Source organism: Haliotis asinina, chromosome 3 (genome assembly GCF_037392515.1).
Source record: "Haliotis asinina isolate JCU_RB_2024 chromosome 3, JCU_Hal_asi_v2, whole genome shotgun sequence".
In the NCBI taxonomy this organism is placed as follows: domain Eukaryota; kingdom Metazoa; phylum Mollusca; class Gastropoda; order Lepetellida; family Haliotidae; genus Haliotis; species Haliotis asinina.
Window position 1 is genome coordinate 53830903 of NC_090282.1, and position 72089 is coordinate 53902991.

Below are 72089 nucleotides of genomic sequence, written 5' to 3' on the forward strand. Positions count from 1 at the left end.
TCAGTGTTTGTCTCGTCTGTGAACGCATGTTCATGTCGTCTTCTTGTGTCGCCAGTGTTGTGAAAGTACATTTAGTCATTGTGTATATCTTAATCGAAAGTTCAGGAAGATCTGAATATTAAATTAAAATGCGGTTTGGAGGCAGTAAAACGAACCATGATCAGTCTAAAACATTAGATTGCAATGTCCTGCCATTGGATCTTATGCGGCACAATAGATGGGTATACACCCGGCATCAGAAACACAATCACCCTTACACTAAGACGCATATACCTGGAAGCCGTGTCTATAATTACATGTGTATTCATAACTTATAAAAACTATTCAATTGTTTTTCAGAATTTATGTATCCCGCCAGCCACAAAAGGCAGGGCATTGTATTCTGAGTGCACTAAACAAACATTTTCAACCTAATATACATGTAACCTTTTTTCAACTTCGTCGAAACCCTAAACTTGAAACACTACTCTGTGTAGCAATACTTAGTACCATCGTTGAAGTTTTCGTCACAAAAGTGGATGTTATTTATTGTGAGTACCAATATTTGTGTCCCTGGACGGAATGGGACTGAACTGTTGCGACATTGCATTAGCTTTATGGCAATAAAGCAGCTAGGTAACACGACCCCAAGATACCGTAGTCAGTTACATTGGACATTCAGATCAATTCAATGTTCACTTTATTGGAAGGGTTTGTAGTTTCATCGTACAAAATACCATAAGCATTTTTCGGCTTTTGGATTTCTGAAAAAGATTAAGTCCGTCAAATCTGCAGCATTTTACTCAAACAGAGCAATTGTTATCGGATCATGTATCATGTTTTGGGTTATTTTCAAAGAGAACTGTGAATGTATTTGTTTTTATATAACATGGAGATCGTGAAGAAGCAACAAGGTGTTGCTGCCTTATTGTCCTGGCCAGAGGTAACTGTCAGCGTCACGTGACTGAGGGCACACCCATTGCATCTACAAATCTAATTAACGTATCAATTGATACATAATCTAAAGACAAAAGAGATCTGTATAGCGCGTGTCGAGGGGATTAACTGGACGGGGCATATAAATCTCGCCGTGGAGATGGAAAGGAACATTCGATTGCCTACTGAGGTAACACAATTTCATCTGCTGCACCTTGAGTCAGGAATCATGTATAATCCATCCATGTTTCAGTATGCGCCAAGTACAACTCTTGGTATTGGACAGCAGACCACATCTGGTAAACCGACACCTCCTGCACACTCCGTCACTGTCGTGCCTCAAGCCTCCAAAGAAGACGTCACATCAGAGATCACTCATGCGTCTCTCCGAACTCAACTATCATCTCCAAACTATGACAATGTTCTCCCCTCACCTTCCTCATCGGTATCTTCGAATGGAGACGGAGACATCAATCTGGATAGTTTCTCAGGAACATCGACACTCTCACAACAAGACAGACAATTTTCCAACAAGAAACCTCCCTATTCCTATGTGGCTCTCATCACCATGGCCATCGAGAGTTCCACATCAGGAATGATGACTCTCAACGACATCTACAACTACATCATCAAGAGATTTCCCTACTACCAAGACAACCAAAGGAGATGGCAGAACTCCATCAGACACAACCTCTCCCTCAATGATTGTTTCGTTAAGGTTCCCCGACCTCCAGGGAAACCAGGCAAGGGTAACCTGTGGGCTCTGCATCCATCTTGTGGGGACATGTTCGGTAATGGCAGTTTCCTTCGTCGTTCCAAGCGTTTCAAATCGGCACAAAAGCAACGTCGTGATGATTTTCCATTCCATCCTGCCAGTTCTTATGGACAGTTAATCGGATTGTATGGGGGTCCATCTCCTTACACAGGTGTAGTCGGCACCATACCCCAGGGACTGACCCAGACACACCCTTACAGCACATCGAGCAAACCTGATTCCGGTCCTTGGACTGTGGGATCTCCTACAGTCTACACTCAACCAGCCGGTTACTACAACGTCAGCAGCATCAACAGCTCACTGACCGGCTCCCCTCTCTCCAGCTCTCCCTCTGGAAGCTCATCCCTAAGTCGAACATACGTGCCACAAACTTCCCCACCCTCTTCAAATGTGAATGACTATTCCTGCAACTACCTGTATCCACACATACAACAATCAGTGGGGAGTTCTACAAGCGATGTCATTCACAACTGGAAAATGAGGTCTTCTAGGTCATATGTCGCTTAGTGTGGGTTCACCACTGTTGCAGTGATGCTTGTGTATAAAGTGCTATATGTTAATGTAAGTTTAAAAATACATGTACAGGTACATTATGTACAACTGAGACTGATACGCCAGAAACAAAATAAACACAATTAAAACAGATTGGTACATTAATTTAATTTATCTCTCTCAAGTGCACCCGTCGACCTTAAGTCCCGAGGTGTATAAGCACATACAGAGTGCACTCAACAACAAACACCTGCCTGCATGAGCAGCACAGGTTAATGGGATCGTCTGCTTCCAACATAAATCGTGGAGTTGGTGCAAACTGCAGTGTATGCTTCGTGGAACGTAAGTATTTGCCCTTGCTCTAAGATGGTTAGAGAACGTGTGTACGTAGTGTATCTATGGTACACCCACGATCAGAGAAACGTGTCACTCTTGGTGACTACAAAGATTTCTTTTTGACAAATAAAAATGTCAAGCGTTTTACACATTTATATTTTCCACATTACCAATGTGATGAAATACTATGGACACACTTCAGCATTATTTAGGACATGCCGGGGGAGCAAACAAAGCACCAGATCAATATATATTTTATGAGAAAATCCCTTTGCATCTTGCTTATGTTTCAGATTTTTTCATGTAATGAGTAAATTGCATAATACTGAAATTGTGACTCTCGATCCGGAAATCTGAAAATAACCTCAGCGTTCAAGCACAAGTTACAAAACATTTCTATCACCTTGTAACAAACTTCCCCTTCTTGCCTGGACAATTTGTTTCTACAATTGCGTAAACATTAACTGTCATTTCAAAAGCACCAACATCACCTTTTTCCCTAACCCTTCACGCAATAGCAAGAACAACATCAGTACGACAGCTTATTCGCCCCATATATAATTATGTGTATGTACGTGCAGATCAAAAGGAGAGGTTCGAATGAGTATGAAAATGTTTAAAATACAATTAATAATTTTGGTAGAATAGAGACCCTCTGACCACTGGTGTTAAAATTATCAACACACATTCGGGGATAGGTCTTGTGGAGTACTGGGATAATGATTCTGGGCGTAACTTCATGGAATCAATGGGGTCTGTGTCCATGTTTTGGTAAATTGAGAGAATAAGTATGGATTTACGACGCTTTTAGCAACATTCCAGCAATGTGACGGCGGGGGACACCAGTACTGATTGTACCCATGTTGTGGGGTTTGGACAAAATACTCTTACCTCCAAATTATGAAAATGGAAGCAAATGGCAACAGCTAGTGACGGTAAACTAGACACTTTATCAAGATCAGGCTGTTGGTTTGGAATTATCTACCCCAGGGTGGCGAACTGTGTTGTCCTCTATTCGTACGAAGATCATGTGAAGTATTCGTTTACTTACGAAAGTGTAAACGCAAACAACCTTTAATGTAAACACAAACAACCTTTAATGTAAACACAAACTGAAGATAATGGTAAGTAAATATTCTCCATGAAATACATTGTTTCAAAAAAGTTCAGCAATTTTTCTCAATGTCTGAGCATTAAGCACAATTTCTTTCTTGAATGTGCCGGTGTTTTCATTTTAATAATATTTTTTACACAAACCATGAAGTATTTAACTCTTTGAGGTTATGAAACACAATGAAATGAGATGAATACTATATTAAACAAAATATGGAAAAACGATATCTTCGGGTGTGCCACAGTGTGTCATCTTCCAGAAATAGAATGAACAGTGCCTCAAACAGAGTATTATCACTTTCAATAAGAACGTTTTAAAGAGTTTTTCACGTTTATTAATACGCCGGCCTTCTTTGAAATTGGACTAAGACGTCTGTCGCGTGCAGTCAAGTCACCCGCCACTGTCGCCATCTTACTTACCTACATCTTCTGACCAAGGGGATGGAGACAAGCGGTTTCAGGTAAGCCAGTTAAGGCCAAATGGTTCAGTTTCAAAGCTGCTTGCTCGGTATCGGTAAATTAGGAAGCTAAGCAAACAGAAAGCCGACGAATGGTAATCTTGATTTGATCAAAGAACAATTAGGAAAGAACGAGATTAATTCCACAATCTCTAATCCAGTGTTGAGTGGTTCCTGTAACTCGTGTAAATATCAAATACACCCCATCCTGCTAGATACATGAAAACTGTATGTTAACAGGCTATAATTAACGTCTTGTGTAGTCACACTGTTTAGAACATCCTTAGGTCATGAAATGTTAGGCGAGAATCTCACCAAAAAATGATGGGATCTGTCTGAAACGTCGCTACGACAGTTTAATGAAGAAGCAGTAATGGATAATTCAACTGACTTAGTGAAGAATATTTGTAAAAGTATATATGTAATATATTGGCACAAGGAATGTGTCACTGTCTGCATGTTTAGCACGTCTTACATAAAGTAAAGCAAGCACATGCACAACCAACATACAGTTACACACTGTGTCCTAAGTCCTAAGAATGATGGGATCTGTCTGAAACGTCGCTACGACAGTTTAATGAAGAAGACTTAGTGGTAATGGTAGTGCTTGTTCCTTAAGGTAGATTACGAGGTTAAACAAACAGGAAACCGACAAAAGGTAATCTCTGTTTGATCAAATCACAATTGGTAGCGGACTAACTACAAACTCTAATCCCCAGATGATTGAATCTTGTTATATTGAAACATAAAATACACCGACATTATCAGCTAAAACGTTAAGGTGAAGAAACAGACGAGTTCTACTGACATGGGAAAAGCATGTTAACAATGTAGCCACTTGTTTTGTCACTTTGGGGAACACATGCTCAGGGTATTACATATATGTAAAGTTTCGACACAAAGGCGAGTGTGTTTGTGTATACATGTTAACAATGGTAAATTAAGAATCTTAATAACCTTCATGTCTTAATTTAACAGCAAAAAGTGCACGAGCAATTACATAGCATATAATCACCATATACTCTTCCTATCCACAAACTCGACAAAGCACGATCGCCACTGTATTAGCTTTTGACACAGATTGGATGTTGTTTCTGCTGTTATACGTTCTGACAATGTGCCATAGCATGGTGTTGATTTGTTGTGATGTCAGTGAGTGTAGAGACAACTCATTTAGCGCACAATTAGGCTTCCCCGTTACGATTACCTGTGTCACCCTATCCAAAGATATGGGTGTGAATTGCGGGCTTTCGAGGATATTTCTTGTCAAATTTTCTAAAGGGAAAGCGCATCTTCATCTATGGGTTATGGGAATTTGGGATGAAATTGAAATCAAACTTCAAACTTGGGAGACTTCATATTTTGGGGGAACAAGACATGAATAGTTTTCAGAGAAGTGACTATTTTCAATGAAATGTAATATTTCAAATAAGTTCAGCCATTTTTTTAATACGTTGATAGAACACTCTTTCATTCTTGCAAGTAATTGAATTCAATTACAGGAATAGTTTGAGTTTTTTATGAGAAGTCAATATTTGTTTCATAAAACTAAGTATAGTACTATTCCCTTAACGCTTTGCCGAGAAGCACAGTCCGTTCTTTCACGTTTTGATCGATGATTTGATTCAATTACTACATTTGATGTAAGCCATGATCTGTGATTACACAGTGCCATCTACAAAGTCGTCTAGTGTAACATATGTATTAGAATTTGTACTTTACTGAGAAAGTGTAATCCCAAACATAACACATTTGATGTAAGCCATGATCTGTTTAATTCATAGAGGTTGTAAAATACCCCTGGAATCTGCAGTGTAATTAAAGCAAAAACGGCTAGGATAAAATACGTTTTATTACACCTTTCAAAAACAACATTTAGATAATAAAAGAGGGCCATCCTGAATGTGGGAGTACAAATTATCATGATGAAAATGCAGATGTGAGCAAAATATGGCAAAAACGACATCTTCGGGTGTGCCACGTTGTAGCATCGTGCAGAAGTGTTATGAATTGACAATGCCTCCCAAAGTATTATCACTTACAATAAGAACGTTTTAACGAGATTTTTCACGTTTATTAATACGCCGGCCTTCTTTGAAATTGGACTAAGACGACTGTCGCGTGCAGTAAAGTCACCCGCCACTGTCGCCATCTTACTTACCAACATCCTCTGACCAAGAGGATGGTAAAAGGAGATAAGCGGTTTCAAATAAGCCAGTTAAGACCAACTGGTTGAGTTTCGGCATTGCTTGCTTAACAAAGCTGCTTGTTCCGTACGGGTAAATTAGGAATCTAAGCAAACAGAAAGCCGACGAATGGTAATCTTGATTTGATCAAAGAATAATTAAGAAAGGACGTGATTAATCCCACAATCTCTAATCCAGTATTGACAGACTCCTGTAAACATCGAATGCACCTCATCCTAAAAGGCTGACAAAACTGTATGTGAACATCTCAACAACTTGTTTTGTCACACTGCTGACAACATGCTTACGGCATGAAGTTTGTGTTAGGTAGATCTCTTAGACATTAAGGAATCTATCTGAAACGTCGCCATGACTGTGTCCCCTGCTGTGGCACTTAAGTTGTATTGGATACTCCAGTTGGCTACTTGGAGTAGAACATATACAGGTCAATATAATAACATACTGCCACAAGGAATGTGTCACTGTCTACATATTTAGCACGTCTTACATGCAGCAAGTACACACCAACATACACTTACACACAATGAGAACATTTCAAAACAGTAACAAGAAATATCCTTGAAATAAAAGTACAAAACGCATAGTTATTGAATTTTATTCTCTTTAGCCGAATCCGGTATCATTATTCTAAACACTAAATTGGAAGGTTGCATATTTTTTATTCCAGAAGAATAATCCACATATAGATTGCTCCTGACACAGATTGAATGTTGTTTCTGCTGTTATATATTCTGACAATGTGGCAGAGCGTGGTGTTGATTTGATGTGATGTCAGTGAGAGTAGAGACAACTCGTTTAACGCACCATTAAGTCTCCCCATTACGATTACTTGTGTCAGCTCATTGTCAGATTCGTATAATTTGGTTCCCTTTTTAGCGATGATTCTGTTGAGATGTCACGAATTTGAACAATATATGACAGTCTATGGTGTTGCTTTTTTCGTGGTGGTCACCTGGTGTATCACCGTTCCAGTGTAACCTGGTGTAAACGCCATGTAACATAGTGTTGCAATGTCAGCATCAAGTAGGCCAGAATAAGTCATGTATAAAGATGGGGAGGGTGACTGCGTGGAACAGTCTTAGAGCTTTTTTAAAGTGATAAGTAAATGAGTACGCTTTTATGCCACTTTAGCGATATTCCATCAGTATCATTTCGAGGAAAACCAGAAAACTGGCTCCACACATTGTACACATGAAGAAAATCAACCCCTGTATGGCAATATATCACTTAAATTCTAACCACTAGACTACCCTACCGTCCAACCAATCAGGGCACGCATCTCTTGTTACAAATCTGTGAGAGGGTCTCGCAACATTCTTCAGTAAACAAATCATTGACAAATTAAATGTATGTTTCACTAATCATTATTCACGATTTGTACGTCAGCTACCCCTAGTTTAATCATCCTAAGGTGTTAGAATTATGTAATGGTGAGGACTATGAACCACGAACAACGTCTTTGTTATTGTTGATGCTGGAACACCAACAGGTTGTCAAAAGATATTGTGACTCGGAGAATTTACATATCCACTTGGTGATGTCGACTGTGTTTGATAAGTGGGGATCAGTAAGCACAGTGGTATGCTGTGCATGTTGAACAATATTGTTGAGTAACTACTGTACTTTAAATAGCCTGTCGGTTGTTGCCTGGCAAACTCCGCCATGTTAATATCAACATGTAAATTTTGATTATGAGGATTTTGTATTTACGTGGAGGAGAAGCATTACTGAAAAAAAACCGATGTCCACCCGGGCTGTCGAAAGGTGAAATATGGGGGTTTTACACAAGGAAGTGGGTAAACTGATTTTAATGACACACCTGGGAACAATGTACCTGGCACAATGGACAGATATGAATCTCATATCTATGCACGCCATGCACATCAGGTGTATAGGTCATAGTCGAAGATATTTGATTTACGCACTACGTAACCCGACTGCTACGACCGCATACTGAAAAGAATGTCACGAAATTAGTACACGTGGTTCAATATTGACCCTGGACATTAATTCAGGAGGAGTCAGGGAGATAGGCCCGGGGGAGACACCGTATTTCACCTGACGCCCTTGGGTAAGGATTTCGATACAAGGTGTGATACTGATAATTCAAACAACCTGTAGTGACATTTTATTAGCTTCAATTAGCGTTTCATTATTCCAATAACTAACACTGTCAGTGTTTGTCTCGTCTGTGAACGCATGTTCATGTCGTCTTCTTGTGTCGCCAGTGTTGTGAAAGTACATTTAGTCATTGTGTATATCTTAATCGAAAGTTCAGGAAGATCTGAATATTAAATTAAAATGCGGTTTGGAGGCAGTAAAACGAACCATGATCAGTCTAAAACATTAGATTGCAATGTCCTGCCATTGGATCTTATGCGGCACAATAGATGGGTATACACCCGGCATCAGAAACACAATCACCCTTACACTAAGACGCATATACCTGGAAGCCGTGTCTATAATTACATGTGTATTCATAACTTATAAAAACTATTCAATTGTTTTTCAGAATTTATGTATCCCGCCAGCCACAAAAGGCAGGGCATTGTATTCTGAGTGCACTAAACAAACATTTTCAACCTAATATACATGTAACCTTTTTTCAACTTCGTCGAAACCCTAAACTTGAAACACTACTCTGTGTAGCAATACTTAGTACCATCGTTGAAGTTTTCGTCACAAAAGTGGATGTTATTTATTGTGAGTACCAATATTTGTGTCCCTGGACGGAATGGGACTGAACTGTTGCGACATTGCATTAGCTTTATGGCAATAAAGCAGCTAGGTAACACGACCCCAAGATACCGTAGTCAGTTACATTGGACATTCAGATCAATTCAATGTTCACTTTATTGGAAGGGTTTGTAGTTTCATCGTACAAAATACCATAAGCATTTTTCGGCTTTTGGATTTCTGAAAAAGATTAAGTCCGTCAAATCTGCAGCATTTTACTCAAACAGAGCAATTGTTATCGGATCATGTATCATGTTTTGGGTTATTTTCAAAGAGAACTGTGAATGTATTTGTTTTTATATAACATGGAGATCGTGAAGAAGCAACAAGGTGTTGCTGCCTTATTGTCCTGGCCAGAGGTAACTTTCAGCGTCACGTGACTGAGGGCACACCCATTGCATCTACAAATCTAATTAACGTATCAATTGATACATAATCTAAAGACAAAAGAGATCTGTATAGCGCGTGTCGAGGGGATTAACTGGACGGGGCATATAAATCTCGCCGTGGAGATGGAAAGGAACATTCGATTGCCTACTGAGGTAACACAATTTCATCTGCTGCACCTTGAGTCAGGAATCATGTATAATCCATCCATGTTTCAGTATGCGCCAAGTACAACTCTTGGTATTGGACAGCAGACCACATCTGGTAAACCGACACCTCCTGCACACTCCGTCACTGTCGTGCCTCAAGCCTCCAAAGAAGACGTCACATCAGAGATCACTCATGCGTCTCTCCGAACTCAACTACCATCTCCAAACTATGACAATATTCTCCCCTCACCTTCCTCATCGGTATCTTCGAATGGAGACGGAGACATCAATCTGGATAGTTTCTCAGGAACATCGACACTCTCACAACAAGACAGACAATTTTCCAACAAGAAACCTCCCTATTCCTATGTGGCTCTCATCACCATGGCCATCGAGAGTTCCACATCAGGAATGATGACTCTCAACGACATCTACAACTACATCATCAAGAGATTTCCCTACTACCAAGACAACCAAAGGAGATGGCAGAACTCCATCAGACACAACCTCTCCCTCAATGATTGTTTCGTTAAGGTTCCCCGACCTCCAGGGAAACCAGGCAAGGGTGACCTGTGGGCTCTGCATCCATCTTGTGGGGACATGTTCGGTAATGGCAGTTTCCTTCGTCGTTCCAAGCGTTTCAAATCGGCACAAAAGCAACGTCGTGATGATTTTCCATTCCATCCTGCCAGTTCTTATGGACAGTTACTCGGATTGTATGGGGGTCCATCTCCTTACACAGGTTTAGTCGGCACCATACCCCAGGGACTGACCCAGACACACCCTTACAGCACATCGTACAAACCTGATTCCGGTCCTTGGACTGTGGGATCTCCTACAGTCTACACTCAACCAGCCGGTTACTACAACGCCAGCAGCATCAACAGCTCACTGACCGGCTCCCCTCTCTCCAGCTCTCCCTCTGGAAGCTCATCCCTAAGCCGAACATACGTGCCACAAACTTCCCCACCCTCTTCAAATGTGAATGACTATTCCTGCAACTACCTGTATCCACACATACAACAGTCAATGGGGAGTTCTACAAGCGATGTCATTCACAACTGGAAAATGAGGTCTTCTAGGTCATATGTCGCTTAGCCGGTGGGTTCACCACTGTTGCAGTGATGCTTGTGTATAAAGTGCTATATGTTAATGTAAGTTTAAAAATACATGTACAGGTACATTATGTACAACGTGAACTGAGACTGATACGCCAGAAACAAAATAAACACAATTAAAACAGATTGGTACATTAATTTATTCATCTCTGTCAAGTGCACCCGTCGACCTTAAGTCCCGAGGTGTATAAGCACATACAGAGTGCACTCAACAACAAACACCTGCCTGCATGAGCAGCACATTTTAATGGGATCGTCTGCTTCCAACATAAATCGTGGAGTTGGTGCAAACTGCAGTGTATGCTTCGTGGAACGTAAGTATTTGCCCTTGCTCTAAGATGGTTAGAGAACGTGTGTGCGTAGTGTATCTATTGTACACCCACGATTATAGAAACGTGTCACTCTTGGTGACTACAATCATTTCTTTTTGACAAATATAAATGTCATGCGTTTTACACATTTATATTTTCCATATTACCAATGTGATGAAATACTATGGACACACTTCAGCATTATTTAGGACATGCCGGGGGAGCAAACAAAGCACCAGATCAATATATTTTTATGAGAAAATCCTTTTATATCTTGATTATGTTTCAGGCAATATTTTTTCATGTAATGAGTAAATTGTATAATACTGACATTGTTACTCTCGGTCCGGAAATCTGAAAATAACATCAGCGATCAAGCACACGTTACAAAACATTTCTATCACCTTGTAACAAACTTCCCCTTCTTGCCTGGACAATTTGTTTCTACAATTGCGTAAACATTAATTGTCATTTCAAAAGCACCAACAACAGCTTTTTCCCTAACCGTTCACGCAATAGCAAGAACAAACATCAGTACGACAGCTTATTCGCCCCATATATAATTATGAGTACGTGCGTGCAGATGAAAAGGAGAGGTTCGAATGAGTAGATGGTAGAATAGAGACCATCTGACCACTGGCATTAAAATTATCAACACACATTCGGGGATAGGTCTTGTGGAGTACTGGGATAATGATTCTGGGCGTAACTTCATGGAATCAATGGGGTCTGTGTCCATGTTTTGGTAAATTGAGAGAATAAGTATGGATTTACGACGCTTTTAGCAACATTCCAGCAATGTGACGGCGGGGGACACCAGTACTGATTGTACCCATGTTGTGGGGTTTGGACAAAATACTCTTACCTCCAAATTATGAAAATGGAAGCAAATGGCAACAGCTAGTGACGGTAAACTAGACACTTTATCAAGATCAGGCTGTTGGTTTGGAATTATCTACCCCAGGGTTGCGAACTGTGTTGTCCTCTATTCGTACGAAGATCATGTGAAGTATTCGTTTACTTACGAAAGTGTAAACGCAAACAACCTTTAGTGTAAACACAAACAACCTTTAATGTAAACACAAACCGAAGATAATGGTTCACAATACTGCAGTAAAAACATGTATCGATACACCTTCCCTATCCTAACTGCTTAGACCATGTAATCAACCTGATTCCACAGGTGGAGAACGACATAAACAGTTCTTTTTAAAGAAGTAAATATTCTCCATGAAATACATTGTTTCAAAAAAGTTCAGCAATTTTCCTCAATGTCTGAGCATTAAGCACAATTTCTTTCTTGAATGTGCCGGTGTTTTCATTTTAATAATATGTTTTACACAAACCATGAAGTCTTTAACTTTTTGAGGTTATGAAACACAATGAAATGAGATGAATACTATATTAAACAAAATATGGAAAAACGATATCTTCGGGTGTGCCACAGTGTGTCATCTTCCAGAAATAGAATGAACAGTGCCTCAAACAGAGTATTATCACTTTCAATAAGAACGTTTTAACGAGGTTTTTCACGTTTATTAATACGCCGGCCTTCTTTGAAATTGGACTAAGACGTCTGTCGCGTGCAGTCAAGTCACCCGCCACTGTCGCCATCTTACTTACCTACATCTTCTGACCAAGGGGATGGAGACAAGCGGTTTCAGGTAAGCCAGTTAAGGCCAAATGGTTCAGTTTCAAAGCTGCTTGCTCGGTATCGGTAAATTAGGAAGCTAAGCAAACAGAAAGCCGACGAATGGTAATCTTGATTTGATCAAAGAACAATTAGGAAAGAACGAGATTAATTCCACAATCTCTAATCCAGTGTTGAGTGGTTCCTGTAACTCGTGTAAATATCAAATACACCCCATCCTGCTAGATACATGAAAACTGTATGTTAACAGGCTATAATTAACGTCTTGTGTAGTCACACTGTTTAGAACATCCTTAGGTCATGAAATGTTAGGCGAGAATCTCACCAAAAAATGATAGGATCTGTCTGAAACGTCGCTACGACAGTTTAATGAAGAAGCAGTAATGGATAATTCAACTGACTTAGTGAAGAATATTTGTAAAAGTATATATGTAATATATTGGCACAAGGAATGTGTCACTGTCTGCATGTTTAGCACGTCTTACATAAAGTAAAGCAAGCACATGCATAACCAACATACAGTTACACACTGTGTCCTAAGTCCTAAGAAATAATCAGTTTTTTAGATAACATATAGGAAATTCGTTTTCTCTTTTGCTACCTGAGACATATTTCTTTTCTAAATGCGGAATTGGAAGATCATAGAATATCTGTTGTATGCCAGAAGAATAATCCACATATAGATTGCGCCTGACATAAATTGGATGTTGTTTCTGCTGTTATATATTCTGACAATGTGGCACAGCAAGGTGATTGATTTGTTGTGATGTCAGTGAATGTAGAGACAACTCATTTAACGCACCATAAAGTCTCCCCATTACGATTACTCGTGGCGTCCTATCCTAAGATATATTCAGTTGATTAACCTGTGAAATACTGCCACTGATTTAGCGGAGATATTTTCGTAGGTAACACACAAGACAAACCCACAGTTAATTCACAGATTCATGTTTGGCTCGGCTATACGCTCGTAATCCAGGAACAGAGCCATCTAGAATGACCAGATCTGGTAATCAGTTTAAAAGGCATGTTCATGTTGATGATGATTTCTGTAATAATGAGGCTGGTAGTTGTTGGCACTGCTCCTTCAGCTATATCAAGTTTTACAGAAAATAAAATCCGTTTTAAAAAATATGAACTGTTTTCAGGAATACCACAACTAATGGAAACAATAAGAAAATCTTTTTGACATTATGAAATAATTATTTTTTGCATTATTATTGTGTGTGAGAGTGCGAATGCTGTAAATCTGTGTAATAAAAAAAAATCGGGTGTGTCCATTTTCTATATATACATTATATACGGTTACTGCTTACTCCGAGAATAAAAAAATATATACTTTAACTTTTACAGAAAGACATAACATCAGCAATCTAGTCAATTCATCCACTTCCTTCAAGTAGATACATCAGAAGATATGGTAATTTCTGGTACTTCAGAATGACATCGATCGAGCCTGACATAGACTGGATGTTGGTACTGCTTTTGCAGCATGGTGTTGATTTGTTGTGATATCAGCGAGTACAGAGACAACTCGCTATCAAGACCGCACAAAACGTTGATGTCTGTATCTGCCAGACTATCAAACCAATATTGCACCTAGTTGTTTTTATCCTGGACAAAATAGTTACTAATAGGGATATATGTAAATTTGGAAATTATGAATAATCATCTACTTATTCATCGACAATCTGATGAAATATCAATCACGAAAATACCAATATCCTTAAATTATTTTGTTCAGTATATATAAGGAATTTACTATTCAACTATTGACAATATAATCTTATCTTTTTAAAGTTGTTATCATAATTCCGAAATTGACATCTGTATATTATACACACTGGCTTTTTTCCGAGTGAAGTGGGATAAATATATAGAATAGTTCGTCTTCTGCAGTAAATAATTTGAAAGTATTTGCACCGTGACGAAGACCTCACGAAAAGAAAGCTGCATACGTCACAGCATGTGCGTATCTGAATCAATATTGACCCTGGTACTTACTTCTGCAGCCACAGGCGCTATACTGGTGTCACTTGACTCCCTTAAGGGGTGTGAGGTACATCTTTCAGGCAGCATATGGTGTTTGGGGTCATTTAAAAACTCAATTAGAGCATGTTACGACCTTCTTTTCAACTACTCATGTACTGGACCCTGTTGGTAAGTAGTGTCAATGAAGTGTTAAGCCAACTTCATTCTTGCACACATACAATATGTAGCTTCATCACTATAATCGTGATGCATAAGAGGCATAAGACTACTCCTGATAAGTACCAAGATTGCCATACAAGTTTTATTTTAATATTTGAAAGAGGAAATACAATGTACAGGTACAAGATATATCAGTTAATGAAACTTTGATGTCTGGCTTTATCGCAGTGTTCCACCACAATTCATCATAGTCGGGGTACATGTAGAATGTAATTCCAGAAAATTCCGACCTCCTAAAATATAATGCTTTATTCAGTGAAATATGTCATATCACATTCTGGCATATGATTGCTTAATTATTCCGCCATTATCCTAGAGATTTGCAAGTGAACATGTGGGTGAATGAATGTTCTGTACATCAGCGGTCATTGTGACTGAGCACATGGCATTCCCGAACGAAGGAACAAAAGAGCGAGTGTACACGTAACACAAATGGTAGCCTATCTTGTTATCGCCGCCATACTCTGCACCGACAATAAAACACATAATATACTGCTGTTATGACTGTATTTTAACTAGGACAAATATATTTTAACATTTTCTTCAACACAAATTGTATCGTAGTTTGCAACTCTTTAAACACACCAACATATCATGTATTCAACCAAGTAAACCTCGCCTCGACAAATACTGATTTGATTTCGTGGTGATCGACACTGACAACTCTAGATGGCGTGATATAGCGATGGTGTGATAGTAACAGGTTTGGTGACAAATGCAAATGGATTCTTCAATACATGGATAGTACATGCGACAATGTTCAGTCTGTTTTGCATCTGAATGAATACTACATTTAAGGTTCATTCTATAGCTACAAGAAACAATTTGAGTCATCGTACATAAGCTCTAAGAATGTACATGTAATTTGAATCGTCCGGTCTTCCACTTGATACATTCACTAACACCTCCCCACTCCATCTTCGATAATAGTGCAAACTTGAAAATCCACAATACATCCATGAACCCATTCAGGCTTTTACGGTGATTGCATTGTTTTCGCTTTTCTTTATCATCACACTCAAAGCTGTACTTTGACTGTAAAACTACTGACGTGAAGGTGGAGTTACAATCTGGAGCGTAACCAATCGGAGCAGATGGCAGGAATCATGCATTAGAGATCACAGTTAATAGGTTCGACATCGGTCTAATTTACATATCAATGGTCGCCTAATCTAGAAAAAAAGAGATCTGCAAAGCACGTGTTAAGAGGATTATCTGGACGGGACAATATAAACTTCGCCGTGGAGATGGGTCGGTCATATCTCTACCTACTGAGGTAACACAATTTCACCTGTTGAACGTTGAGTCTGGAACCATGCATAACCCATCCATGTTTCAGTATGTGTTAACTACGACTTCTTGTGGAAGACATGAGGCTACATCTGGTCAGCCAACACCTCCTGCACACTCCGTCACAGTCATGCCTCAAGCCGTCACAGTCAGTCACACCCCCGATGGAGACGACGTCAGATCAGAAATCACTCATGGCTCTGTCCAAACTCAACTTCCATCTTCAAACTATGACAATATTCTCCCTTCCCCTCCGTCATCGGGATCGTCAAATGGAGACGGAGACATCAATCTGGACAGTTTCTCAGGAACATCGACACTCTCACAACAAGACAGACAATTTTCCAACAAGAAACCTCCCTATTCCTATGTGGCTCTCATCACCATGGCCATCGAGAGTTCCACTTCAGGCATGATGACTCTCAACGACATCTACAGCTACATCATCAAGAGATTTCCCTACTACCAAGACAACCAAAGGAGATGGCAGAACTCCATCAGACACAACCTCTCCCTCAATGATTGTTTCGTTAAGGTTCCCCGACCCCCAGGGAAACCAGGCAAGGGTAACCTGTGGGCTCTGCATCCATCTTGTGGGGACATGTTCGGTAACGGCAGTTTCCTTCGTCGTTCCAAACGTTTCAAATCGGCACAAAAGCAACGTCGTGATGATTCTCCATTCCACCCTGCCAGTTCTTATAGACAGTTACTCGGATTGTATGGGGGTCCATCTCCTTACACAGGTTTAGTCGGCACCATACCCCAGGGACTGACCCAGACACACCCTTACAGCACATCGAGCAAACCTGATTCCGGTCCTTGGACTGTGGGATCTCCTACAGTCTACACTCAACCAGCCGGTTACTACAACGCCAGCAGCATCAACAGCTCACTGACCGGCTCCCCTCTCTCCAGCTCTCCCTCTGGAAGCTCATCCCTAAGTCGAACATACGTGCCACAAACTTTCCCACCCTCTTCAAATGTGAATGACTATTCCAGCAACTACCTGTATCCACACATACAACAGCCAGTGGCGGTTTCTACAAGCGATATTGGTTACAACTGGAAAATGAGGTCTTCGAGGTCATACGTCGCTTAGATGTGGGTTCATCACCGTTGTAGTGATGCCGAAGGCTGATGAATAAAGTGCTATATTAATGTTAATTCCATGATGATTTTTTGAATAATACAAATGTTGTACAACATGAACTGAGAGTGATACCTCAAAAACAATAAATACAAGCAAAACTACTGATTGGTACATGTGTTATCTATTCATTTCTGCCGTGTTCATACACCCCCGTGCAGACTGCAATCAACAAGAAACTCTTACTGCATGAACAGTACAGACTAATGAGATCTTGCTTCCAATATAAAGGATGGAATAAGTGCGAACTGCAGGGTATGGTTCGTAGGAGTTATGAATTTGTCCTTGCTCTATGAAGGACAGAGAACGTGTATCAGTACTGTATGTATTACACACCTAGTCAAACGTGGTTTCTTAAGAACAAAATTACTAAATCTTGTCAAACAATGTCGTACCTTGCCTTATACACATTTACATTCTGCATATTATATATTTGGGATGGCAAATATGATAATAAGTGGGGCGTGTAAAATATTCTAGTCTTGCATAACATGCTCATAGTCGTTTTGACAGAAGAGAAACAACTTCTGAAAATCGTGTGGAGTATTGAATTAATGATCCTCAACATAACCTCATGGAATGAATGTGGTAAGCGTTCAGGTTTTGACAAAATACGCTTACCCCCAGTTCATGAAAAAGGAAACAAATGACAGTGGCGATAAAAAACACACTTCATCAAGATCAGGTTGTCTGTTCTGGAATTATCAACCTCAGGGTTGCCGAACTTTATTATCCTTGATTCGTATTCAAGATAATGTGTAGTATCTGTTTGCTTACACTGTCGAAATACCAAAAAAAGCTTTAATGTAAACACAAACTGAAGATACTGGGAAAATATCCTAACTGCTACCTACTCACTTGATTCTAGGGGTGTAATACATGAACACGTTTTAAAAGAAGTAAGTATTTTCAAAGAAATACAATGTTTCAGATAAGTTCGGTAATGTTCCCTATGGAATGATCATATCGCATTATCCCACTCGTATAAGTGCATGGTTTCATTTAATTACAGGAATATTTTTTAAAAGAAGTAAATATTATTAAATAATAAGGACAATACTTCTTTTACAACAGCATAGTACTAATCCCTTAACGCCTAACCGCAGAGCACCATTCCATTCTTGCAAGTTCTGATGATTTAATTGATTTAAGCCATGATGTGCTAAACTCGTAGAGGTTATGAAACACCCTTGGAATTTGCAGGGTAATTAAAAGGCGATCTATGTTGTCAAGGGAAACAGCTTTTAATTACACTCATCAGCGTAAAAAAAACAACATTTAGAAAATTTGAGGGCCGTCCTGAATGTGGGAGTACAAAGTATCATGATGAAAATGCAGGTGTGAGCACAAAATGTGATAATATTATAAACGATATGCGGAACAACGATATTTTAGGATGTGACACAGTGTGGAATCTTCCAGAGGTAGTATGAACAGTGCCTCCCACAGAGAATTATCGATTACAATAAGAACGTTTTAACGAGATTTTTCCTTTTTCTATCAATGCGTCGGCCTTCTGTGAAATTGAGCTAAGACGTCTGTCTCGTGCAGTAATGTCACCCGTCGCTGTCGTCATCTTACTTATTCACATCCTCTGACCAAGAGAAGGTAAAGGGTGATAAGCGGTATCAGGTAAGCCAGTTAAGAACAATTGGTTCAGTTTTGGTATTGCTTGCTTAACGAAGCTGTTTGTTCTGTACGGGTAAATTAGAAAGTTAAGCAAACAGGAAGCAATCTCAATTTGATCAAAGAATAATTAGAAAAGGACGAGCTTAACCCCACAAGCTCCAATCCAGTGTTGATTGAGTCGTGTACATATCAAATACACCCCATCCTAAAATTTACATCAAAACAGTATGTCGTTTTGTTCTCGTCCTGTACTCGTTTCATCACACTAGCAGTGCTTACAACATTGCTTAGGACATGAATTGTTAGACGGGCATCTCTTATACCTTGTCCGAGAAATGATTGGTTCTGTACCGACATGTCGCTAATACGGGAGCTGTAATGGATAATTCAGGTGTCTACTTGGTGTAGAATATATACATGTACATATGTAATATATTGGCACAAGGAATGTGTCAGTGAATAAATATTTAGCACGTCTAACTTGGTGCAAACCCAGCATAACCAACACAGAGTTACAGACGATATGAACATTTCTAAATAGTCCTAAGTAATCTTCTGGACAGAATATTATAACAAAAAATTGATCAGAAAATTTTGCCAACTGGTGTATTTTTTTTCTAAATACATGTACTAACTTGGAAGGGTCTGGGGTTTTTTTTATATATTCAAGAAGAATAATCCACACCTAGACTGCTTCTGATTGAACTGAACTGAACTTTATTTACACTCCGGTCGCGGCATTAGAGGTACAAGTTTACATCTTAGTCCAGTACAGCTTAAATACAGATATGCAACCTAAAGTGGTCATATATACATATCGCTTGAGTGCAAGAATGAGCCGTACACATATTTAACCAGTTAATAAACAATTATACACTCATGAGTTATTAGTTATTTTTTGTGGTGGCATTACTTATAATGAGACATTATTTTTGCAAAATATTGCTAATTTCCTAATTGTTCCAAGTTTGTTTGAGCGGAAAAGCTGGTTCATTTTGTTCATATTTGGGTTTCTATAGAAACAGCTGGTAATATATTTTTCCCGTCTTGTGTAAAAGTAAGGCAAATAAACAAATAGTGAAATTCAAATCCAGTATCGTTGGCATCACAGAGAGTACATAATCTTCCATTTGTTTTCCTCCATCGTCCGGTTTCAGTTCTGAAATTAAGTAACGCCCCCGATTATTATAATGTAATATTCGTATTTACTTCAAATTTCAATTCAGAGTTTTTAAAAAATATAATGTTAAAAAAATGTTATACAAGAATAGCCTATTATTAGCGCCTCCGGAAGATTTTTCTGTGTGTGATATCCATGCCTGTATGTTGATTTCTTTCGGTCTGTTTACTAGAAGGGCTTTCAAACTATTTTTTAATAGGACATGTGTGTGTAGTCCAAAGATAGCTCATTCCAATTTTGCCCAAAGTGTCCTTAATACATGCAATCATTATCTAGTCATTTATAAGCTAGGAGAGAAAATGTAGGAGCCTTTCCTGTGATGAGTTTTCCCCAAAAGAGTGGCATTCGTGTTTTAATTCCAATTTCCAACGGATATTTCCCCAGTTCCCCATAAAGCATGAATGAGAGGGTGCTTTTCTTTAATGAGAGAAGTTCCTTTAGACATATTAAATGAACAATGTCTACCCAAGATATGACCAAAGCCCCACAATTCACCCAAAAAGAACAGGGGCAACTAAGCAATTGACTAATCGTAATTGACAATCACAAGACAACTTCAGTAATCTGGCTGCATGTTGTTTCTGCTGTTATATGTTCCGACAATGTGACACAGCATGGATTTGATTTGTTGTGATGTCCGTGAGTGTAGAGACAGCTCATTTAGCGCACCGTTAGGTCCATTAAAATCAAAATTCGTGCAGACAGATTGCATGAGAGACACATCATACAAATACATTGTATAACGATATTCGTGTTTAACTAGAATGTACAGGTACTATAGAGATTAGATTGTCCGCTTACCATTTTACGGGAACCAACAACTATCAAGCAATGTAACTTATTCTTAAACACCACTGTGCATTTTAACGATGTGTTACAGCGATAATCTCTATACAGTCTCCCTGGTTATAGAAACAAAGACAGGTTCAACTGGTGTTTGGAGGGCCATATATGTAATAATGCCATTATTTAGCCAGCAGCAACTCTTTCTGCCTCTACCTGCAGCTGGAAAGTTCCCTCAACTATCCCGAATGCCATATTTGCTCATTATACAATTGTGTTTTAGAAAAGAAACAGTTTGGGATCGTTTCGGTTCCAGTAACATGTATCTACATAAGCTCGCCCCAGGATTCTTAAAGACGTGTAAGTAGGTTTGTTTTAATCTGTGCAGTAAGACTTGCAAGTCGGCCTTCTGTGAAATTGGATATAGACGTCTGTCGAGTGCAATAGTCACCCGCCAATGTCGCCATCGAACTGATTTCATCCTCTGACCAAGAGGGCGGTAAAGGGAGATAAGCGGTTTCAAGTAAGCCAGTCCCGAAGATCGGATAATGTTCTTCACTGCTTGTTTAATAAAGCTGCTTGTTCCTTACAGTAAATTACGAGGTTAAACAAACAGGAAACCGACAAAAGGTAATCTCTGTTTGATCAAACCACAATTGGTAGCGGACTAGCCACAAGCTCTAATCCCCAGGTGATTGAATCTTGTTATACTGACACATCAAATACGCCGACATTGTCATCTAAAACGTTAAGATGAGGAACATACGAGTCCTACTGACATGGAAACAGCGTTTAACAATATTATGTAGCCAATTGTTTTGTCACTTCGGGGAACATATGCTCAGGGTATTACAAATATGTAAAGTTTCGACACAAAGGCGAGTGTGTTTGTGTATACATGTTAACAATGGTAAATTAAGAATCTTAATAACCTTAATAACCTTAATTTAACAGCAAAAAGTGCACGTGCAATTACACAGCATATAATCACCATATACTCTTCCCATCCACAAACTCGACAAAGCACGATCGCCACTGTATTAGCTTTTGACACAGATTGGATGTTGTTTCTGCTGTTATACGTTCTGACAATGTGACATAGCATGGTGTTGATTTGTTGTGATGTCAGTGAGTGTAGAGACAACTCATTTAGCGCACAATTAAGTCTCCCCGTTACGATTACTTATGTCAGTGTAACCTGAGGTTTTTGTAGGAAACATAAACGACATTTATTTTATTTAATCCTGAAACATTACAAATACTATTTCCCAATCCAAAACAACACCCACAACCCACACCAAGGTGTCGTGAAACAATAAAAGCACAATGCATGATGCATGCACACCCATTCAGTAATTAAAACAGTTGTAAATCAATATGACAATAATTTTACTAAAGGTATTCTTTATTTAATGTTTGACTATGAAGCCTTGAGTACATTACCTTGATGTCACCATTGGGGTCACGGTGCCGAAACTAACATTTCCTCGTGCATCATAAACCGGGTCATGAGATGGCAAGGATTTGTTATCTGTGACATTTGCATGATATGTAGTGACCATTCATGTCCAAAATATAACTATCTGTGTACACGCATGATTTGACGTAATTTTGTGTGACCTGCAGTATGTATGACTGGCCATCTTCATACCAGCATAAACATACGTGTGTTTCTATAGTTAGTTACCATTTCAATACACATAATTCAACCTACTCCAATAACTACAAGACCTTTCTTAAAAACAGGTAGCATGTCATGGAGCAGACATGTGGGTCTGAATCAATATTGACCTTGGTATTTATTCCCACAGAACACGGACCACAGGCCCTGAGGAGAAAGTAGATTCCGCTAGTACGTTACCTGAAGCCCCTGGGCAGAGATTATGATGCAGGGTTTGATGTACATAATTTGGGTGGCCTGTGAAGAATAAAGGGGAAACAGTGATCCGCCAGTTTGTAATTAGTTGCAAAATAATTGACAGTGGCGTTTGCAGCCTCAGCTCAATCACAGTCAAAGTTGAGTGTGGCAATAATTAAAGATTTTGTACTACAATCGATATGCTGAATAAACGAGAAAGTTCTGAATGCCATTCGAATACTGCCAACAATCAACAACCTTTGCCTCAATGATTGTTTCGTCAAGGTTCCTGGGCCTTAAGGAACCCAGTAAGGGTAATCTGTGGGCTCTGCATCCATCTTGCGGGGACATGTTCAGTAACGACAGTTTCCTTCGTCGTTCCTAACGTTTTATGTCGACACAAAAACAACGACGGGATGATGTAGGTGTTTCAGCACCAGTAGACAAGCTCCCATGTTTCACCAAAGATGACAACGTCTGAGACTTGCATGACATCTGGATTTCTGATTTCATGATTTCTGGATTCAATAAGCCGACACACCTTGGTTTGGAATACGATCAAAACATGCAAACACGTGTTAAACTGAACACATCTACTCCTGCTACTTCTTCTATGGATCTCAGCCTCTCCTGCACGTCAATGGTCTCAGATGCTTCATACAGATATCACCATGTGTACATACAGGTTGCGTCAGAAGAACAGAAACAAATCTTTCTTCGTCGATATCCCAGCGTGTAAAATGTAAAATGTTCATAAATACTAAACTCGCTGAATAGGTTTATCAATGGATTATCAACTTCTCTATATGTTAATAACATTTCATCATTTGTATATACAACGGTGACCTTTTAGTACCAGTGGAAGTGAACATCAAATTACACACACTTCTCCCTGAAGATATTAGTGAAACGTGTTGGAGAAGATCCTTTATCAAGACGTTTCGGAGCTAATTATTTCTCCTCCACTCATGTTCGTCAACTTCTGAATGCCGTCCAAGAAATTCAGTTGTTTGACGTTTAACAGAACATAACCCCATTACTCTTATCGCATGTTGAGAATTACAGGAGATCAGAGTTCTGATAGTACCCAGTTTATTTACTTAAACCTAATGAAGTCCCTTCAGTGATTGTTGTGAAAGGTGGCCCACCTGGCCAGCGGCAAAATTAAAGGGCACTCAAGCCGGAACTGAACCCTTCACATTGTGTCCGAGCAGTACAACACGAGGTCATGTCACACTGGCCTCGTGGATGTCGTGTTTCACTGTGCGGCGTTGTGTCCCAAGATTCGCTTGCAATAGGTTTGGATCCAGAGTCGCTGTGATTATGATCCAGCAATATTCCATTTATATGCGGGTGGTCTGTAAATAATCGAGTCTGGAGTAGACAATCCAGTGATAAGGATATCGCAGCAAAATTGGCTAATGAACCTTCAGCTGAGAGATAACTAATGAAGAGTGTTGCATCAAAATATATCATAAGAACATTTACAATCGGTTTAATTTATCTATAATTTGTGGACATAATTCGATTTGACAATAATTAGGACGCACCCTGTCATGCACACTGTATGGGCTGTATAGGGTATTTGTTTCAGAGTCTGGACTATTTTCCATTAAGCTTGTTCAAAATATTGTTTTATCTAATAAAGCTTCGTCTCCGGTACATTAGGAGACAAGGCAAACTGAAAACGACAAATATCTGACCTCTTGTACTTGCAACTGATAATCTCACTTTGATAATTGGTAGCCGTCTTCTACTACTCCTTATCTGAGCTGATTAAATCTTTTTAACTGTGTGAAACATCAGATGCACCGACACCGTCAGCTGAACAATAGAGTGATGAAGCAGGCTACAAACATACAATCTTTGTAGCCCATGTTTAGTTTGATTACATCTAGTGTGGAAAGTATTTCAAGGACCAAGAATACATAGACATGTAACCCTACGTTACACATACATGTACTTCGCAACTAAGACATCTGTAAGCTTATCAATGTGCATGTGTTTACAAACAGGATACACTAACACCTGAAGAATGCAATGTGCAAATAAAACGGAAGGTCAACACGTAGATATTCGGCATCTACACCCGAGTTGTGTGCAGGCTATATATTCGGACAGTAATTAAACATTCAGTTTCTGGTATTAAACACTTGAACAGGTCAACTACAATACACCGTGATGACCATTCGCGCTATGGTGTCATGTACCAAGGGGGTGGTTCTATGGATATACAACTTCCTAATTATGTTTCACACCAATTCATAAATGCCACTCAAAGATGTAATGTGCTGGTACAGTTTGTTCACTACAGTTGCTTGTATGAAAATGATTTGGGAATTATTGTCTATCCAGGAGGACGTGTGGCTCTGAAAGATTGGGTGTTCAGCGGCTAATGTACCAAATACGTTAATACTTAAATTCAACTTCTTGAAAAACATATGAATTAACACTACCACAAGCATCACGCTAATGAACATACAATCACGGTGTACAAAGTAAACTGCGTCATATGAAAACATATAGTTATGATAGTGTTAACTTGTCATGTTAGTGTTTATAATACACATTATTCAAATAGGCCCCGTGGTTTCCCTTTCTCGCCGCGCCGTGATCCACTGTGTAGTTCATGTTCTTTAGGTCCAGTGGCTACTATTTGATAACTTCAGTATTTAGCAGGTCTATGATGTACAAATCAAGCTGGATAAGAATAAATTACACGTCCATCCTTCTCCTGGAAGCAACCTGCATGTCACAGACCTGTGAAAGTTGCTGAACCAATATTGATATAAGCGTTTGACATCAACAATAGGGGCCCCAGACTGGCATACTGGACACACGCCCTGGGGTGGGGATATTGGGATGCAGTGTGGCCACCATGTGAAGCCCATGGGTGGGGATTTGGTTCAGGTGTGACGTACATCTTAAAGTCACGTCGTTGGCAATGAAGACGTGTGAATGTCACCAGCTTGGCGTGTAATTAGGAGTGTGCGGACACGTTAGGGGCGTTAGCTCAACGTATGCGTCATGTTGACCTTATGCCAGTTTCTGGTAGCCTCTCTATTAGAGATACTAGTAGATAGTAATTTTACTGATAGCAGAGGTACTACCAATAAACAAGTGAACAGGATATCCTGAATGAACGACACCTTTACACTCACTCGTTATGAACACTTGGCAAATGTCTATTTACTTGTTTTCCTTTACAAAGATTTTTAATTCGGAAAGTCGTTAATGAAGAATGAAAACACAGTCTTACACACGTTCATCTTTCACTCTTCAGTCACTACAATACCCGCTGATGTCTGCAGCTTTTCTTCGTCAGTTTTAGAATTACTCGACACAAAGATCTTTATGTACTTGACTATTGTTTTTGTTTGTCATGAGTGCTCCAAAAACATGATGATGGCTCCCGTCTCCAAGAAACGTCCCAACTTGCCCGAATATCAATATGTAGGTCAATATACCTCATGGCTGCGATGACATGATCCTTATCAAACAGACACCTGTCTATACCGTAATGTATGTCTGCCTTGTTTTGTCTGGAAAAAAGTGTATGTGTGTGAGTGCATTTGTTTATTGGTATTAATCAACTACACATGATTATTGGGTAGCCTTGTGTGATACTGCTTGAGCGGATATTACAATAAGGCTGATGTATGAAGTTGCATTTATGTTCATCGATATTGCACTCCCGAGATGCTGTCGTACCGATTTGGTCAATACGTCCCCTGACAACCACACCAACAAGGTAATAATTGTTCTCATTAGACTGACGATAAGTATGTCTGTACACAGAGACGATACTAAATTTTCTAAAAAATCATTTATGTTCATTTTAAGCATTACATTTTTTAAAAGTGTGTGGGCAAGGTTACAACCAGTCAGCTCCGTGAAGCTTATACATAGTAATCTACTTACAATTACAGACACAATGGGTGACTAATCAAGAAACAAAGGAGCTCTGTAAAGTGTGTGACAAGGGGATTATCTTGACGAGCAATATAAACTTCATGGTAGAAGGAAGGGGGTGAACATTACAGTTGTACTCGGCTGTATGTTACTTCAAGAGTCATGTATATCCCATCCACTTTGAGGGTTAGCGAGAGTTGTTATCCCCAAACGACCCGATCGAGTAATAAAATGACAACACTAACACATTTTACTCTGATCATAACTATACAAAACTAAAATTAAGATTTGGTGACAATTTACTTACAATCTGACAGAAACACAAAAAGTGTGAATATCAGCCATGTCGGAAAATATGGTCACCATGACTACGCAACCTATCTGACTGCCACACAGTTCTCACACAGATCCTAGTACTGCCTATGTAAACCACCACTGGCGACTGCATCAACCCTATCACCTGCTAGTCTCCACCTCATACTGGCAATCAAGGAATCCTCTGACATTAGCACTGAGTGCCTGCGTCAATTCCTATAGATTTTGAAGAGAATCTCTAACTTGAACATGGTTTCCGAGACAGCCTTAAAGATGTTCAGTGGGGTTCAGGGTGGTGTGGTAGCCTACTGGTTAAAGTGCTCCCTCGTCACGACGAAGGCCTGGGTACAATGTGTGAAGGCCATTTCCGGTGTCCCACGCCGTGATAATGCTGGAATATTGATAAATGCGGCATAAAACTAAACTCACTCACTCAGTCAGTGGGGTTCAGGCCATGGTAATGTGTCGATTGCGTTGTTCTGCACACAGGCGATGTCGGCTTGGGAACGACAAGGTCTAGCAATGGCATTCATGAACACCGGAAGACTGGTAAGTGTGTCAAAATGTGACACGGTAGAGATATCTTGCACTTCCTGTTGATAACACTGACCATTACCGTACCGGGTACTGCGATGACATACGAAATGCAACCCCCCACAATTGCTTAGCCATCATCATCTTCTCCTGGTGATATGCCTCGTTACTTCTCCATACTCAACAACGGGCGTCAGTAACATATAAAGAACCATACGTTTTGTCCTCAATGTAAGATTCTCTAGGTACCTGCACAACACTGGACGTTCCTGTCAGTACCTTTCTGTGTGACTTTCCATCAGACCTGCCCTCGGCCGCCTTCTGATGGTACTCCCACTCTCAGTCTCCACTGCCACTTCTCCATTTCTTTGGTAGTTCTTTGACAGTCAGTCATCACGGTCATTGGTCTTCCTGGGTCTTCTAGTTCTCGGACGATCACCAGTAGCCACGAGCGTCCTCATTATTATACTAGTAATCGTGTAATTAATGTTAAAGTTAGCGCTGATGTTGCGACAGGACATTCCTGGAAGCCTACATCTTGTCATATCAACAAAAGTGAAAAGCTTGTGTACAGCTGTGTTTTAAGAGAGTTCTGAAAACAGTACACATACTGCAGTTATAATTATTCTGCCCCAATATGCTTGACGCCTTCCCATGGTATGGTTACCTGTTGGGACCAAACTTTTAAAACGTGCCTTTCGATTGAGATGGTGCTTAATTAATGATCATGTGTCTCGATACAGTTCTAAATGGTTAAGATATTGAGAACTGCCCAGGTATGAATAAAACACACTTATATAACACCATTATCTATTCACGTATATAGTTTACTGTTTACATCAATAAGTGTTTCCTTCCTGCCAAAACGTTTACGAAAGGAATCATTAAACCAACGGTTATGTAGAGCTGATGACCAGTGCAGATGAATACACTTCAACAATTGTATTGCTTACAGAAATATGCCATGTCAATTAGCTTTGATCAATCAATAACGTGTCTCATGATGTCTATACCGATGCGGTAAAGTAGAAGAGGGTGTTAATATCTTGTTACAACAAGAACGCTCGCATGCAGTCATGGACTGATTGAAACATACGACACAAAATGACGACAATTTTGTTTGAGTATCGACGGAGTAATCACTATCGCAACTTGAGGTTAATTGGCAATGGTGTCACGTTTACATGTTCCAAAGGCGTTCTGGACCTATTTTTTAAAACAACTGTAAAGCAAAAAGCGTTTAACTCAGAAAATCTAATACTGTCAGTGTATGTTTTAGTGCTGTGGTTCATAATGAAAACATGGATAATGAAACATTGAAGAAAACTAAAAACTGAATTTCTTTGAAGTTTGCACCGAAACTAAAGGTTTACACCTACCACAAGGAGAACGCGGTCCGCTGACTCCACAGCGATTACATAAATCGCGTAAGCCACGTTTAATGAAAAAGGAACGAGTCATTTCATCTTAATCCAATTTGTAAATTACTTCCGACAAAGGTTGAATGTAAACATAGGCGTAAATACTTATGTGCGGAAGGAGCATGTCTCCCTCAACAAGATGTAAATCTCTTATACAAATTAGATTAGGTATTTGCACGCATAAACACTGCAAATATTTCATTTCTGAAGTTACCGCACTGTATTCTTTTTAATTCGGAAACAATGAACAAATTATCACATTGATATAGCTGTTGGTTCCCCGTGAACTTTCTACATGATCATCTGTAACGCTGATTAGTCAACGAACCTAATAACTTCGTCATATTGCCAACACGAAACTTGTCTTTGTTAGGTGCAAGAACACATTGAGGTAGACGAGGACACCTACGACACTCGCTTGACCATGACGTGTTTAATTCAGTTTAGTAACTACGCAGACATGTGCCTCATTGACGATTTCACCAGGGGCACCAGACATACACATGTCAGTATGCTGCCGGTCAATATTGACGATGACAATCACTTTCAACATACACAAATTTACTGAAACTGACGAGAAATCATGAATGGTCCCATCTCTTATAACCCCAAGGGAGAGGGGTTCGTTACAGACAGTGAGCCCCAGGGTGGGGATGTGACCGTGCACTATGTTGTAGGCTAAAGAAGTGGGAAGTTCTATTATACGACGTGTGTAATTAGGCGTCTGTGATGATTCACTTCTGACAAAACTCCTGTCCTGGCTAACAGAGACATTGTTGAACGTGATGATGCAATACAGTTACCGACAGTGTAGATTATAGGCAGCTCTAATCTAAGTCTAATCTACAAGGTAAAGTCTGGACATCGAGGTGTTCAATCAATTAAAATTTTAACAAAATGTTCCCCGGAGAAAGGATTTCCGGGTTCCGAGTGTCTTGCAGTTGATGAGTCCGTTTGAATCAAATATACGAATGCTATGAAAGTTTACATCAGAAAACTTACCTTGCGTTTTTTATCTGACACAAAACGATTCTCAGCTCACTTTCCAGATCGAATATAATAAATAGACAGTCTAAACAGCTTGATACATTCGTCAATGGTCGTGTTGCAAACATATTGAAGGTCGGATAAGTTTGACTTTTAATAAAACAAATAACTATAACACAGTGTGACTATTTTTGGAGTACTTCACATCATATATATGTCATTATGCTACTAACTTTTAACATTTTTCAATCAATGCAAAAAAGAGAACTTTTAAGGAGATATTGTGAAAATAGTAATGGTCTTACCAAAACATTTATTTCTGGTGTATTGAATCGTTAACAATATCATTAAGCTACTATTTGCAGAGCATGTTTACTACCTGCAATAATACTGAGTCCCAGTATAGCACCCGTAAGGGGTGTGGAATTAATATGGTAACTAGCCAATCAGAAAAGGGGAACAAGATTTAGACTAAACTGGTTTACGATTGGTCGGATGTAGGGGAGCAGATTATCGAACAATAGCGGCTTAATCTATGAACAGGGAGCACGAAGGTTGTGTATTTTGTGGATTATCTCCACGGGGGATATAAACCATGCCGTGAGTAGATTTGACAAACACTTCAAGTTTGGAAAGTGAAATCCCACACATCTGTTAGATTTGATCTGTGCAACATGTTGCTGAATCAAGGTCAAAATGTGTTCCAATATGGAGGCGGAGCAGAAGACAAGTCTTCCTGCATGATGTCGTTATCGCATGCCATGCAGCAGGTACCTCCAATGTCAGGAGCGTACATCATGTCCACACACACACCTTCCCTGTCTCTTCCTTTAATGTCTGGCATGACGACAGGGATAGCAGACGTAAAATCAGAAGTATCTCCTGGAGCAGAAGACACACGCGACAACCTGCATCACCGAGGGCCTTCAGACGACCACAGCAACCAGTCATCACCATCGCCGTCATTATGTTCCGATAACGACGAAGAGGATGGTTCAGATGAATATTCAGGTACATCAACTCTGTCGCAACAAAATAGACGCTTTGCCGAAAATGTGAAGCCTCCCTATTCTTACATTGCATTGATTACCATGGCTATCGAGAGTTCATCCACTGGTATGATGACCCTCAATGACATATACAGTTTTATCATGAAGAGGTTTCCTTATTACAAAGAAAACCAGCAGAGATGGCAGAACTCCATCAGACACAACCTTTCCCTCAATGATTGTTTCGTCAAGGTGCCCCGACCCCCGGGAAGACCAGGAAAGGGTAACCATTGGGCTTTGCATCCATCTTGTGGGGACATGTTCGGTAACGGCAGTTTCCTTCGTCGTGCTAAACGTTTCAAGCTGGCACACAGACAGCGCCGGGACGACGCCACCATTCACCATGTGAGTTCTTATGGTCATTTCAGTCTCTACGGCGGCCCGTCCCCCTACCCTGCTCTTAACACTCTGAGTCTAGGTTCCTTACCACAAGCACTGAGCCAGCCCCAGCAATACAGTTTAGGTAGCAAACCTGATCCAAGTAACTGGACTGTGGGATCTCCTACAGGCTACTCTCCGACATCTGGCTACTACAACGCCAACACTATGAACAGTTCCCTGACGGGCTCTCCACTGTCCAGTTCTCCTCCAGGCAGCTCACCTCTGGGTGGGGCATATATGCCCCCGGCCCCTGCACCCACTGCAGGAAACAGTCACCCTCATGCAACCTACCAAGCTCTACAACAACATTTCTCTTGTGGACAATACTCCGCCTATCCTCACCTGAGAATGGCGTCAGGGTCACCTTGATGTAGTGGCCTATTACGGAGGTTCTGGTCTCTACCATGTTTCATGAACTACTACACCTACCGTTATGTGGGATAGTATCGAAACAGACGATGTGAATCACATGAAAGTGCTATATACTACCAGAAATATGTGTGGTGATGTTTGTGCACATTACAATACCAACAAAGACTTGGTAATAATACGCAAGATAAACACAGTATGTATCTAACACTTTATCTGTCTCTTTGTTCCAGTTCATTATGTTGATGAATAGTTTAAATAAAATTTGTTAGATTTCAATATTGTCATGTTTTAAAATCCATGTTGGAAGCTAACAATTGCTCTGTGGAGTTTTCATGAAATCGTGACAAGAGAGCACTGCATAATACCAGCATCTAATATGTTGACACATACAGGCTAGATATATTCTATGGCATGTAATTCTTGCCATATTCAAGTGTCGTAGTGCGTCCAAATGGCCCACGTGTTTTGTCTGCTTGGTGTGCATCTTGCTGTCGCTTGCAGTGCTTACCTCTGCAAAGCAGCCTTTCAGTAGAGAGGAACATTTGTTGCCTTCAGGCGACAATCCGTGGTATGTGAAGCTCAGTCAACAATATTATTCCAAATACTTGCATGGTGGTTGGACAATTGACTCTATTTATGTACGTAATATTTTTTAATATTGTTTAAAGGGTAAATGCAAGTATTTTATAGTTAGATATCATGCGACTACAGTTTTGTTTTTAATTCTATACTCGTATTCATCACCAGTACTTCTTACATAGGACCCAGATTCGTCCCATTTAGGGTATATTGTTTCAGCTGCCAACTTCAACTGGTAAGCTGTGACATGATGCTCGAAATGGAATAATGAATAGCACATGCTTGAAGAAAGCTTGCTAATATTAGGCTCTAAAACACACATGTAAAGTCACAGCAGTGAGTATGTCAATGTGGGATTAAATACATACACGTTAGCAATGTGTCTATCAACATGAGGTTTGACATATAAACGTTAGCAATGTGTATATCAACATCAGGTTTGACATATAAACGTTAGCAGTGTGTATATCAACATGAGGTTTGACATATAAACGTTAGCAATGTGTCTATCAACATGAGGTTTGACATATAAACGTTAGCAGTGTGTATATCAACATGAGGTTTGACATATAAACGTTAGCAGTGTGTATATCAACATGAGGTTTGACATATAAACGTTAGCAGTGTGTATATCAACATGAGGTTTGACATATAAACGTTAGCAGTGTGTATATCAACATGAGGTTTGACATATGAACGTTAGCAGTGTGTATATCAGAATGAGGTTTGACATATAAACGTTAGCAGTGTGTATATCAACACGAGGTTTGACATATAAACGTTAGCAGTGTGTATATCAACACGAGGTTTGACATATAAACGTTAGCAGTGTGTATATCAACATGAGGTTTGACATATAAACGTTAGCAGTGATGATATCAATATGTGTTTAAACATAAAAACGTTAGCAGTATGTATATCAATGTGGGATTAATCATATAACCTTTAACAGTTTGTATATCAATGTGGGATTAATCATATAACCTTTAACAGTTTGTATATCAACGTGTGGTTAAACACATATACGTTAGCAGTGTGTATACCAATGTGATGTTTAAAATTTAAATGTTTGTAGTGTGTATATCAGTGTGGGGTGAACATATAAGCGCTAGCAGTGAGTAGTGAGTGAGTATGGTTTTACACCAGAAAAAAAGCCAGATTTATGGGTGTCAAGTTCTTGGCTGTGGACACCACGACGTTTAGGAGTGCATGCTCCTTCTTCGCATCCAAATGCCCTGCAAAGATTTTTTTCACCGCTTTTAGCAATATTCCAGCAATATCACGGCGGGTGACACCAGAAATGGTCTTCACACATTGTGTTCCTGTTTTGACGCCGGACGCCTTAACCATGAGGCTACCACACCACCCCTAGCTGTGTGTATATCAGTGTGAGGTTGAACACATAAATGTTTACGAATCAAGAAATGAAAACTGCTCGTTCAAAAACACGTACATTTGCAAACGCGTTTCATGGAAAATTACATATATCAACATTTAGACAGATATGTGATCAAGAACGGAACAGAGATTAATGCAGCAACAAAATTAGAGATTTCGGATGTCATTTCTGAAAGTCTGGCTACTACACTGAAGTAATGGCAGACAAAGCTATTCCTCGTGATCTCTCATGTTCTATGGTTTCGGGTGGAATAGCCATTTTAAGTAATAAGCAGTGTAAAGAGGAGGCTGAAGCTGTCTCAACTCTCACAAGTCATGCAATAGCAGTCAAACATCATACTGATGTATTTGTTGTTGGGTGTAGATTGGCTTCGACAAATATCCCACACTCTGCTTATTGTGATGCACTTAATGAGGTTTTAGACATTTATCATAACCTATGTCAGCTTGATACTGCTGTTATCATGGGTGATCTCAATGCAGATGTATATAGACACCCTTTGTTTACTCTGGCCAAGTATCTCAATAACACGATACCTGATAGATACCTTTCATACGTTGTTAATACTTTACGATCTGGTGGACCCGGATTTACATGTCGATCCAAAAATAACCTCTCGCAAAGACTAATCGATTATTTTCTTGTTTCATCTTGGGTACAGGGCTATGTTACAAATTATGAAGTAACAGACTCAAGCCCTTGTTCATGTGCCTTGTCTTATGTCCCTTTCAGAACACGTCTTACGTCGTGACGATTTTCACCAAAAAACTAAACAGTCCCAAACTGGAACATGGCTAACAGGGACAACTTTGATATGTTTGAACAGGAAGTAGTAAGATAACTAACGATGGTTTTGTTCTCGGTGTTTCATGTAATGTGCATTCCCTCTTGTAATACAAACCAATAACAGTCATTTGAAAATATGATCGTTCGTTAAACAACTTTTATCCTCAGTGGAATTACATTCTGAGGATTCAGTGTCACTTTGCTATCTACGGAAATATCAACGTGTTTGTTTGTTTGTTTATTTGTTTGTTTTAACCTGAAAAGGATCATACCATGAAACTACTTTATCCTTACACATTTTCACATGAAGCCAAATTTGAGCAAACTATGATGCAATTTGCCAATGCTGACTCAGAACAAAATAAACAAAAATTGTTTATCCACATGTCATGTATTTTTAGGGTAGCATTGATGTATTTTGAACATATATTCTGCTACGTTTTCAGACTTAGCATCGTTTGGCAAATTCACATTCACGTCATACTTCAGATCAATGCGCGTTAAAACAAACACATTAAATCAACTTGGGTAAGGACACTTACACTCTGTCGGTTATTTTGGAGGTATGCGAAGAAAGTGATTATTCGTTATACAAATGTAACCACTGTAATCAGTCAATTAACACACTTTAACTACCACTGAACTCATTTGTCTTCCTTTACAATGCCGCCCAGGCGACCCATCATTGCCTTGCATCTCGCACCTGTAATGAGCTTGTGCGACCTATTGTCAGATATAATTGGGATATTATCCTAGGGAAGTACGGGTTTTTCTAAGGCTGTATGTACTGGCCTCACACCACCATTATCCTTCTTTGCTGTCTACAGTGACATGCCTTTCCACCATAATTAATATCGTTCATAGGCTGTTCTAATGTTGCATGCTAATCAACCTGCCTCTTACACTACAAAAGAATAGCAAATTAGACCAAACGTACACTGGTGGAAAAGGCAACAAAGGCAATGTTTTTCGCATTAAACCAAGGTATTAAACTTAAACTTTCCACTGCTTGTCATTTGAAAGTATTTAATTTTATGGTCACCGCTGTTCTTTTATATGGATGTGAGGTCTGGGGTTTTGAAAATATCTCTTGCTTTGAAAGTGTTCATCTACGCTTTCTCAAATATTTAGTATCACTCGGGAAAAGTACACCTAAGTTTATGTTATATGGCGAGTTTTGGCAGATTCCCCATTGTAAATGTTATTAAAAGCAGAATGGTATACTTTTGGGCTAAACTTTTAATCTGAAAATCGTCAAAAGTGTGCTTCTTAACATATAAATTAATATTCAAAGATTACGTATATGGAAAATGTGAACATAAAATGGTTAATGTATCTCAAAAGCATTTTCGACGATCTTGGACTGAGGTTCATCTGGAAATCCCAAAAGTTTGAAAGTTTATCTTGGCTTAAAACTGTTATCAAAAGTAAATTAAGAGATATATATCAGCAAACATGGATTTCAGCAACTGAACCCTCCTCCAAAGAAACCATGTATAGCATTTTCAAAAATCCATTTCTCAAATTTGGACCATACCTCAATTATATATATAATGAATGTCTTTTTTAACACCAATAAGCTAGGAACTTTAAGAAAACTTTCAATTTTCTGTAAAATAGTTTTGGTTCTATTTAAGAAATAACTTCAATAACATATATGTAACTTCTCTCAATGTACTTTGTATCTATCATACAGTTTGTATATAATTTGTACAAATGTAAACACTATTCATGTACCTCTTATGCTGCAGCTTTGCAGCCTGAGTGAAAATAAAAGTTCAGTTCAGTCACTTAACCAGAAAAACGTCATCACTGAGGGTTGACCATCTCTAGTTGCTGAATCCATTGTGAACAATGGTCCAACTACGCCTGAGGTCCTCCTTGTCATAGCCTTCCCATGACTCCATCATACAAAGTATGCACATAAAATTGAGCAGTCTGGGATATTCAGAATTCCTCTTCGTTAGATCAGGGATAATCTACAACTGTATACGGTATCCCCGATTAGATGTATGAGGTGTTGTTGGTGTTAACAAACGTGGGTTCCGTACCTGTCCGTATTCTTGTTATCTATCTTTCCTTCCCGTTATCCGTCTTCGCTCCAGCAGCACCACCACCCCAAAACACACACCCTTTATCCTAACCCTTAACCCCCACCTTATCTCCCCTCCACACACTCACACCCCATCACCCTACCCCCTCATCTCCCTCCCCGCTCCACATACACTCATACAGACACAAGCACATCACCCTAACACACACACACACACACACACATACACACACTCACCCATCACCCTACCTCCTCACCCCTACACACGTCTGTCTATCTATCTCAAAAGTCTGATTCCATTTCAGTATTTTCACACTTGACTAATAAAAACAAATAATAACTTATGCAAATATACTGTATTACTTAATGTTATCTTGAACGCTAACCCATAAAAGCAGTATTGCTGTACACATTTGCAATTTGCAAGAAACAAACGTGTTGTGGGTATTATATACATCCGAGTTAGGAAAGTTCATAACTGTTTATTTGCTTGTGACTACATTTCTCTAGGAAGGACATTACCATATAAACAGTGAGATCATAATGACAGTAAGACACAGTCATTGATTCATAATCTTTTCCTGGGGACTTCTATCGCGTGAAAATGTTTCAGTTGGGATTCAATATTGACATCTGCCGTTTACATATTTTGCGAGTGTTCCCGACTTTCTACATAAAATGGCTCTTCTCAAAACGCCTTTTCCGCGGCCAAACACACATATTGACCCCATTTAATACCCCTAGCCAAACACTCAAAACGACCCACGGGATGTTTGCATAGTAACAATAGCAGACAATTAACGCAGTAATGCAGTTACAAATTTTGTGCAAACATTGGAAAATATGGCCTTACCCTAAGGGGGAATAACTCAGAGACCATAGACGGGTGTGCCTCGGTGGTAATGCATTAGATAAACAGGATTAAGTGAGAATGAAACAGAGTGAGTGAGAATGGCCAATACTACAGCTTTTAGACCCTACTAATAACGTCACAAAGGGTTTTCTGGTCAAGCTTGTCAACCCGAGCCTTATGTGACAAAACTGTCGTTTCGGCATGGCTGAAAACACCCGCGGTCAAATTCATGAATAAGACCATTTTCATGTAGTTTGTACCGCTAATCTCATTCCTGCACATACTCAAATCTGTGTTGCCCGTACGAGATTCATGTTTTAGCATGTTTCCAACCTTGTTCTCCTCAATCTTGCATGACCACTAAATACTGTTGATTTTGTTTCAAATTTACACATAAAATTCGTATTTTAAATGAGTTAATACGCTAGTACGGCCACTCCAGTATATATATATATATATATATATATATATATACACACACACACACACACACACACACACACACACACACATATGTGTGTGTGTGTATGTATGTGTGTGTGTGTGTGTGTGTGTGTGTGTGTGTGTGTGTATATGTATATTGCAAGTAAAGTAGAATGTGACTGTTGACAAGCTTGCGTTGCCTTGTTCGCTATCTCGTATGCCCTCACTATTCATTTACATATTTTTATTCTGTATTGAATGATTTTAATAAATGGGGCCCTTGTTAATACAGAAATGTTTGTGTGACTAAGTATCTGTCGATAAAAGCAATGATATAATGTTCTTAGGACATCTTTAATTAAGAACTATCAGTCCGTGTATACAAACTGCATTGTAATGTTTGTGAAAACTGGGACCTCTTTAAATAAGCGCTATCAGTCCGAGCACACAGTCTGTATTGTAATGTTCGTGATAACTGATCATGAGACCCCTTCAATAAAGAGCTATCAGTTCGAGCACACATTCTGTATTGTAATGTTCGTGAATGGTACATCGAACTGGCCTGCTGAACGTCCTCACATCAATCTAATTTAAGCACCGAAGAGCGGAATATTACCCGAGAAGACAGAATAGTACGTCTCATAGTTACCATGGACACGAGTGATAGAGATGCCGTCCGACTGGCTGGTGGATAGTTACAATTATTACGTATTGTGCCAAGGAAGGTATACCTCTGCTAGTAACAAGTATTAAGTATTGTACCAAGGAAGGTAAACTTCTGCTAGTTACAAGTATTAAGTATTGTACCAAGGAAGGTAAACTTCTGCTAGTTTAAAGTATTAAGTATTGTGTCAAGGAAGGTATACTTCTGCTAGTTTAAAGTATTAAATATTGTAGCAAGGAAGGTAAACTTCTGCTAGTTGAAAGTATTACGTATTGTGTCAAGGAAGGTATACTTCTGCTAGTTTAAAGTATTAGGTGTTGTGTCAAGGAAGGTATATTTCTGCTAGTTACAAGTATTAAGTATTGTGCCAAGGAAGGTATATTTCTGCTAGTTTAAAGTATTAAGTATTGTGCCAAGGAAGGTATACTTCTGCTAGTTTAAAGTATTAGGTATTGTGTCAAGGAAGGTATATTTCTGCTAGTTACAAGTATTAAGAATTGTGCCAAGGAAGGTATATTTCTGCTAGTTTAAAGTATTAAGTATTGTGCCAAGGAAGGTATACTTCTGCTAGTTTAAAGTATTAGGTATTGTGCCAAGGAAGGTATATTTCTGCTAGTTACAAGTATTAAGTATTGTGCCAAGGAAGGTATATTTCTGCTAGTTACAAGTATTAAGTATTGTGCCAAGGAAGGTATACCTCTGCTAGTAACAAGTATTAAGTATTGTACCAAGGAAGGTAAACTTCTGCTAGTTACAAGTATTAAGTATTGTGCCAAGGAAGGTATACGTCTGCTAGTTTAAAGTATTAAGTATTGTACCAAGGAAGGTATATTTCTGCTAGTTACAAGTATTAAGTATTGTGCCAAGGAAGGTATACCTCTGCTAGTAACAAGTATTAAGTATTGTGCCAAGGAAGGTATATTTCTGCTAGTTACAAGTATTAAGTATTGTGCCAAGGAAGGTATACTTCTGCTAGTTTAAAGTATTAAGTATTGTACCAAGGAAGGTATACTTCTGCTAGTTACAAGTATTAAGAATTGTGCCAAGGAAGGTATACCTCTGCTAGTAACAAGTATTAAGTATTGTACCAAGGAAGGTAAACTTCCGCTAGTTACAAGTATTAAGTATTGTGCCAAGGAAGGTATACGTCTGCTAGTTTAAAGTATTAAGTATTGTGTCAAGGAAGGTATATTTCTGCTAGTTACAAGTATTAAGTATTGTGTCATGGAAGGTAACCTTCTGCTAGTATTAAGTATTGTGCCAAAGAAGGTATACTTCTGCTAGTTACAAGTATTAGGGAAGGTAAACGTCTGATAGTTGCAAGTGTTACCTATTGTGCTTTGGGTGGTAAACAGAAATGTTGCAAGTTAGTAATAGGTAATAAACTTTGTGTTGAGTTGGCAAACCTATACGTCAGTAACATCTAACAAACTTTGTGTTTGGACTGGTAACCTATACGTCTGTTACACGTAAAACGATTATGATAGCGATTTTAAAATGTAAATTAGCAGCAAGTATTGTGTCAGGGATAATAGAAGGATAGCTATTACAAACAATACCGATGGAGCATGAGGTTCTTAAATCTAATCTAGTTATAAGTAATACATGTGCCAGAAACGACAAAATTCAGTTACAGTTAAACAATAACTGTGCTAGAGATGGCAAAATTCACGTAAGAACTTGGTAAAAAACATCTAAGAACTCCTGACTGTTAATGTAAAAGTAAAAGGTAAACGTCGATGAAAGTAATTCAAATAACCCTCAAACTGGCGTTCAGTAAGTCACGTGTCAAAGTTTATGTGTGAGTGAGTTAAGATTTAGAGTCACATAGGCAATAGCTCTGCCATATCGTGACTAAACCTAGTTCCAAATTCAGAATACACACACATATGTATGATATATAAAACCTTGTCAGCGATGAAACCTTATGACGAGAGGACCTTGTAATTAGACATACCAGCAGCTGATTAAAGCCTCCGCCGTGTGAGAACCCTGCTAGCGGCTAATGACCTGTCAGCTATCTCTCTATTCAAATATCTGTGAACCATTCTCCTTATTCTTCTTACAGAAGGAAGCCCAGATATTTGAGATCTCTATGACAATCAACGCACACGAAACTCTGGACAAAACTCAACCAGTTAGATGGACATCTTTTGACTATTAACGCAGCAGGAAATAAACGACTCCCTTAAACATAACTTTGATAGACTACAACTCACATTGTTCTCAAGAACAGCGCCCTGGCCTGATCTGGTCTGCAAGACTCCACTCTAGTAACCCTTGGTCTACCGAACATCGCTGGAACTATATTGGTCTGCAACACTCCACTCTAGTAACATTTGGTCTTCTGAACGCCACTGGAGTTATACCGGCCAACAAGACTCCACTCTAGTAAACTTTGGTCAACTGAACATCATTGGAGCTACACTGGCCTGTAAGACTCCACTCTAGTAACTTTTGGTCACCTGAACATCACTGGAGTTATACCGGCCTGTAAGACACCTCTTTTGTAACACTTGGTCTACTGACCATCACTGGAACTACACTGGTCTGCAAGACTCCACTCGAGTAACTCTTGGTCAACTGAACATCACTGGAACTATACCAACCAGCAAGACTCCACTCGAGTAACCCTTGGTCAACTGAACATCACTGGAGTTATACCAACCAGCAAGACTCCACTCTAGTAACCCTTGGTCTACCGAACATCACTGGAACTATATTGGTCTGCAAGACTCCACTCTAGTAACATTTGGTCTTCTGAACATCACTGGAGTTATACCGGCCTACAAGACTCCACTCTAGTGACCCTTGGTCAACTGAACATCACTGGAACTACAACGATTTGCAAGGCTCCGCTCTAGTAACCTTTGGTCTACCGCACATCACTGGAACTATATTGGCCTGCAAGACACCAACAGTAACCTCGACCCTGGTTGTCTACAGAAGTATAGCCCACTTTCTGAAGCTACACACATCACAACCATGAATTCTACTCATCTGCCAATGACAACCATCAACTCTAGTGGTGTACGGAATATCACCCACAACGCTGATGACCATCAGCTCACCGTTCTCGATTCCAGCGTTCTGTTTACCACACTCAACGGCCTGGAAGTAACGACTGGTTTTCTCCTGTTGAACTTATTCATCCTCTTCACTGGAATTCTAGCTCTAGTGCTCAATAGCTTGGTTTTGGACACGCTCCTGAGACAGCCGGTCATCGAACCCAGTCATCTCATCTTAAGTCATCTCACAGTTACTGACATGTGTTCGGGTCTTTTCATTATACTGTCTTTTTGTTATAACATCGCTAACTATCAAGTCGTCCTGGAGTGTTTCATACGTTTAGGCAGCATGGTGACTTTCATGACGTCGTCAGTGCTTCATCTGCTACTTTATACCATTGACACATATGTTAAGATCAAACAACCGTTCAAGTACGTAAATATCTTCACAGGCAAAAATGTTTCCATCTTCTCTGCTGTCATATGGATTGTGTCTACACTTCAAGGGCTGTTACCAGCGTTTGGCTGGCGTAACACTCCCAAGCCAACCCAGAGTCCTTGCGAGTTCAGCATTATTATGCCTAAAGGCTACATCATCACCATGCTTCTTACTATAGCCTTGCCACTCATTGTCATCACCCCGATATATATCGTCCTGTTTAGGGTGTCTTATCGTCATAGCAAGGCCATACACCCTCAGACGAATACCTGGATGTCAAACACTGAAACCCAGACTGAGTCTCTGCAATTTGTTAAAACAGTGTCCGTCATCTTCCTGGCCTATGTCGTGGCGTTGCTTCCCTTTGGTGAGTTCTAGTGTATTACCCAATATTAATGTAGTTTTATTGTTCCGTGGCCGAACGTCCTTTGCCAATATTATCTGTTATTCTCATTGAGCAATAACATTTTTCTTCTTGTTCACTGGATGGATCATTCCAGATTATTGTTTTCGACATTTACGATGGTCCCAATAACTATAATACGTTCGTATTGTCTTCAAATATCTAGTATTTCTGACAAAGTTCTGAGTTGCCATTTCGAAATTGACTTCGTAACATGAATTAGTTCACTCGTGTGGGACTGAAACTGAATTGAAAATAAAATTGATTTGGGTGTGAGAAGTAGGATTTTCAAAAGCTGTCGTGTCGGCTGTTTCGATAATTCACAATTTTAATCGACTTACTATAGCATATGCATGGGTATGTATATTCTTGAAATAAGTTTCATTTCAAACTATATCAAAAAGCTTTTGAACCCGTTTGCTAAACGTTTATAAAGCTGCCTTGAGTGATGATTTCTTCACCTCACTTCGGACATCCTCTGGTGGAAATTGAGTTAATTGAGTAGAAAGTTTTCTCGCCGTCCTTGGGTGGAATTTCCGAGTTGCCTTTGTGACCCACCCTGGAATATAGGAGGAAAATGTCAAGAGAAGTGATCACTAATTTATCCTTCCAAAAGCAAACATGGCGGAGACACACCCCAAACATCATAATGCAAAACTACATACATGCTCATGTCCTTGGACATGTGCGCAACGGATAATATATTAATAAAGTTCACACTTATGTGAACCTTATTCAGGGCTTAGCATTCCATAGCAGTGACAATGCGGCCTCGGTTCAGAATAATGAGGGAAATATATACAACATAAATATTTCCACAAGAGAAAGTCAGTATTACATTCAGGTTATGAATTATCTGTATTAAATATTGCTTTGTACAGAAGACAATCAAAATATAATATAATAATGAACCCTATAGTCTTTACTGAATGGTAGTATTTTTCCATAATTAGCCTCAAAACAATTGTTATTGTGCTGTCAAACGAGCTTTGAGCCGTCTGAGCAATATCGTAACCATATTCATCCATACACTGATTATCTCCCTATGATTACATTGTATGTAAGAATGCTTCATTGCCTAGCTGATTCAGGTTTCGTCAAATTGACAAAATCATGTCCACAACAATACCAAATAATTCAAACATTCAGGAAAAGTAATAATACATCTTAAAATACATTTACAGTTATATACTGATGATATATGTACTCTAACTCCACATGCTCCAAATATTTTCTGAAATAGCCCCTCTTGCCACTGGCGGGAAAAGGACGCAGAAAGATAGCCTCATATATCCAAATCGCTAAAGGGCAAGGTATGATAGAGGCCCTCATTGGCCCCCAACATGTCATGATTATCAAACTTTTACAACACGATAATTTTAGCATAAAAAGGGCTAAATTAATTGTTGAAGTTACCTCCAATTGTATTTTTATGTTTTTAGTGTTGTTAGATTTTCTCTTTGAAGACCTCAAAGTTAACATAGTTTACAATATCTTCTAGAAACCTGCATTTTCTGATTTTCAGAGTGATAGAAAAGTGTGAGCAAAAGCGTGACCCATCCCAATTTTTTTACCACATATGAAGAGAGTAAATTAGAATGCACACCCAAAAATTGTGGTGGGTCACGCTTTTGCTCACATCAAAATCTACATTTCTTCGGTTTATGAAATTGCCCCATACAACATCTCAAAAAATAAACACTGACATAAACATTTTTAAAAACAATCCATCACATTTACACATCTGTGCCATGATACATTATATTTTGAACGGTTTTGTGCTCTAAAATACACATATCAAACATCTTTATTAAAATTTTCAATATCATAAGGCACTCGCAAGGCTGATTTATGAGAGGTAAACATTGGTTTTTGGTTGTTGGTCTCTGCTAGAAAAGTAAGAAGATGTCTGAAGATTTTCAGAATATGATCAAGTAGTACTGTAAAGGTGAGAATCTTTGTTATTATGTAAGAATTTGACCATAGTTTTTCTATCTTCTGTTTATCAAACACTTTTGAGTCACCTGTCACTGTCATTCAACAGGATTGCCATGTATAAACATATGCATTTTCCAAGAACTTATGCACCTTGATGTTTCCAATGACATATTAGATTTCATTTAACCAAAATGACAACACTTAACTGTATGAAAAGAATGTTTTTAGCAAGAATAAGAACATTGTATAAAGGTCTAGCAGATGATGAACACAAGCAGACGTCAAGTCATACATAGTTGTAAAGTGTAATATATAAGCTTAAATTCACACTATGAGGCAAAGGAATATGTAGCCTTACGGTTGCAATAAAGGACTATTGGGTTTGTTTTGTTATCAGACGTGCAGGTTCAAATCCAAGTAACTTTTTGTTTGTTTATCAAGTCTACAATGTTTAACTAAACTGTTTCACATCAAATCCAAATACAGTAATTTTTTTTTAAGTTGGGTAATCTATGTTACAACACTGTTGAAACAGAGACCATATAATAGATTATTATTATTATTATCATTTACAGATTAGAATGAAAATGCAGCAGAGAGGGTTCGGGTGATCCTGGCACAGTCAGGCTGGTGAAGCTCATCATCAGCTCAGGGCCCTCGCCCCCTCTACATGCAGGCCAGACAGCGAATGGGACTTCTCCCAGGAAACACTGCCTAGTCGAACCCACCCAGAACTTTCCGGAGAATATGGAGGCTCCCCAACACTGCAGCCTTCTGCATTACCCAGATTGTCAGAAGGGCTGTGCTCCCGGTGGAGAACCCGGGCACTCTCCTGATCTGCATCAAGAGATCAGGAGGTACCAAACCAAGGGCACCGAGGACAATGGGGAGCCTGACGACAGTGTACTTGGGATGCAAGCGAGACATTTCAAAGGCGAGGTCCGCATATTTATCATGCTTTTCCTGAATCTTGCCAATCACATTGCTGTCAAAAGGGACAGAAAATTCAATGATATAAATAATTTCATTGGCTTTATCAAAAAGGACAAGATCAGGTTTGTTGGCTGGAATTCGTCTCAGGCTGTATATTGGCCTATTCCAGAGAAGTTTGTAGGTGGAATTTTCCAGGACGCCCTGGACATGTTCAGGGTCGTACCATGGATGGACCTCGGAGTCAAAGCCACAGGCATGGCGGAGACGATAATAAAAGCAGCGAGCCATGCCATCATGTCTTTTAAGATATGCTGTTTGTGCCAAGGAAGGGCATCCACTGACAAGGTGTTGGACAGTCTCTGTAAATTTATTGCAAAGACGACATTTCATATTGATATTCTCTTTAAGAATCACATTCTGGCGATTGCGAGTGGGAAGTGACTGGTCCTGAGCAGCAAAAAGGAAGCCCTCAGTTTCACATTTGAGACCAGCCGACTTCATCCAGGCGAAGGAGTCGGTTGGATTGCTGTTCTGTTCCACACACTGCATGTACACTCGATGCAATGATTTCTCAGAAAGCTTCTCCACAAAGGACCGACTCTGGGCAGACTTGGTGAAAGACTTCACCTGGTTTACTCCCATCACTGTACCGTCCAGCAGTACATCGCCATCAACAAAATCAACTTCAAATTTCAAATTGTGTCCAGCAACCTTGGCACGCTTAAAGTAGCTGTGGAATTCCTTGCTTTCATCATGAATCTTGACGTGCATCACCAGAGGATCATCTGACAAATAAATATGTGCAAAAGTACACAATAACATTCTGTCATGAAGAGCTTCCACATTAATCAAACCCCGACCTCCAGAATTGATTGGCATATATAAACGATTAAGAGAGGAACGAGGGTGGTGTGCTCTGTTATCAGACATGATCCTTCTGGTCAGACGGTCAAGACTCTGGATGTCTTGTTTTGTCCAATCAACTACTCCAAAGGAGTAGAGGAGGACTGGCACAGCAAAAGTATTGGTGGCTTTGATCTTGTTTCGAGCATTTAACTCGGAGCTCCAGATTTTCTTTAAACGAGATTTATACTCGGCCCGAAGTTTATCTTGAATCAGGGCATTCTGGAGCTTGTCTCGAACTTGCATTCCAAGATAGGTGTAGGCCTGATCTTCCACGAGATGCTCAATAACTCCTCCCCCTTGTAACTTGACCGATCCATCATTAGTTACCTTGCCACGTTTCAAATGAAGAGTATTACATTTGTCGAGTCCAAATGTCATGCCAATATCATTAGAGAAGGACTCGACAAGGAGAACCTGTTCTTTCAAATTGGTATCTCCTTTGGCAAGGAGTTCGATGTCATCCATGTAGAGGAGATGAGTAAGAGGTGTTGGGGATCTGTGCTGAGGAGGTCCGGGATGGTAACCTTCCTCCCTGTTGAGCAGGAAACTCAAAGGATTTAGAGACAGACATAAAAGCAAAGGACTGAAGGAGTCCCCCTGGAAAATTCCCCTTCTGATTGGAATAGATTCCGAAGTCTGCACCTCTCCTTGCGAGTACATCTCAAGTTGAGTCGACCAGCAACTCATTAAAGACTTGAGTAAATGAAGTAGTCGCTCAGGGAGGTCAATACACTGAAGAGACTTCAGAATCCATTCGTGAGGGACAGAGTCATATGCCTTTTTGTAGTCTATCCAGCACATGGAGAGGTTGCGGTGGTATGTCTTAGCCTCTTCCAAAATCATTTTCTGTACAAGAAGTTGATCCTTGCACCCCCAACATCCCTTCTTCGCCCCCTTCTGCTCTCTGTAAATTATCTCATTGGACGAGCAGTAAGATGACACGAGGTTTGTCAAACACCCTGTGAATAATTTATATTGAGTATTCAAACACGTGATAGGGCGGAAGGTTTTGGGATCAGACAAGTCTCCCTTTTTGGGGAGGAGTATTGTGCGACCTTTGCAGAACCATGGAGGAACATCAGCTGTGTCCACAAGAGAATTGAAACAGTGAAGTAATGGTGCTTGGACACAGGGAAACAGTTTCCAATACCGGTTTCGAATGCCATCAGGCCCTGGAGCTGTATTAGATTTGGACTTCTTTATAACAGTCTTCAGGCAATCTGGGGAGATGTAACAGACAAACGACCTGATTAATTTCTCATGCATTGCATGGTCATAATCACTGACCCATGGTGCCTCCAGGTTACAGTTGCCGGGTACAGACCACAACTGTTTCCAGAACCTTTCATTGGCAGCTATGGGAGGCCGTTTATCATGCTCATCAACACCACTTGTCTTGAGTTGCCTGTAAAATTGCTTTTCATTATTTCTAAATTGTTTATTTTCTTTGATAAATTTGTTTCTCTTTTCCCATTTTTTCTTTCTTTCAGTCCAAATTTTTATTTTTGCCTTAAGGGAATCGACTATTTGGAGAAGTACCTTTTCTTTTGTTGTCTTGTACTGTAATTTTATTTTTCTCCAAATTGCCTTTTGTCGTTTAGACATGGGATTCCCTGATGATCTTAATTTCAGGCACAGCTCTATCCAGGAAATATATTTCCTAGTTTCTGTTAATTTTACTTGAAACCGGTTTTTTCTTGGTTTATTGATTTTAGTATTAGAGGACTTTTCTTTGGAAACTGTGTGAAGTTCCTCCAAGGTTCGAGCGGCAGCATAGACACAACAATTTACTTCATGTAATGAACAGTCCGCAGGAAGTTTTGAAGAGATAATTTCATTTAGTAAATCAATTTCATTTTTGGGAAAAGACACGTTTAGTTGTTTAATTGGCCTCCGTTTCTCTAAAGGTAAATCACAAATTTCCTCATAAATAGATGTAAACAAAATGTACACAGAATTTTCGGTAAGGTCTGCAACTGAAGAAGAGGAAGAGTGAGGGTCCAAAATTTCGGGGCCAATTGGCTCTTTCTCGGAAGAGTTTCCACCAGGAAGAGGAAAGAGGTTGACGCGGACGTCCATCAGAAGTTTTGGGTCTGCTGCCACTTGAGCATTTTGCTCTTGCAAAGGTTCCTGACGGGCACCAGTTGTTTGTTGAACTGGCTCACGGGGCATAAGATGTTTTAGCCTCCGGAGTTGATCTCGGAGATTTTGCTCCGTCAGGTAAGCATACATGGGCATGGCATTGTCTCAATGCAGCTTCAGCGACTTGCCGTTAATTCGTGGATTTTCAGGCCATCCTGTCGCTGTCGCACACTCTAGTAGTGTGGATTTGAGATGGTTTGACCAAGATATTCTTGGTCGGGTTCTGTGCCTTCCCCTGGGGCAAGTCCCATCTCCAGTATGGTTTGTGGCATTACCGGAGGAAGGCTGACTGGGCTGCGGAAGTGAAAGATTGAATTCTTCTTGTCTTGCTGTAACCCAGTAAGAAAACCAGCTTCGGGGGGTCAGCCCAAACTGGGTGATGTACGTTCAGTTCAGGGAATAAAATTCCCCTATCTAGGCCCACCACGGAGAGGCGTACATCATCAGGCCCTTATTATTATTTATTATTTTTTACAGATTAAAAATTGAAATGCAGCAGAGAGGGTTCGGGTGATCCTGGCTTATTTATTATTATTATTATTATTATTTTTACAGATTAGAATGAAAATGCAGCAGAGAGGGTTCGGGTGATCCTGGCACAGTCAGGCTGGTCAAGCTCATCATCAGCTCAGGGCCCTCGCCCCCTCTACACGCAGCCCAGACAGCGAATAGGACTTCTCCCAGGAAACACTGCCTAGTCGAACCCACCCAGAACTTTCCGGAGAATATGGAGGCTCCCCAACACTGCAGCCTTCTGCATTACCCAGATTGTCAGAAGGGCTGTGCTCCCAGTGGAGAACCCGGGCACTCTCCTGATCTGCGCCAAGAGATCAGGAGGTACCAAACCAAGGGCACCGAGAACAATGGGGAGCCTGACGACAGTGTACTTGGGATGCAAGCGAGACATTTCAAAGGCGAGGTCCGCATATTTATCATGCTTTTCCTGAATCTTGCCAATCACATTGCTGTCAAAAGGGACAGAAAATTCAATGATATAAATAATTTCATTGGTTTTATCAAAAAGGACAAGATCAGGTTTGTTGGCTGGAATTCGTCTCAGGCTGTATATTGGCCTATTCCAGAGAAGTTTAAAAGCATCATTTTCCAGGACGCACTGGACATGTTCAGGGTCATACCATGGATGGACCTCGGAGTCAAAGCCACAGGCATGGCGGAGACGATAATAAAAGCAGCGAGCCATGCCATCATGTCTTTTAAGATAAGCTGTTTGTGCCAAGGAAGGTCATCCACTGACAAGGTGTTGGACAGTCTCTGTAAATTGATTGCAAAGACGACATTTCATATTGATGTTTTCTTTAAGAATCACATTCTGGCGATTGCGAGTGGGAAGTGACTGGTCCTGAGCAGCAAAAAGGAAGCCCTCAGTTTCACATTTGAGACCAGCCGACTTCATCCAGGCGAAGGAGTCGGTTGGATTGCTGTTCTGTTCCACACACTGCATATACACACGATGCAGTGGCTTCTCAGACAGTTTCTCCACAAAGGACCGACTCTGGGCAGATTTGGTGAAAGACTTCACCTGGTTTACTCCCATCGCTGTACCGTCCAGCAGTACATCGCCATCAACAAAATCAACTTCAAATTTCAAATTGTGTCCAACAACCTTGGCACGCTTAAAGTAGCTGTGGAATTCCTTGCTTTCATCATGAATCTTGACGTGCATCACCAGAGGATCATCTGACAAATAAATATGTGCAAAAGTACACAATAACTTTCTGTCATGAAGAGCTTCCACATTAATCAAACCCCGACCTCCCGAATTGATTGGCATATATAAACGATTAAGAGAGGAGCGAGGGTGGTGTGCTCTGTTATCAGACATGATCCTTCTGGTCAGGCGGTCAAGACTCTGGATGTCTTGTTTTGTCCAATCAACTACTCCAAAGGAGTAGGAGAGGACTGGCACAGCAAAAGTATTGGCGGCTTTGACTTTGTTTCGAGCATTTAGCTCTGAACTCCAGATTTTCTTTAAACGAGATTTATACTCGGCCCGAAGTTTATCTTGAATCTGGGCATTCTGGAGCTTGTCTCGAACTTGCATTCCAAGATAGGTGTAGGCCTGATCTTCCACAAGATGCTCAATAACTCCTCCCCCTTGTAACTTGACCGATCCATCATTAGTTACCTTGCCACGTTTCAGATGAAGTGTATTACATTTGTCGAGTCCAAACATCATGCCAATATCATTAGAGAAGGACTCGACAAGGAGAACCTGTTCTTTCAAATTGGTCTCTCCTTTGGCAAGGAGCTCGATGTCATCCATATAGAGGAGATGAGTAAGAGGTGTTGGGGATCTGTGCTGAGGAGGTCCGGGATGGTACCCTTCCTCCCCGTTGAGCACGAAACTCAAAGGATTTAGAGACAGACAAAAAAGCAATGGACTGAAGGAGTCCCCCTGAAATATTCCCCTTCTGATTGGAATAGATTCCGAAGTCTGCACCTCTCCTTGCGAGTACATCTCAAGTTGAGTCGACCAGCAACTCATTAAAGACTTGAGTAAATGAAGTAGTCGCTCAGGGAGGTCAATACACTCAAGAGACTTCAGAATCCATTCGTGAGGGACAGAGTCATATGCCTTTTTGTAGTCTATCCAGCACATGGAGAGGTTGCGGTGATAGGTTTTAGCCTCTTCCAAAATCATTTTCTGTACAAGAAGTTGATCCTTGCACCCCCAACATCCCTTTCTCGCCCCCTTCTGCTCTCTGTAAATTATCTCATTGGAAGAGCAGTAAGATGACACGAGGTTTGACAAACACCCTGTGAATAATTTATATTGAGTATTTAGAATGTGATAGGGCGGAAGTTTTTGGGATCAGTCAAGTCTCCCTTTTTGGGAAGGAGTATTGTGCGACCTTTGCAGAACCATGGAGGAACATCACCTGTATCCACAAGAGAATTGAAACAGTGAAGGAGTGGTGCTTGGACACAGGGAAACAGTTTCCAGTACCGGTTTCGAATGCCATCAGGCCCTGGAGCTGTATTTGATTTGGACATCTTTATAACAGTCTTCAGGCAATCTGGGGAGATGTAACAGACAAATGACCTAGTTACTTTCTCATGCATTGCGTGGTCATAATCACTGACCCATGGTGCCTCCAGGTTACAGTTGCCGGGTACAGACCACAACTGTTTCCAGAACCTTTCACTGGCAGCCATGGGAGGCCGTTTATCATGCTCATCAACACCACTTGTCTTGAGTTGCCTGTAAAATTGCTTTTCATTATTTTTGAAAAGCTTATTTTGTTTGATAAATTTGTTTCTCTTTTCCCATTTTTTCTTTCTTTCAGTCCAAATTTTTATTTTTGCCTTAAGGGAATCGACTATTTGGAGAAGTACCTTTTCTTTTGTTGTCTTGTACTGTAATTTTATTTTTCTCCAAATTGCCTTTTGTCGTTTAGACATGGGATTCCCTGATGATCTTAATTTCAGGCACAGCTCTATCCAGGAAATATATTTCCTAGTTTCTGTTAACTTGACTTGAAACCGGTTTTTTCTTGGTTTATTGATTTTAGTATTAGAGGACTTTTCTTTGGAAACTGTGTGAAGTTCCTCCAAGGTTCGAGCGGCAGCATAGACACAACAATTTACTTCATGTAATGAACAGTCCGCAGGAAGTTTTGAAGAGATAATTTCATTTAGTAAATCAATTTCATTTTTGGGAAAAGACACGTTTAGTTGTTTAATTGGCCTCCGTTTCTCTAAAGGTAAATCACAAATTTCCTCATAAATAGATGTAAACAAAATGTACACAGAATTTTCGGTAAGGTCTGCAACTGAAGAAGAGGAAGAGTGAGGGTCCAGCTTCAGCGACTTGCCGTTAATTCGTGGATTTTCAGGCCATCCTGTCGCTGTCGCACACTCTAGTAGTGTGGATTTGAGATGGTTTGACCAAGATATTCTTGGTCGGGTTCTGTGCCTTCCCCTGGGGCAAGTCCCATCTCCAGTATGGTTTGTGGCATTACCGGAGGAAGGCTGACTGGGCTGCGGAAGTGAAAGATTGAATTCTTCTTGTCTTGCTGTAACCCAGTAAGAAAACCAGCTTCGGGGGGTCAGCCCTAACTGGGTGATGTACGTTCAGTTCAGCGAATAAAATTCCCCTATCTAGGCCCACCACGGAGAGGCGTACATCATCAGGCCCTTATTATTATTATTATTATTATTATTATTATTATTATCTATTATATATGGTCTCTGGTTGAAACAAGCTTTAATTAACATTCACCTTTTCAAGTCGGTCTAGTTGCCTTTCTTCCCAATATTTTAAAATTCATATTTCATATATTTTGATCTGATCTACTTTAGGTTTATACACTCTTGAATACGGCAGTCCTTGAAAGTGACTCAGAAACTGAGATTGATGACTGTGTGAATGAATAGTAATAGTGGATGCTGTGTATCTTTAAAGTGGATAAGTTGTGAATAATTACTCTGTGAAGTCTTTTGAATACTGACTTTAACACTTGCATGGTGTTAACATTAACCTGAGTTGACAATGAAATTTCACCCGAAATGGGCCCCTTTGAGGTCAAGAACTGTGATTTGTAGTGCAACGTAATTGGTTATTGTAATAACATATGATGGCTGAGATGTTAACTGTATATTTGCTAAAACTGGTAGTAAATGCTGGCTTGTAACACTTACTAGTTAAAATGAAGCTGTGCCCAAAATGTAGCTTCACCCAAAACAGGCCCCTGTGATTCTTAGTCCAACATGATTGGTTATCATGCTTACATGTTGTAAAATTGACCCATGGATTACATTTGCAAAGAATGCGGTGAATAATGACAGAGTTTTGGGGACACAACTGGCAAGTAATTGAATTAACAATGTTTTGCAACCCTAATTGGGCCCCTTGAGGTTAAAATATTATTATTGACACTGACATGTTTTTCAGCATGACTACCTGTCGGAAAACTGCTGTAATTTGTATGTAAATAAAATGACAGTTGAAAATAAGTCATTATGGCACACTGATATTTCAGACTTCTTGTTATTTTTCATGGGAACTGATAAAACCCATTTTGGGCCCCTCTGCAATGAAATTACAACCCAGATCATGTAAAATATAGCATTTTTATGCACAGCTAACTTGTCTCTTAACAAATAACATGTTTTCAGCCAATTCTGTTAGTGGGCCAAAAACCGCCCTTAATATACCTTGTCCTTTACTGTACACACAGTTTCATGTTACTTAACATATATACATTTGTGTTCATCAACATGTGGCGTGAAGATACACATCACAATGGATATGACAAAAGTCATAGTTACCTGGAATATATGAGGAAAATGTCAAGAGAAGTGATCACTATTTATTCTTCCAAAAGCAAACATGGCGGGGACACCTTCCAGTGTCAGTGGTTTGGATTTCCATCGATGCAGTTGTCTCAGAGTTGTTTCCCTTAGACCAAGGCCAAGTGAATTTCTGTCAATGCAGTTGTACCAGAGGTACCTCCCTTAGACCGTTGTCAAAGTGAACAACGTCTCTCAGAATAAATAATTACATATGCATCTGCCATATTTGACAGTGACCAAACATGGTCATATTCTCACACCTTGTTACAGAAGAAGAAATCAGTTTTGTAGTTTTGTTGAAATTCCCCAAAGGCATTTACTACAAGACAAATATTATGGATAACAACTTCTATATAGATGCGAGTATGCTCTACATAGATGCTAGTATGCTCTACATAGATGCTAGTATGCTCTACATAGATGCGAGTATGTTCTACATAGTTGCTAGTATGCACCACATAGATGCGAGTATGCTCTACATAGTTGCTAGCATGCTCTAGATAGATGCGAGTATGTTCTACATAGACCCTAGTCTGCTCTACATAGATGCTATTATGTTCTACATAGATGCTAGTGTGTTCTACATAGATGCTAGTATGCTCTACATAGATATATGTTCTACATAGATGCTAGTCTGCTCTACATAGATGTGAGTATACTCTGTGTAGATGTTGATATGTTCTATATAGATGTTAGTATACGCCTCGTAGATGTTGGTGTCCTCTGCGTACATGTAATGTAAGTATCTTCTACGTACATGTAATTTATGTATCCTCTAAGTACATGTAAGTATCTCCTACGTAGTATTTTCTAAGTGGATACAAGTATTTATGAGTATCGTCTGCGTTGGCTATAACGGTATTTCCAGAACGATGGGAAAATGAGAGAAGTCAACTTTCACGCCTGAACAAAAATGGGAAACCTAGTCTTATACGGACAGCCGTGTGCATATTGATAAGCATTTCCCCTCGGATAAGCAATTCAAAAGAATTTGGCCAAGACGTTTCCCGATTCCTGTAATCTGATTATTATTTATTTTATTTATTATTTTGAGATAGAATAACTGAGATAGACTGGTCAATACTAGTGAAAATGCATGATAGTGTTTAGAACTGCAGATAGTCACAAGCAGGCCAACTTCAGACTTTGGAGTCTATATATTGTAACTTTTGAGAAACTATCGAGCATTCTTTTTTGCCACGAATCTCAATCGAAAGACCAGTATTGCATCAATCAGTATTGTGTGTGTCAAGAAATCGTTATCAGTGCGACATTTCTTTTGTGGTTCAGTATATATGAAAGAACTCCTTCTACGTAGGAGAACCTACGCATGACTTGTGTTGCCAAGTTTAGTCGGTTAGATAATTTAAAAAGCGAAAGTAAGTTGTGATTGGTACGCTCAACTTCCCAGTGGAGACACCTGATTGTCTAGAAAGCCAGCTAAGGGAGGTAATACATTTATGGGTCTGAGCCGTAGATGCATCCAGGTATATACTGGGGACATATCGGAACATATACCCTGGAGATATCGAGGATGCATTCAAGGTGTCAGTGAAGCTTTTAAAACGTTCTGTGCCAGATACCCGGTGGACAATTTGAAAATTAAAGACATCAGTAAGCAAACTAATATTCGATGCAACTCTATATCTTTACTTACCATGTGTTCCCGTGTTTGTTCAGGGTTTCGGAGAATGGGTCTCCAACATCAAGGTGATTTACATCAACAACTGCTATATAATTCATAACAGATACAGTAACTTTTGAAAACTACATAACGTGCCATGGTAAATCGTCTGTTTCAGGTATCGCCATGCTGTTGTTCGTGTGCGGCCAGCTGGACAACATGTCTCACGACGACATCGGAGACGTCATAATCTTCTGCAGCGCCTTGTTGTTCATTAACCCTGTAGTCAACCCGATCATCTACAGTTTCAAAATTAAGCCTGTCAGGCAAAGAATAACAACGTTCTACAGAAGAATCCGTGGTCTCTCGCCACCAAACCCCAATATGCCAAACACCTAGCCCTGACTCATCTCAACACCCCACCTCAACACCCCACTTCAACACCTCACCTCCCAACTCCCTCAACTACTTGACATGTACCACTGCACCTGACTCTCACACGGGCAAAGTCTTGGCCCCGGGAACTCCATCGACTTGAACGCATTTCACGGACATTCTAGACGTCTACTAGTCATCTCGTATTTCTGAACGAATATCTGTATATATTGTGTAAGATTTTACTGAGATACGTCTGGATGATTTTGAAAAGGCAACTGATCTGAAACAAGATCTTTCTGGTCGTATGTTAAACGACGACGAGATTAGAGTAATACAGTTATGAAAATATACATTTAGATGTTTTCATGTCTACACAGAAAAGATTATTGCTACACAGACAACCCAACACTCCTGTATTATAAAAGGATTTCTAGCGTTTACGTTATGTACTTAAAGAATGCTCACAAACTCTGCTTGCCCCTGTTGTTTTCAGTGAAGATTGTTATCCTATTTAGAAAACCAGGAAATATAAACATTTGAAGAAAGCTGCCAGGGAAAATTTATATAAAAATTTCGATTGATTGTTTATCTACTAGAATAAAACTGTTTGAAAATGCTGCCTCCCTTGGCCCCAGATTCTGGAGTCAGCGCCGGTATCACATAGTACCTGGAGCAGTCACAGACTTTGATGAAACTGTAGCTTACAACGACTGATGATAATGGATACGCCAGGATTGTTGAACTAAATGTTTTTACCGTTATTGAAAACCAAGAAATAACAGACTGCATAAAATCCCTGTTTTGTACATAAGCCTACAGCACTATCCATAGTCAATCGTCTGAATGTATTTTTGTTTTTCGATATATTTTGAACAAAAAACATTCCCATCATAGTTGAAATGGGCAAATGTAGTGTTATTGCATTAAACATGACATACTCCAATCTCTCCAACTATTGGGACATGACGCAGAAATATTTCAACTACTTATTTTTAGACCAATAAAATATTTACTTTCTAGAGATTAAACAGCTTTCCAAATGTGGATCGAGATTGGTTCCACACACAATTTTACGCCGCACTCAGCAATAGTTCAGCTATATGGCGGGGGTCTGTGACCAGCAGCGTGAGCCTTGATCTGCGCAATTGGCAACCGATGATATGTGGCAACCAAGTCAGCGAGTCTGACCACTCTATCCCGTTAGTCGCCTCTTACGACCAGCATTGGTTGCTGAAGGCCTATTCTACCTCGGGACCTTCACGGGTCCTAAATCAAGAGCTACTCTCTACATCCGTGACATGTACATGCCATGTAAGTTTCATTCCTACTATGTTTTGGACAGTTACGGAATTATACAACTTTCTCTTGTGCTAAAGTGCCATGACTGAACACAAAGAAACTCCCATTCAACACACAGCATTGGAGTGCACATATTTCGCATGTTGTTACTTCAACAGCAGAATCGTTTCAACTAAGGCTTTGACTTAAATGTGCAATAAATAGGCCACTTGTCTAAGCAAGTCTAAGCTTAGCACAGTTTGTAAAAAAGTTGTAAAAAGCTCTTTACTATGAACAAAATACGAGGGGATGTCAATACGTTTTGAGCCTTGCATAGAAAAACACAAAATATTGGTATGAATCACATTTATTTTTCAACATAGTCCCTTTGTGAGTTAAGACACTTGTTCCATCTTTTCTGCCAGGCGCTGATGCCATCTCTGTAGGCGCTGATGGTCCTCAAACCAAGCCTCAGTAGCAGCAATAAGCTCATTATCATCTTGAAATCTACGACCACGCAAGTGTTTCTTGAGATTTGGAAACAGATGGTAATCACTTGGTGCCAGGTCTGGAGAGTAGGGGGGATGCGGCAAGATTTCGTACGCGCATTCCTGGACAGCAGCGGCTGCAACGCGAGAGGTGTGTACTGGAGCATTGTCTTGATGTGGAAGAATACCACGTCTGATCTTGCCCCGGCGCTTCTCCTTGACTGACTGTCGCACTTGCCTCGACAAGTTAGCGTAATATTCCCCATTCATTGTTCTTCCTTTTGGTAAGTAATCTATGTGGATGACGCCATTGCTATCCCAGAAGACTGTCACCATTACCTTCTGCACTGATCTGGAGGCTTTGAACCTTTTTGGTCCTGGGAGAAGTGACATGTTTCCATTCCATGGATTTTTGTTTGCTGTCAGGATCATAGTGATGGATCCAGGTTTCATCACAGGTTACTAGCCTAAAGTGAAAATCTTCTGGATTCTTGTTGTATCTGGTTAGCATGGAACTGCTTATGGTGACCCTTGTTTGCTTCATTTCATCTGTAAGCATTCTTGGCACCCATCTTGCGCACACCTTAGACATGACGAGATGTTCATGAAGAACTGTCTCGATGGATCCGTGTGAAATGCCTGTGGTCTCCTCTAACTCGTGGAGGGTGATTCGACGATTTTCCAGCACAAGTCTATACACTCTGTCAATGTTTTCCTGACTAGTGCTTGTTGTTGGGCGACCTGAACGGGGGTCATCTTCAAGACTCTCTCTACCATGCTTAAATTCATTGACCCATCGTTTGATGGTAGCAGATGAAGGGGAAGACTTCTCATAAACTGCTGAAAGCCTTTCTTCAATGTTCTTCGCCGAGTTTTCTTCAAGAACTCAAACCTTAATTACTACTCTATACTCAATTTTATTCATTTTCACTGCCGTGAGGGGGGGGGGGTCTCTTTCTGTCAATGTGAGCTGTTCAATAACTTCTGAGAGTAGGATACCAAAACTTGTATATCAGCTACACCTCAAGGTTCAATGTCGTACTGTAGGCTATGATAAATGCTCAAGGCTCAAAACTTATTGACACCTCCTCGTAAGTTGTTTTTTTTTACCATCCTTCAATTTATAGTTGAAACAAACAAATTAAAGAAATAGTCACTTTTATTTATTTATTATATTACCTATCGCTAGATTCTCCTCTATTGCACGTCACTTGTTGTTTCCATGCATGTTAGTTATTGTACAAAAGCTGTAACTACATGTATATTATTTGTATATGTGGTAAAATCGCCCTAATCCTAAACTTAGGTTTTGCATAAAAATATCACACTTTAGAATTGCTATTATGGCTGTAAAGATACATCGAGCTATCGATGTTGAGTCTCCGACAGCCTTTAGTCGATGGTAAAAACGAAAAACTGTTGATGCATCGATAATATTTGTGCCTTGTTTAGTAATTGACTTCCGTTGGTAAATGCACAGCTCTAAATACAGGATGTTTTGTGCAGACTTGCAGTTTCACAGGGTCCATGTCTTAACTGTCTACTAGATCTTGTCAGTTATTAAAAGAAACTGGAACTACTTCAGCTTGTTTTTATTTCATATAAACAATATATTCATTTGGAAAATGATTTCAAATGAGGCAATTCGAGGAGAAGAAAAACTATTGCAATAGAAATGCAATAGATGGTCGCAACAACCGTCATGATGCAATAGACTATCGTCTTCGCAACAGATGTTTCTCCCTCAATAATATTATCAGCACTGGAAAATCTTCTGCTCATGATTCACATATCACATCTTAATGAAATGTGTACGTGAGAAGGCCTCGTATGAGATAGTATTCGAATATAATATGTTTTAATAAGAAGAAACACTCTACTCTCAAATAGCTTAATGAAACATTTCGTAAGAAACAGCATAATTTCGACCACTTTATCACTTCTGTCATGACACCGTCGGGTCCAGCAGCCTTTCCGTTTCTAACATGATTTATCGCTTCTAATATTTCCTGCTCAGCAATAGAACTGTCTAGTACAAGTTGATCTACTCCAGTACACCAATTATTGTTGGAATCTACAGTATTAATTACATCGTCCAATGTCGAGTCTAATGTCTCATGCGTGTTTTAGAATGGATTTGGTGTTCGCTTTAGACTAACCGCAAGTGTTGTATATGTAATGGTTAAAACAGTACAATAAATAAGTTTATTCGAGTGGACAACACTTTCTGCTTGCATGTTATAGACTTCTCGCCGACAACCTCGGGTATACCATGTATCATGATATTGTCACGTCTGCTGTAAGATTCCAGCCGGTCGAGTTCGATATACAAATGTATACGTTGGACATCACATAATCGACATTCTCCGCGAGTGCATTGGTATCATCGTTCACAATATCATAATTTTGTTTGATGATAACCGTGTCTCCACTAATAAATGTTACCGAATGTTCGAAGTGTTCACACTTACAAACTGGTAACATGAAATGTCTTTCCCAAGAGAGGAGACCTCTGAACCTAGGTCACTTTTGATGGTAACGGTCCTTAAAGTGCCATTTACGTACGGTTTTGATGAACTCTCAGCCAATCAGAATCGAGTATCATACATTGTCATGCTTTCATGTTCTCAATTGCGCTGAGTACGTTCTCTTGAGCCTGTTCAAGAGAGACGGGTCCTGGGTTTGTCTCGCTGTCATTCGAACACTAGAAGCGTGTCATCTGCAGGTAGACACAAAGCACGTGCATAATTATGCAGCATGACCTTTTTTGTGTGGCGTGGTATGAAGACAGAACTAGTCACAGTTCGATTTGATGACGTCACACGTAACACAGTGGAATGTTGTTTATTTCGGCACGGTAAGTGACAATAACCTTCTGGTTACATATCATGAGGACAGAACGTTGCAAATGTACTGTGAAGATCAGAGTGCATATAATTACACGCTAATGCGGAGTGAATGGCGTGCATATGTCAACATGGCTACCCTGCCGAGTACCGTGTGGTTGGCGAAAAAGCTCCTATTCAGGCTCTGGGTGTGGTCAGATCCTCCGTAATTTGACCTCAAACGGACACCGGTGTGTAGACTTTTGGTCACACACATTCACCACTTCAAGTTATCATTTGGGAAAGATTTCCGCCCTTATCCCGACTTAAATTTCATGATTCTAGTCAAATCATATTATCTGCTCATATGATAAGAGCGAGTTTAATATGTTGTTTTAATTGTAATGAAAGACATATCCAACTTCAGTAGATGCCAATCAAATACATATTTCCTTATCATAACAATGTAGGGGGGATACGGGCGAAAGTCCTACCGGTAGCTATCTATAATTGCCATGGTGTTCCTGAATACACCTTTCACCACACCAAGCTCATACAAATGTACTCTTTTAGCCGTCAGTCATATTTTTTCATAATTTGAAAAAGTCCAATGACTTCCAGTAGAGAATTGTGAGAATGTTCAGGCATAAACAAGCGTTTTCCTTAATATTACATTCACAAGACAACCCTAGGCCTGTGGTCAACAGCAGATGAGCATCGATTTGCGTAACTTGGAACCGATGACATGTGTCAACCAAGTCAGCGAGGGCGACCACCCGATCCCGTTAGACGCCTCATGGTTACTGAAGCACGGGTTACTGAAGATCAATTTTAACTCGGACCTTCATGGATCCCATATTATTAAGGAAAATAGTACGCAATGCTCTCTTGAAAAGGCCAGACAACCAGGCGTTTATAACATCCATTCAGCCCTGTCTCTAGAAGTTAAGAGGGAAAATACCTCTAGCCACGGCCATAGTTCCAGAACAAGTCTTGGAGAGGTTCGAATACGCTTTAGTATGTTTCATGTCTCAAAAGCTGAGGGTTGTAGGTTCACGCACTCTGAAGGCACAAAGCACGATGGGGGTATAAAGTTCTTGATTGCAGTGTGTGCTCATTTCCAGGAATGATGTAAAAGAGGACAGTACTAAAGCTGAACTTACCATGACATATCAAGACAAAGACATTCAGAAACTACATGATGCTAAATTATTGGTATGCACTGCAGTTTCGTAGGACTGCGGTCTTGACCTGTTTGTAGAATGTGAGACACTCAATGTTCAGGGTTTTCAAGTACCAACGTGTCATGGTTTGATAAGCTTCCCCTGCCAGTTGTTCGATATTCATTGATGATAGTCACCCTTACATAGTTGTCATCGCCCATTACATCTTCGGTACTATCTTGGAGGCTAGGTTCGAACTGTAGATCCTCTTCTTGTTTTCCATGATCTGACGCAGGCACTCGATGATTAATCCTGGAAGATTCTGACCAGGCGGTCACAAGTGCTAATTGATACAATCAATACAAGGACCGACCAGTCAATCCTGCTCATGATCAACTGCATGAGCAAAGAAGAGTTCTGTTGATGTATATACATCTTTGATATCAACTTATGTGACATTTCAGTGTAGCTAACTCCGTCATCAAGCCATTGGCGTCAGTAGCTACAGTACACCAAAACACTGTTCGTATTAACATTCAGATAGTTGTATCTCCCATAGAACTCTCCTTCTTCAAAACATTAACTTCAAAATGACACTCTAAGTTGCATCATGAGCATTGATCTACACAGTTAGAAAAGCGTTGGCATTTGTACATCAAATCTGACCACCCAACTTGACACTTCTGTTAGTCAACTCTTACAAAGATTATGGGTTGCTGAAGGCCAGTTCTGACCTCAATCCTCAGTCTTCACTGCTATTTAATATATACATACAGCTGCATTATTCAGTTGTTTCAGACTTAATGGATTTTATTTTGTACATTATATGAAGCACAGTAACAAGTTTTCCAGCTCAAGAATTATCAGTGGCCTACACATCCCTTCATTCTTAATCATTTGGTCAAAACAAAACCATTACAAACATACTTCACGCAATAGTTTATTCTGTCACATGAATTACCAAAGATTATATGAGTGCTAAATGCATACATGGAACAGGCCCCTGAAGTCTCCTCCCTATCATTCAACACATAACGACATCAACAAACTAATTCACCATAAGATTGTATGACAAGTAAACATTACGTCATACACAAATGGGGTGATGAAACTTTGAGAAGTACATAAGTGTAAATTTTCCTGGACACTCATACTTCTCTAGCTGCATCACTGGGATTCTTCCCTTCTCCCAGACTCTGTCTAATCTGAGGATGTGAGACATTTCCATTTGGTCACAAAGTGACAAGCTACAGCAGGTGACACAACGTTCTTTACACAAAAATCTAGCTTTCGTCACTTACACAACTGTGCAGTTAAGAAAATTTGCGAGAATGTAGCTAGAAACTGCAAATTTGAATAAATGCTAATACAGAACCTGCCACACAAAACTAACATACCTTATTCTGCAAATCAAATTTGCTGAGATGAGGCATGGTCTCTTAAAATGATGAAACATCTTGTTTTCTGAATGTGGTATTTACACATCAATCATTTATATGATATATGATGAGAAATAATAAAGATGTATAACCTGGCAAGAGTTATATATATGGTCTGAAGTCACAGATGGGAAGGTGACTGACTTATGATTCTCCATCACAGATGTTAGACAAAAGAAGACAGTTATCACACTTATCAAAATGCAAGGTGTCCTTTATGTGTGAGCAGTCTAAAACACTTCCTACAGTGTCATTTCTCTTCTTACACTCTTGTTCTACAGATGGACCACATCCTGACTCTTCACATTTCTCTCAAAATGACTTATTGAAATCTCCTTGGCTCTCCATGCTGTCTGAACGTGGACCACTAAAGTTAAATGATCTATTACGCTGCTGGAAATTGTCCGAGGTCCTCAACATCCTGGTGACTGGTGCCTCCAAGAAGGCTTTTAGCGGGTCATTCCTTATGAAGCCATCTGCCCGGAGACTGTCAATGAGGGGCAAGACATGCTGCTTCAGCTCCACACTGCCTCTCGTCAAAGCCTCTTCCACTGCACTAATCTGGGAGGAGAGTTCAAATTGTGGTTATCAGCAAAACGAGCATTCAGTTGTCATTCCAAGCAATCAATACAAAAGTGCTATGACTGTGCTGAGTATATGTTAAGGTGTGGCAGATATTATGCCCTTACGATGAAGATCTACTTAAGAAAGGACACTGTGGTCCCACAATCCTACAAAAGATAAGGGGCACCTGTTACAAAATACTTGGGGTCATGGGGACCTTTCCTCACATGAATAACAAACCTAACATACTCATGCATTTTGGAATTACTACCTTTGACCTCATGGAAGATAATGTCAAACAGAACAAGACAGTTTTGCAAAAAACATCTATCATTCAAATATAACTGGTCCATTCAATCATATCTACTTCCAACTCTTGTAACATAACTCTTCGAAACATCAAAGTTACATTTTATTTCAATCAGTATCATTTCTCCTGTATTTCAAGGTACACAGTCTCACATTCCACACCTGTACAGTCATCATCTACACTGTCTCACAAGGCGCACCTGTACAGTCATCTACACAGTCTCACAGGTCACACCTGTACAGTTATCATTTACACTGTCTCACAAGGCCACATCTGTACAGTCATCACCTACACAGTCTCACAGGCCACACCTGTACAGTTATCATTTACACTGTCTCACAAGGCCACACCTGTACAGTCATCATCTACACTGTCTCACAAGGCACACCTGTACAGTCATCTACACAGTCTCACAGGTCACACCTGTACAGTTATCATTTACACTGTCTCACAAGGCCACACCTGTACAGTTATCATTTACACTGTCTCACAAGGCCACACCTGTACAGTCATCAACACTGTCTCACAGGCCACACCTGTACAGTTATCATCGACACTGTCTCACAAGGCCACACCTGTACAGTCATCATCAACACTGTCTCACAAGGCACACCTACACTGTCTCACAAGGCGCACCTGTACAGTTATCATTTACACTGTCTCACAAGGCGCACCTGTACAGTCATCATCAACACTGTCTCACAAGGCGAACCTACAGAGTCATCATCTACACTGTCTCACAGGCCACACCTGTACAGTTATCATCTACACTGTCTCACCTGTACAGTCATCATCAACACTGTCTCACAAGGCGCACCTGTACAGTTATCATCTACACTGTCTCATAGGCCACACCTGTACAGTCATCCTCTACACTGTCTCACATGGTGCACCTGTATATTCAGGGAGATCATGCTGTCAGGTACTCACTGTTTCAGAGAATATCCTATTTTTCCATGTGAGGTTGGCTCTTTCGTCCTTGAGAAGGTATCTGAACCATGGTACCACCTCCTCCACTCTGTCCAACTGTGCATAACAGATCATCTGCAGAAGGAAGAAAAAGCATGCAGTCACAAGAATCTTCAGTTTCTGTTGCTACTGAGGTGTCCTATACTGAATACTCATCAGGAAAATACTACTTTAAAACAGCTAAATTGAGAAACTTGGTTGCACTTGTTCTTATGCTGTTGTCCAACAGTGTATAGAACAGTGTACAGTGTACAATCTGCCAATATATCACAAATGGCAATGAAAGGAGTCACCTATGAAGTTTAACATTCCTTTAAATGTTTTCAAAGTTACAAATTCAGTAACCACAAGTGAGCTCAATGTGGGACCAGAACAGATGACTGAATGCAAGACAAAGGGACACTTGCACACTGAATCTGTCTCCTACTGGACCACCACTATCAAGAATGACCAAGTCACTTGTCTAAAACTAATGTTCAACTCTGTCAGATGATCTGTAACAACATAGTTCCAAATACTATTTCCATCACTCTCACCTTAATATTCACCACCCCAACGATCCTGTGGTTAGGGGCAGATGTGCACACTTCCAAGCCAGTTGCTGGCTTTCCCTGTGGAACAGAAGCTGTGTTATGACAGATCACCAAACTTTGTTAATAGAAATAACTTAAACAGTAAATGGTAGTTTTCATTTATCCCCTGGTAGATCAACCTTCTTTTTGCTGGCATACCATGACAATTCTCCACTGAATGCATATATAAAGTCACTGAAAGACAATTGAATGAGACTTTAAACATTGGTCAGTATCAAATGCCTTTCTATTGCATGCCTGCAGCAAGAAAACATGAATGAGGTTGACATAAGGCTGAATGCCAGAGCAGCTGTTTAGCTCGGGAGACCAAGCAACATGACATTTTACCTGGTTCACAGCCAGGGCGGCAATGAATGATAGACTGCGACCTGATGGCCTGAATCGTGCTGCTTGAATGTCCCTCAAGTACTTCAAACTTAAGGTCAAAGACTCCTCTGTGTTCTACAAAATCAAAAGGAGAGCATAAGGAATTAGGGCCTTAATCACAGTATCACCCCACTTCGTATCCTGACACTGAAGCCTTCACTTCACCCAAATACAGTTGAACCCTGTTTACTCAGACCCCACATATCCGGAAACCCCCGTCTTCTGAGAAATTTTTATGTGAAACGTAACTTCATGGATTGTACTTGCTAAAACCAGACCCCGCGCTTCCAGACCCAGATGGCAAATTTTCAAAACATACCCATAGAATTCCATTGAAAAACACATGTCACTCAGGTTGTTCATTAAGATTTAGCAGGTGTGAGAATATCTCATCAGTAACGAAAACCCATGTTAAGTAGGATTAAGGTAAACTACACTGTAATTGTACTTTATATAACACTTACAAATCAACCCCTACTATCTGTCGCGATGCAAGTTAAAAATAGCATGATCTGAGTCATGTCATCCCATCCGGAGGTTTACTTTCTTCAGATAGCATAAGTTCAACGCAATGTCATATGTTTTTAGGGCATTTAAAATTAAAAAAAAAAATATGCGATTGGCAAAATAGAGACTTTTTGTCATCAATTTACGTTTTTCATCTGAAGCTCCACATGCTACATGATTACGTCTGTGACAACCTGAAAAATGGTAACCTGCGTTCCGCCTTCCATGTATTATTGGTACACTTATATGTTATGATGATTCACTGTTATTACTATTGACTGTTTATTTATTCATATACGTACATGAATTTAGATGATAAATTTTCATTTGTGGGGATTTGCCAGATGCTTCTTCATTCAATGTGAAGTTGGGTTAACCAAGGGAGGTAACTCTAAATCTAATTTCTACCATGCGAACTTGGAAAGTAAACTGGCTGAAAAAGACATGTTTCTTTGTCATGACTTACATACGTGAAAAGGCTTCAAATATAGAAAATACATAAACTGACATACGTAACAGCACCTATGTGTTTGTGAATATATTAGGTGTCAGCTCTTCAACAAGTTGTATAAGGTCTGGTTGGGTGTTGTACAGCTGCTCAGTGCTAATGAAGCCCCTATTTCAAAGACCGACTGAAATACAAAATAGTCCCATCTATCTGCGTGTGATATCATAAACTGTAAATCAGAGTTATTTAACACTGTTCATTCAACAGCAGCATGGAGTAATGAGACAACAGAGCTACAAGGTTCTGTATGTTACCTACATAAAGCAGACATTGCTGGCGATGTCAGTATTGGTGTCTGTAACTATAGCTGGAATAATCCATACATAGGTCCATAGGCCTTGTAGTTTCAGTGGTTATGTAAAACATTCACTCACAACAGAAAAAGGGTAAGTGACAGACAAATGTAGATCTTGGATCCAAGGAACAGTTCATAATTTATGGTTAGGTCGATGATGATGAATTTTATGCAGTTGCATGTACAATGTGAATCAGCCCCTCAACTAAAATTAATGTACACAGCAAGTGACACTCCCTACATGTCATGAACAAAATCAATGACCCACCCACGAGAACGTGTACAAAACTGATGACCTCCACTCAACCTCCTCAGAACAAAATGGTTGACCCCCTTAAAATCATCATTGAAAATCAGAGCCATGCTGATACCGACTAAATATTACAATTGAAACCTCACGCTACACGTTTGGTTCCAATTGAAATTTAGTTGCCATAAATCTTTATTTATCTCCATTCTACCATGACCCATTTAAAATCGAACTCCCTCACTCTGCGGAAGACACTGTGTGACCCAACAAGGGATGAGAGGCGAGTTAATCTCGTCTGTGAAGGGAGTGCCTTGGTGCCTTTCGTGTTTTTTAAACATTTCAACATAAAAAAACTGTTGATTTTTACACTCAGTGAGTGTCGATTGTGCTTTCACGTACTTGCCTCCACCACGGCACGCGGCAACTGAGTGACAGTGCCGTTTTGTCAAAATGTGTGTACATGCAACTAACTTGTGATTCCTGGAAACTTTGTTTTCATCAAGGATGGATGGAGGCCAAGCTTTTCTCAAAGTGTACGAACATAACAGTGACTGCCTTGCGGGAATGATGGCAGAGCAGAACTCTGGTGGTTCAATTTTTTACATATAGATATTATTGTTACATGATGGAGTATGAGTAGCATAATTTGGCCTTTCACCAGAACTGGTATCTTGCGAATTTCCCTAGCACGTCTGTAAACAGACCGTGTATTGAGAGTAATTCTGAATCAGACAATTCTATGCAAAATTTACGATTATTAGAAGAACATATGGGTTTGCACTTCAGGCAAATTAAATAAGGATCAACTACCAACAGCCACAATCTACATAGTAGACACGATTTCATCAACTGGGACTAAGTCTCAAGTGAAGAAATACATGCTTAATATGACATAATTTGATAACATATAATGAATATATAAATCCAAATACCGTATACAAGCAGAATTTAGTTTAGACCAAAGTAAAGAAAGAACTTATCGCTGTATTGGGATCCTCAGGTGCCTCCAACCGCCCACGTCGGACGATAAGGAGAAAGTGACAAGCATGGTCGGTCACGTGGCCTAGGGTGCGGGGAAAAGGGAGGCTACACATGGGTGAGTGTATTTTACGTTCACTTCTTTCTAGAAGGGAACTTCAAGGGATTTGAGGTGTTCCACTACCTTCGCCAGGGAAGAGGAGATAAGCAATTAGTATGAGTCAGCATAATAAAAAATAATAAATTTTATCAACATTTCCATCACGTCTGTTGTGTTTATATCAGTTGTGTTGGTGGTCAAGCTGAAGTAGTACGGCAATCTTGTATATACATGTGTAGCGAAGTGCCGTGAAATCAGACGCATGTTCAATCCAAACATTTTGAAGTGCATAGTTCTATGTGGCAAATTCCTGAGTCAGTGTCAAAATCCATGGAGTGGTTGTTCTTATGACCCGCCATCATTGTGGTCAAATGGAAGTAGTTCTCACAATAAGACTTGTTAATGAGCGGTGAAACGACCTAAAATAAGATAGCGTCAATCCAGAATTGATGCCGTCTGATTTTTCTGAAAAACCAATCCAGTATTTTCTTGAGTCATGGTAGAATGCTGGATAACCTTTCATGACCATCAAGATCAATTTGAGCTTCATCATAACAGTGGGGGAGAAACGATACGCCCTTACAACAGTACAATAGTATTGTGGTACAAGGCCTTTGGTTTGGTTTGGTATTTAAGAACTTACTTCCAAGAAAATAGTGGCCTGTCTAACAATGAAAAGCATCAACTGTCACAAAACGATTTGATTATTAGACATTTTAACAAAGGTTTTCTTAAGTTACTAAATTGACGATAAGAACCTTACTACAAAAAACCGAACTTTTGGACTGCATTATGGTAAACCAAACTGAAGGCACAATACCAGAGTAAACAGCTACAGCCCTACATAACAATTTACCTCTAAGGATGGCAGACCCCCCCAAAAACTCCACCTGGCAGGCGTTTGAGAATGACTGAAGTAGTGTACATTTCAAGATGATATGTAAATTATCAACATACCATTTTGTATAATGAAGCAAACAACAAGGTCATGCAGTTGATGGGGTATCGGAAGTCATCACCGCCGAACTCCCTCAGCTGTTTGTAGTACTCGACTACCTCCTGGTAACGGCCCTTCTTGTACAGCATGTCCATGATGAGCATGTAGCTGGAGATGTTGTCAAACAGGCTTCTCAGACTCTGCAACAACACAACATTCGCACTCAACAACCACACTTCCAGCGTCTCACAAAAACCAGGCAGAGCTTCAGGGCATATGATCGACAGTGAGTGCTAACATCAGTCATTTCTTCTTTCAGTTGTATACAATTATACAGCTCTTTACTTTCAACGTGAGTAAAAAGTTAACTTCCACACAACCTGATCCTGAAGAGTTGCATAAAAAGGTAATGCTACTACGCCAGATGACATGTGTTTTGATCCTCCTGGCACAGTTCCATCATGCAGTTTCAAATGAGATGACTTACAATGTACAGATTTAGTTGCGACCACAGACAATGTTCAATGAGCTGTCATACTAAACATGCTTAAACAGTCTTTCCTCATATGTAAATGTATGTATCTTCCCTCGGCAAATTCAGGATTAAATGTGAAATTCAGGAAAGGTCACTTTCATACACTTGCATTTCCACTGCTAATATCTAACTTCAAAGGGAAGTAACTCTTCTTCCTTTCATTTCTCCAGCAAGATTGTCTTCATTGCACTGATCACTCTTGACTATTCCTTAGATATCAAATCTTAAACACAATCATGAAAATACATACTCTATCAGTTTGCTATCATATCACCAAACTTATCGTTTTGATATGACTCCATGGGCAAAACAACTGGGTTAAGATAATTGAGAGCAAATGTTTTTCTCTCACCTCATCCTGGAAAAGTTCCACTGCTTTATCTACTTCATTTCTGATATGCAGCAGACGTAGCACTGGTGGACCAAAGCAGTATGGTCGGGGGGAATCTTCTGTGTCTTGAGCCCGGTCTGCACAAAACCTGCAACATCACAAACAATCACAGTTAACCCAGCCATTCTCTTACAGGAAACCAATGCAACTACAGTGTTCCCAGAAATTATTGAGAAAATCTTTGTTTTTTTTCTAATGATGCTAAGATTGGAAAAAGGGCTTTCACTATGCACTAAGCATACTAAATAAGGGAGACAACTCTTGAAGGCTAGAAGGCAGCTCATTACGTCAAGAGTTATCTCCCTTGTCTGAGCAGACGGCTTCCTGTGTTGACATCGCAGAATTTATAGCAAGAGAGAAAAGAAAGCTCATTCTAGATGATTTTGAAAGGAGTGAGGCTGATGCTAAAGTGTTAGCTTGTAGACATGGTATTCCTCTGTCTACAGTATACAGAACTTTGAAGAATATTCAAACAGGAACTGGGATAGAGCACAAAGCAGGGGCAGGTCGGCCTAAGAAATTCAGTGTTGTGGATCGCCGAAGACTTGGGCAGATTGTGAGTAGGGACAAACTGAAAAGTGTTGAGAACATCAGAAATGAAAGGATTAGCAGAGGAAGTCCTCAGGTATGCAATGAAACAGTTAGGCAGGAATTACAGAGACTTAATTGGGTGAAAAAACGTGGAATTCCCTCGCCGTTGATGAAAGATGCACAAAAGGAAAAACGTTTAAACTGGTGTCGGGCTCATGAAAATCAAGATTGGGATAATGTTTTCTTTTCGGATGAAAGTTCTGTTTGGCTTTTCCCTAATTGTGTGAAAATTTGGACCAAAGATACTGTCAAACCTACCTACCAGCGACCAAAACATAGCCCGAAGTTTCACATGTGGGGTGGCATATCGGCTCGCGGAGTGACGCCATTGTGTGTTTTCACGGGAAACTTGACAAAAGAAAGATACGTTGACATTCTAAATGGTCACCTTCTTCCGACAGCACAAACATTGTATGAAGATGATTGGATTTTCCAGCATGATAATGACCCCAAACACACTGCGCGCTACACAAAACAGTGGTTGTCGGGCGAAAATGTTCAAGTTTTAGACTGGCGCAGTTACAGCCCAGGCCTAAACCCAATTGAGAATGTGTGGGGAGTCATGAAGGACAGAATAAACCAAAAGGGACTGAGAAATATTGAAGATATGAAGGCCGAGGTGGTCCAATATTGGGATACCCTGTCACACGATTACCTACAAACTTTGATGGGTAGTGTGCCTAGGCGTATTCAGGGATGCATTGCTGAGCGAGGAGGTCTAACAAAGTACTAAAACAAGACTGAGACTGTAAAAGGATGATGTTTTAACATGTTTATGTAAGTAAAACGCCAGAAGTTAATAAACGTAATGAGTTACATGACGCAACATGATTCTCAATAATTTCTGGGAATACTATAAATACAGACAAAAAAAAATGTAAACTTACCAAGACTTCAATAACCATTTTTGTTGATATGTACCAGTATCATTTGAGGAATTTTATTTGCCATTCAGTATCAGTATTTGTCTGCCCTACCTTTTCAACATGGCTACTAGTGTCTCTAGGTCTTCATCAGTTTCTGTAACAGCTACTGTTGTCTTCAAGTCCTCAGTAAATATCGTCTGACCTTCTCTAGCTGTTAGATTCTTCATACGTTCCATAAAACTTCCTGAAAACATCACAATAATGAACACCAGTTAATACTTTGTAACACTAAAGGATCCCAGCTTTACGACATAAGGTCAGCAGGATCCAAATGTTGTATGTCTGTCAAGATTCATTACCAATACCATAAGAGGAAAATATCTTCGCTGACGTAAACAGCTGGTTTCAACAGCACCAAGCATCTAGTGAAATCCCAAGTTATCTATCTCTTGTTAGTGTTACCTGTGACAATGGCTACACATTGACAATGACATACCCTTAAGAGTTCCAAGTCTGTCTTGTGTCAATACACGAACTCGCCGTAAGTTGTCTAGTCCTAAGATATCTCCATTTAA

General features: G+C 39.9%; 5 protein-coding genes across 6 annotated transcripts in view; 4 read left to right on the forward strand and 1 right to left on the reverse strand.

Moving 5' to 3' along the window:
- Positions 1-1144: 1144 nt before the first annotated feature.
- On the forward strand, positions 1145-2197 carry LOC137276899 (forkhead box protein B1-like). The gene has a single exon (XM_067808548.1). The coding sequence runs from the start codon at positions 1145-1147 to the stop codon at positions 2195-2197; it is 1053 nt and encodes a 350-aa protein (XP_067664649.1).
- Positions 2198-9613: 7416 nt separating this feature from the next.
- On the forward strand, positions 9614-10666 carry LOC137276900 (protein lin-31-like). Its single transcript, XM_067808549.1, has one exon. It carries the CDS (start codon positions 9614-9616, stop codon positions 10664-10666), a length of 1053 nt encoding a protein of 350 aa, XP_067664650.1.
- Positions 10667-16534: 5868 nt separating this feature from the next.
- LOC137276901 (forkhead box protein B2-like) lies at positions 16535-17248 on the forward strand. The gene has a single exon (XM_067808550.1). It carries the CDS (start codon positions 16535-16537, stop codon positions 17246-17248), a length of 714 nt encoding a protein of 237 aa, XP_067664651.1.
- A 13341-nt stretch (positions 17249-30589) lies between these two features.
- On the forward strand, positions 30590-31979 carry LOC137276902 (forkhead box protein B1-like). The gene has a single exon (XM_067808551.1). The coding sequence runs from the start codon at positions 30590-30592 to the stop codon at positions 31712-31714; it is 1125 nt and encodes a 374-aa protein (XP_067664652.1). The 3' UTR covers positions 31715-31979.
- A 30123-nt stretch (positions 31980-62102) lies between these two features.
- The window catches only part of LOC137278163 (pentatricopeptide repeat-containing protein 2, mitochondrial-like), a 17749-nt gene continuing 7762 nt past the window's right edge, over positions 62103-72089 (reverse strand). For both annotated transcript variants that reach the window (XM_067810340.1, XM_067810341.1), the window contains exons 3-10: positions 72011-72089; positions 71626-71758; positions 70019-70145; positions 69152-69331; positions 65518-65631; positions 65134-65208; positions 64559-64672; positions 62103-63315 (exon numbers count right to left, since the gene is read on the reverse strand). The exon at positions 72011-72089 is cut by the window's right edge and continues 14 nt beyond it. In XM_067810340.1, coding sequence (XP_067666441.1) covers positions 63067-63315; positions 64559-64672; positions 65134-65208; positions 65518-65631; positions 69152-69331; positions 70019-70145; positions 71626-71758; positions 72011-72089 — 1071 coding nt within the window. In that variant the 3' untranslated portion in view covers positions 62103-63066. The remainder of the gene's footprint in view (positions 63316-64558; positions 64673-65133; positions 65209-65517; positions 65632-69151; positions 69332-70018; positions 70146-71625; positions 71759-72010) is intronic.

What these genes read in the sequence shown, in the direction of transcription:
- LOC137276901 (XM_067808550.1), top strand. Translation starts at nt 16,535, where the DNA reads ATGGCCATCGAGAGTTCCACTTCAGGCATGATGACTCTCAACGACATC.
- LOC137276900 (XM_067808549.1), top strand. Translation starts at nt 9,614, where the DNA reads ATGTATAATCCATCCATGTTTCAGTATGCGCCAAGTACAACTCTTGGT.
- LOC137276902 (XM_067808551.1), top strand. Translation starts at nt 30,590, where the DNA reads ATGTTGCTGAATCAAGGTCAAAATGTGTTCCAATATGGAGGCGGAGCA.
- LOC137276899 (XM_067808548.1), top strand. Translation starts at nt 1,145, where the DNA reads ATGTATAATCCATCCATGTTTCAGTATGCGCCAAGTACAACTCTTGGT.